Here is a 72089-nt window from a genome sequence, read left to right on the forward strand (position 1 = left end):
ACCCAACCCACCAACCTATTCCATTATTCAGGGAGTCAGTCACGCCATGCGACTGCTGGGATCTTTCCAAAAGGTGAACCAGGGAAAGAGCTATTTTTCTGCTCTATACTTATTTGCCTATATGTCATTTGTGCTACTCTACTATCTATACACAATGCCTATCTGCATGTTTTATAGAATGCACTTTGAAGGGCAAGGTACTGACCTCATCAGTCAAGTGGGTCATCCATCCTCAAAATTTACCACGGAGTATAGCCACAAGTTAGCCTGAGTCCTAGTTCTGTTGGTGCTGTCGTGCCAACTCTTATTGACAATGACATAGGAGTTTGCAAGACAGCACAAGCAGATTTGGGACTCGGGCTAAGCTTCAAGTGCATGATCTATTCGATATTGACACACATTTTCAAATGGCTGCAGCACTCTCGTGTCGTGGATGCTCTTTCTAGCTGTCATTTATAGCCACTGTCAGGGATCTTCTGACTGCTCTTTGAAACAGCTTTGAAGTCCCCAGATAGATTTGCAGCTATCCTCCTGTCGTCTGTTTATCAGTCTCTCCTATATTTTCCATACCATGCATGTCAAAGCACCTCCTACATTTAAATTGGCCTCTTTATCATTTCATGCTACATTTCCCACAGTTCTCAATGCTTTCTTGATAGTTCCTTCCTACATTTTTCATAGCAAACAGCTCGGCTTCTCTCGTGACACAAGCGTCACGTTGCCGGCGATGACTCAATAGTGCATGCGTCCCAAATGGCAACCTAGTCCCTATATAGTGCACTACTTTCGACCAGAGTCCCTGGTCAAAAGTAGTGCACTATAAAGGGGATCGCTGATACAAAGCAATCTGCCAATGTAGACACCTAAACCTCTGTGGCAGCGCATCTCTCTCACCTGTTTTTTGCTTAGATTGAAGGGGATTTACTCATCACAGCATGCCCGGATAAATACAACACACACACAAACAAACACATACACACACACTCAAAGTTAGCCCATACTTGAACCAAGTCCATGACTATGCCTGCCGCCACCATGCCCAGGCCGGCCACCACGTAGGGCAGTAGGATCTGAGCCAAGATGAGCCAGGCACTCTCAGGCAGATAGCCATGGGGGGAGTGGGTCAGCTTACAGGTGAAGCCCCTCAGCTTCTTCCCCTGGTAGCACAGCTCTAGCTCTAAATGGGTGACTACCATGGTCTCCGCAGGTCCCAGTTACCCCATCTGGAAAGTCACCAGTAGTGGTTAAGGGAGTGACAGCTTCCCCTTTTCACACCAATCTCCACCACTAATGTCTTCTCTGTGGTATGTTCTCCTCTTTGATAGTTTAGTTTAGTGAATGGAAGTTTCTTCTGAGGAGGGAAGCCTGGTTTTGACGACAACAAGAGGGGAGATTCCTTCCAGTCGACAGCAGCAAATCGCCAAACGCTCTTCAACCAATCCACTGGGCTCTACGTATTTCAGAGGCTTTAGAATGACAGTTTGTTTGTCCTTCTGAATGAGAATGACATTAGAATGACAGCTTGTCCTTCCATCTTTAGTCAACGTTGCTAAGATAACACAACAAAGAATGCCAATGGTTGTGTTATCTTATCAGGCTGAAGAACGACATAGACTGCCTTTGACCTCTGGGGTGGAGGTCACATACACACGCAGATATGGGTCCTCCAGATAGGACACCCGCCGCAGACAGACAGACACAAACACTCACACACACACTCCTCACGCTTCGCTCTTCAGTAGGCGAGCTGCCGAGGAGCTCCGCTGGAAGCAGCCGGTGCGTTTGCCGCCGCGGGGTCTGAAAAACGTCCACGTTCTCTGCGACAAGGACAACCAGAAGGCTGCTAACTTTTTCTCTGCCCTCCCCAGCCGCTGCTCGTGATGCCTCTGCTCGTCCCACTGCCCTGTGTGAGCAGCCTGGCTGGCCTGGAGTCCCTTTCTCATGTTGGGCTGGAGAGACGTGACGTGTGGCGCTGGTTGGTGAGTCGCAGATGAGAAACGAGGTGATAATAGATGACGGTCCGTGGTTCTAATGCTCGGGAAGGCGAAGGACTGCAGGGTGACATTGAGTGAGGATGATGAGGTGTGAGTCCCGAGGCGAAGCGTTAAGAGTACCTGTCCAGTCGCTGGCAGGGGTTTCCTCTCCTCTGGGACGCAAACAAATTGGGTCGTGATGGTATTTCTGTGCAAGTGGGAGAGAAGGAGGGGTGCTGCTGTCGTCTGTGCGAGCAGGGCTATCAGACTGAAACGGGTGGGAGAGAAGGAGGGGTGCTGCTGTCGTCTGTGCGAGCAGGGCTATCAGACTGAAACGGGTGGGAGAGAAGGAGGGATGCTGGCTGGTCGTCTGTGGCGAGCAGGGCTATCAGACTGAAACGGTGTGGGAGAGAAGGAGGGTGCTGCTGTCGTCTGTGCGAGCAGGGCTTATCAGACTGAAACGGGGTCTCATCTCTCTCTTTCTATCCCTCTCTCTCCTTTGCTCTTTCTATTTTCATTCTTCTACCTTTCCCTCTGTCTCATGATAACTCCATCTTGTTCCTCTCTTTTCTTCCTCGTTGTTTCATCCTCAGTGCTAGCATGTGTTGTACCTGTCACCAACAGTGGCATAGCCTGGTCCCCTCTAAAGGACATCTGTTTTCCTTTCTCGATTGTCTCCCTCCCATTTGCGTAACATCTTCTGAGTTTTTGGGGTTTTGGCTCTTTCTACCTGTTAGTAATTATTAGCCAGTCCTCTCACCCCCTCACCCACTGTCTTTGTCTCTATATATCCCCCTTTCCTTCTCACTTAAATTCAGATTGAACACCACATTGACTAGAGAGACATTTAGTAAATATTTGCCAAACACTGGAAGTGACGTAAATTATCAATAGCTTCTTAATCATTCATGACCATGACAGACATTTGAGACCTGCACGCTGTTATCCAGAGAGAGAAGGAACCGAGTTCAGCTCTTTATCCCTCTTGTCCTATAGCCCCCCCCCCCCCCCACCCACACACACGTGCGCATACACACACGCACACACTGAAAGTGACTCAGCTGAGGCGTCCCTGAGACGTGGCGTGGACAGTCTGTTGCCTCCTGCTCCGCCACTGACACCTTGTTGGAATTTAGAAGCACGGTTTATACCTGGTTCTAACTTGCATCCTTTGTCCTGATCTTGTACACATTTTGATTGTCTACACCTGTCTAAAAATGTGGACAATCAAAAGACACATTGCGATCAGATCATCCTGCCCACTTCCGGAGGTAGTCAGACACGCTTTGTGTCTGGATATCTTACAAGTGTAGACAGATCTGGACAGAGAAACCATTTAAATCATCATCATTATTCTGCCCTCTAAAATCATTGACAGATGGCACTATTGACTGATTACATCAACAAGTGTCTTACAGTAAATAAATATGACTTTGAATGAATAGCTGTGAACACATTTGCATAAAGGAAGGAACCAGGAAGTCTGGTCACAATGCAGAGACAGTGGATGGATAACAGACACAGTTTAATACCATGAGTAGCAGTGTAGGCTGCTGAGGGGAGGACGGCTCATAATAATGGCTGGAAAGGAGCTAATGGAATGGCATCCAACACATGGAACCCATGTGTTGGATACCATTCTATTTATTCCACTCTAGCCATTACCACGAGCCTGTACTCCACAATTAAGGTGCCACCAACCTCCAGTGATGAGTAGACACATTTCTGGAAATGTGGGCACAATCAGAATGTAGACCAGATCAGGACAAAGGACCCATGTTAGCTCCAGGTTTAAACGGATCTAAACTGTAAACTCATGACTATGGGACACGTTTATAATTGAGAGATTATTTGTTGCTTATACCCACAAGATAATGGCAATAAAAATATAATTACTTCATTAATCATTCTATTTATATGATAATGCCTGCTCTGATTTTCCAATTGTTGACCTGAAATGTCAAAATTCCTACCACTTTAGGATCTATGGCCCTGTCCACACACAGGTTGTACAACTAATGTACAGCGCATTTGACACAATGGTTTGGTACAACTGCTATTTTTGTGATACATTTATGTGCAGACAAGCTTTCAGTTGTATACACACAACCATTGTGCAGTCTCCACAATGCTTGTGTAATTATTTTTGTGAAGAAAATCGATCAAAACCACTGTCAAATGTGCTGTACAACAGTTGTACAACTTGGGTGTGAACCTGGCCTATTTGAGCCATATAATCATCAGTGTGTGTGCAGTGAAAACAAAGTTTAGTGAAACTTACAAGCTATACATGTAGTAGTCCACACTGACATATTGATAGCAATGGCCTTTGGGTTTGTTGTTATATGGCAAGTCTATGGGACTCAATGACAGGCTAGACAACCCATTACACACCTTGAGTTGGATCCAGGATTACATAATGAAATCCAAGGAAAGACTGTCTGGCACTTGCTATGCAGAGCTTGTCTTTAGACCGAGGTTGTTGTAGACGTGGTTGCATTTTTTTATTAGGAACTGTACAGATCGAGACGAATGTGATGCATTTGTGTATGTTATACTGTACTACCTTCTCTGTCGGACTGTGGTCCGTCAAAAGTTTAATGCTTTGACATATGTAAACTCTTCATTAAGATGGACAACAATACTGAGTAAAAACACGGATAGCCTGTTTGTCACTTCCAACCTGAAAGGGACTGGCCAAAGGGCAGATCGGGCAAATGCCCGGTGGGCCAGTCCATCTTTAGGCCGGTGGGCCAGTCTTATGAGGGGGAAAAAAGGGAGAGAAGTGTAACTGTCCACACTAATAGGCCTCTGTTATCCCGTTGTACCAAAAATGACATGTTCCTAGTGGTGGCGTGCCATTGAGGTCCCTGTGACCCCCCACAATGTCCCAGCTTCTCTCTGAGCTGTGACCTTTACATTTTAACGTGGATCTTCCGCGATATGGATTGAATGCAGCCCTTACATTCCCTTCACCCACCTGTACAGCATCCAGAACTATACCTGCAGTCATCATCCCCAGCCCGACCTCAAGTTACGGCGCCACCACCTGTAGACAGATCCTCCTGGAGCTCTCTGTTGGACTTGTCTTTCTCCTCATCTATCTTATTATTAGTCCAAGACAGGGCAGGAGATCTCCATTGAAGATCATTGTTGGTGTGTGAAACTGTCTAACACGCAAGTATGCACAAACAAACACTCACACATTTGCTGCCAACCAGGATTCCTCCATGACCGGTGTCTCTTTTCAGCCTGCCCTCTCCCTTGGATACAGTCCCTTGGATACAGTCCACCAAAGTACATTTGAATTAGCAATTTAACAAATGGAATATGTAAGAGGCAAAGACCAGTCATATTACTGTATAAACCTTTGTGATTTTAATGAATCAGGAAAACTAGTAAAAAGGTGCTTGTTCAAGCTCTGATATGGAGATCATCATTCATAAAGTCCCATTGTCATCCAGTACTGTCCATGAACACAACACATCTATTGTGTAGACCAGGTATTCCCAAACTGGGGCGCAATGTCGTCGGGGGTACGCCAAATAAAAATGTGATCAACATGAATAAAAAATAAAATAAACATTTGACTTTATTTTCTCTCCACATTTTCAAACAGTCCATTTATATTTTCCAACAGGGCTATACATTTGGGTGAGCTTTTTTTAATCGTCTGAGTAGCTTCGTTTCACTGCCAAAAATAAAATAAAACCATCTAGTGTTCAGCGAAATAACAACACAATGTCAAATACAGGTAGCCTAGTGAAATAATTAACATCCAATCACATTAACCGTTACTCTCTCGTGGGAATTCCACTAACGGTCCGTATGTAGCCAAACATAGCTGCTGCTCATGTTGGTATCTGTACTGATGGTGCAAAAGCCATGACAGGGAGACATAGTGGAGTGGTAATACGCGTGTAAGCAGTTGCTCCCGACGCCACTTGGGTACACTGCAGCATCCACCAAGAGGCTCTTGCTGCCAAGGGAATGCCTGACAACTTGAAAGACGTTTTGGACACTACAGTGAAAATGGTTAACTTTGTTAAAGCAAGGCCCCTGAACTCTCGTGTATTTTCTGCACTATGCAATCATATGGGCAGCGACCATGTAACGCTTTTACAACATACAGAAGTGCGCTGGTTATCAAAGGGCAAAGTATTGACACGTTTTTTTGAATTGAGAGACAAGCTTAAACTTTTCTTTACTGACCATAATTTTCACTTGTCTGACCACTTGCATGATAACGAGTTTCTCACATGACTGGCCTATCTGGGTGATGTTTTTTCTCYCCTGAATGATCTGAATCCTTGATTACAGGGACTTTCTTCAACTATATTCAATGTGCGGGACAAAATTTAGGCTATGATTAAGAAGTTGGAGCTCTTCTCTGTCTGCATTAACAAGGACAACACACAGGTCTTTCCATCATTGTATGATTTTTTGTGTGCAAATTAACTCAAGCTTACGGACAATGTCAAATGTGATATAGCGAAGCACCTGAGTGAGTTGGGTACGCAATTAAGCACGTACTTTTCRGAAACGGATGACACAACTGGATTCGTTATCCCTTTCATTCCCTGCCTCCAGTCCACTTACAGATATCTGAACAAGAGAGCCTRATCAAAATTGCAACAAGCGGTTCTGTGAAAATTMAATTTAATCAGAAGCCACTGCCAGATTTCTGGATTGGGCTGCGCACAGACTATCCTGCCTTGGCAAATCGCGCTGTTAAGACACTGATGCCCTTTGCAACCACGTACCTATGTGAGAGTGGATTCTCAGCCCTCACTAGCATGAACACTAAATACAGGCACAGACTGTGTGTGGAAAATTATTTAAGACAGACTCTCTCCAATACAACCTAACATTGCAGAGTTATGTGCATCCTTTCAAGCCACCCTTCTCATGAACCTGTGGTGAGTCATTCACCATTTTTTTGATGAACAAATAAAGTTTTATATGTAAAATGGTTAAATAAAGAGCAAAATMATTGATTATTATATTATTATTTGTGCCCTGGTCCTGTAAGAGCTCTTTGTCACTTCCCACGAGCCGGGTTGTGACAAAATACACCCTCATTCTTATGTTAAATGTATCGTATAGTGTGTGTGTGGCAGGCTTACAATGATGGCAAAAAACAACATTTGAGAGTGCGTTGACCCTGGTGCTAGAGGGGGTACACAGCTGGATGTTGAATGTTTGAAGAGGTACAAGACTATAAAAGGGAACCACTGGTGTTGACATTTTCAAACATTGTTGGTAGATTTACCAGTATTGACCAACTGCTACAACATACCGTGAATATTTCTTATTTCTGAGAGGGGGATATCATTTCACATGGTATTTCTCATCCATAAAAATATTACATTTCATAAGTAATTGTGCTAAACAGCACTAAGAAATATTAGAGGGTTAATCACATTTCAGAAAGACTGAATTACAAGTAGAATTGTTCATCAGGGCATGTGGAGGTATTACGTTTCCTTTCTGCCTCGTCTATCATTCACATTTAGTTCAGGAATTTGCTTAGTGACATATGGTCTGATTATAAAGAGAGAATACCCACTGGGCAAAAACTGTTTGGAATCAACATTGTTTCCAAGCCATTTAAAAATATATATATAATAATGTGTTAACGTTGAATCAACAGGAAAAAAAATATTGGATTGGCAAAAACTGAATGTTTTTTTTTACCAAACTTTTAACCTAAATCCAATGACATGGTGAATTTTTTGGGTTGAATTCGCGTTAGTTGACAACTCAACCAAATGTAAATCAAAACTAGATGTTGAACTGACGTCTGTGCCCAGTGGGTAGCTACCACACATCTCTCTATAATACAACTCTGTAAAAAATTAACAGACCACTGCAAAATTATCAGTTTCTCTGGTTTTACTATTTATAGGTATGTGTTTGGTTAAAATGAACCTTTTTGTTTTATTCTATAAACTACTGACAACATTTCTTCCAAATTCCAAAAATATTGTCATTTAGAGCCTTTATTTGCAGAAAATGACAACTGGTCAAAATAACAAAAAAGACAATCACAGCTTTCATGCGTCTTGGCATGCTCTGTCTCGCAACCACTGTGAAATTTGGTGGAGGATCAGTCTGATTGAAAATCAGGGTTATTCCACCAAATATTGATTTCTGAACTCTTCCTAAGTTAAAACATTAGTATAGTGTTGTTTAAAAATGAATATTAACTTATTTTCTTTGCATTATTCGAGGTCTGACAACACTGCATCTTTTTGTTATTTTGATAATTCAAATTTTCTGCAAATAAATGCTCTTCAATTACAATATTTTTATTTGGAATTTGGGAGAAATGTTGTCAGTAGTTTATAGAATAGAATAAAACAAAAAATTTCATTTTAGCCAAAAACATACCTATAAATACTAAAACCAGAGAAACTGATAATTTTGCAGTGGTCTGTTAATTTTTTACAGAGCTGTATATTTAGTACTCTACAGTGACAGCCTTGGTCTTCAGGTATTCGTTAAGAGCCTCTTGTCCTGTTGGAGAAAGCCAGTGATGTTGAGACAGGATATACATGCAATTGAATTGGCATTCCTAGAAAATGCATCTTTGGACTTTTCCCATTCTAGTAATTCTACTCCCACATGAAAAAATACTATAGTATACTATGGTATACATACATATGGTATTTACTGTAGTGTTTTGCCAATATTACTGGAGTATTTACAACAGTGTTTTAGTTTTATTATTTTTGATATAGAAGTAGGGCTTTCTCTGAGGAAACCTACTGGAGAAATACTAAAAGAGCTAATTTTCCATAACCTGTAGGTAGGTAGGACTGAACCTGCAGAGCTTCTGCCCTATTTCTATTACCTGTAGGGAACACAATATGGTCTATAGTTAGCATGTAGGTTTCTGACTTATGGGTGGCACAAATTGGGATATTGGGGAATCAGCAGGGTATATAGGGTATATACATTTACTATATACTACTGTATTTACTATAGTTAAAAAAGTGTAGTGWTTTTGCTGTGTTTACTATAGTATTCTACAGTTTACTAGAGAATTCTATAGTAAGTACTGTTGTATTCTATAGTAAACTGTAGTATTTTTCCATGTGGGCTTCTATGATTAATCTAACCTGTGTGGAAACAATGTCCCAGAATCAGCAGGTCTTACCCAGGTCTTTGCCAAAGCCGGACTGCTTGAAGCCGCCGAAGGGAGCAGCCACGTCCGTCTTGTTGTAGGTGTTGACAAAGACGGTGCCGGCGTTGAGCTTCTCGCTGACATACAGCGCCTTGCTGATGTCACGTGTGAACACTCCTGATGCCAGGCCATACTCAGTGGCATTGGCCCTCCGCAGAACCTCGTCCACATCCCTTGAGAGAGAGAGAAAGGGATGAACAGAGAGGTCGAGAAAGGTCGGAGGAGAGCTAGTCGGAGGAGCAATGCACAAGATTTGAAACCCATGCCGACTCAGGTATGTAAGTGTTCTGGGGTCAGCTGAACCACACAGGACACCCATCTGACAATGACAAACACTGACCCGCTCTTGAACTTGGAGAGGATCATGACGGGGCCAAACGACTCCTCTATAGCAATGAACATGTGGTCCTGGACATCGGTGAAGATGGTGGGCTCAAAGAAGAATCCTGGAGAAAGGTACCACAGGGAAAGATATAGTAAACAACTTCTTTACTATTTTAGTCATTTTGTAGCTGATAGTCATCCCTTGAACTAAGAAATGGTAACACCACAAATGGTCACAGTATGACATCCAATTCCATTTCTGAACGGACTGGAATTGGAGTGACATTTGCCCCTAACTCTGCCTCACAGCTAATATTAGTAAAATCTACAGCGCTATGAACTGAAAAAATAAGTCTAACCTGGGCGGGAGACCTGTTTTCCCCCATACACCAGAGTGGCGCCTTCCCTCACGCCTGTCTGGCAGTACTCCACCAGCTTGTCCATGTGGGCCTTGTGGTTCTGGGGTCCGTGGTCTGTGGAGCGGTCCAGAGGATCTCCGATCTTCATCTTCTTAACCTCCTCCACCTGAGATGAGGTAGTTAGCAGATGGCTAAGTTAGCATAGCACTGTGAGATTCAAATCTAATTGTATTGGTCACATACACATATTTAGCAGATGATATTGRGGGTGTAGTGAAATGTTTGTTTTCCTAGCTCTAGTGCAGTAGTATCTAACAATTCACACTAATCTAATGTAAAAGAAATAAGAAATATATAAATATTAGGACGAGCAATGTAGGAGTGGCATTGACTAAAATAAAGTAGAATAGAATTCAGTATATACAGTGGGGAGAACAAGTATTTGATACACTGCCGATTTTGCAGGTTTTCCTACTTACAAAGCATGTAGAGGTCTGTAATTTTTATCATAGGTACACTTCAACTGTGAGAGACGGAATTTAAAACAAAAATCCAGAAAATCACATTGTATGATTTTTAAGTAATTCATTCGCATTTTATTGCATGACATAAGTATTTGATCACCTACCAACTAGTAAGAATTCCGGCTCTCACAGACCTGTTAGTTTTTCTTTAAGAAGCCCTCCTGTTCTCCACTCATTACCTGTATTAACGCACCTGTTTGAACTCGTTACCTGTATAAAAGACACCTGTCCACCCACTCAATCAAACAGACTCCAACCTCTCCACAATGCCAAGACCAGAGAGCTGTGTAAGGACATCAGGGATAAAATTGTAGACCTGCACAAGGCTGGGATGGGCTACAGGACAATAGGTAAGCAGCTGGTGAGAAGGCAACAACTGTTGGCGCAATTATTAGAAAATGGAAGAAGTTCAAGATGACGGTCAATCACCTTCGGTCTAGGGCTCCATGCAAGATCTCACCTCGTGGGGCATCAATGATCATGAGGAAGGTGAGGGATCAGCCCAGAACTACACGCAGGACCTGGTCAATGACCTGAAGAGAGCTGGGACCACAGTCTCAAAGAAAACCATTAGTAACACACTACGCCGTCATGGATTAAAATCCTGCAGCGCACGCAAGGTCCCCCTGCTCAAGCCAGCGCATGTCCAGGCCCGTCTGAAGTTTGCCAATGACCATCTGGATGATCCAGAGGAGGAATTGGAGAAGGTCATGTGGTCTGATGAGACAAAAATAGAGCTTTTTGGTCTAAACTCCACTCGCCGTGTTTGGAGGAAGAAGAAGGATAGTACAACCCCAAGAACACCATCCTAACCGTGAAGCTTGGAGTGGAAACATCATTCTTTGGGGATGCTTTTCTGCAAAGGGGACAGGACGACTGCACCGTATTGAGAGGAGGATGGATGGGGCCACTGCACTCGCGAGATCTTGGCCAACAACCTCCTTCCCTCAGTAAGAGCATTGAAGATAGGTCGTGGCTGGGTCTTCCAGCATGACAACGACCCGAAACACACAGCCAGGGCAACTAAGGAGTGGCTCCGTAAGAAGCATCTCAAGGTCCTGGAGTGGCCTAGCCAGTCTCCAGACCTGAACCCAATAGAAAATCTTTGGAGGGAGCTGAAAGTCCGTATTGCCCAGCGACAGCCTTGAAACCTGAAGGATCTGGAGAAGGTCTGTATGGAGGAGTGGGCCAAAATCCCTGCTGCAGTGTGTGCAAACCTGGTCAAGAACTACAGGAAACGTATGATCTCTGTAATTGCAAACAAAGGTTTCTGTACCAAATATTAAGTTCTMCTTTTCTGATGTATCAAATACTTATGTCATGCAATAAAATGCAAATGAATTACTTAAAAATCATACAATGTGATTTTCTGGATTTTTGTTTTAGATTCCGTCTCTCACAGTTGAAGTGTACCTGTGATAAAAATTACAGACCTCTACATGCTTTGTAAGTAGGAAAACCTGCAAAATCGGCAGTGTATCAAATACTTGTTCTCCCCACTGTACATATGAAATGAGTAAAGCAGTAGTATGTAAACATTATTAAAGTGACTAGTGTTCCATTTTAAAGTGACCAGTGATTCCATGTCTATGTGTATATAGGGCAGCAGCCTCTAAGGTAAACTGTCGAATAACCGGGTGGTAGCCGGCTAATGATGGCTATTTAACAGTCTCATGGCCTTGAGGTGTTTTTCAGTCTCTCGGTCCCAGCTTTGATGCACCTGTACTGACCTCGCCTTCTGGATGGTAGCGAGGTGAACAGACCTTGGCTTGGGTGGTTGATGTCCTTGATGATCTTTTTGGCCTTCCTGTGACATCGGGTGCTGTAAGTGTCCTGGAGGGCAGGCAGTGTACCCCAGGTGATGCGTTGGGCAGACCGCACCACTCTCTGGAGAGCCCAGCAGTTGCGGGCTGTAAAAGTTTGTGAGGGTGTTAGGGACCAAGCCAAATTTCTTCAGCCTCTTGAGGTTGAAGATACGCTGTTGCACCTTCTTCACCACACTGTCTGTGTGGGTGGACCATTTCAGATCGTCAGTGTACGCCGAGGAACTTGACGCTTTTCACCTTCTCTCCTGTGGCCCCGTCGATGTGGATAGGGGCATGCTCTCTCTGCTGCTTCCCGGAGTCCACGATCAGCTCCTTCATTTTGTTGACGTTGAGGGAGAGGCTATTTTCCAGGCACCACTCCGCCAGGGCCCTCACCTCCTCCCTGTAGGCTGTCTTGTCATTGGTAATCAGGCCTACAACTGTTGTGTTGTCTGTAAACTTGATGATTGAGTTGACTGCGTGGCCACGCACGCCTCCATGGGTGAACAGGGAGTACAGGAGGTGGCTGAGCACGCACCCTTGTGGGGCCCCTGTGTTGAGTATCAGCATAATGGAGGTGTTGTTTCCTACCTTTTTCCCAAGACCACCACCTGGGGGCGGCCCGTCAAGAAGTCCAGGACCCAGTTGCACAGGGTGGGGCTCAGACCCAGGGCCCCGAGCTAAATGATGAGCTTGGAGGTTGAATGGTGTTGAAGGCTGAGCTATAGTCAATGAACAGCATTCTTACATAAGTATTCCTCTTMTCCAGATGGGATAGGGCAGTGTGCAGTGCGATGGCGATTGCATCGTCTCTGGACCTATTGGGGCGGTATGCAAATTGAAGTGGGTCTAGGGTGTCAGGTAAGATAGAGGTGAGGTGATATGAGCCTTAACTAGCCTCTCAAAGCACTTCATGATGACAGAAGTGATAAGGAAGAGGATGGCTAAGTTAGCACAGCTCTGTGAGATAAGTTAACGGATGGCTGAGTTAGAATAGCCCTGTGTGATAAGGTAGCGAGTGGTGGCTAAGTTAGCATAGCACTGTGAGATAAGGTAGCGAGCGGGTGGCTAAGTTAGCATAGCGCTGTGAGATAAGGTAGCGAGCGGGTGACTAAGTTAGCATAGCGCTGTGAGATAAGGTAGCGAGCGGGTGACTAAGTTAGCATTGAGACACGTACCACTCTCTTGACATACTGGTCATGGATGTTCTCTTCCACAAAGAGTCTGCCTGCTGCAATGCAGTTCTCTCCCTTGTTGAAGAATACAGCGCTCATTCCCTAAAATACACAAATAAATACAGTGAAATTGATGCCTTACAATATTCTGAAATATTCATATTTTATATTCTTTGATATACATATTTTTATATTAATGTTATGTAGTGACCAGCATTGAATTGAAGSCCCACTGACCATGCGAACGGCCTTGTCCATGTCACAGTCACTAAAGATGATGAGTGGAGATTTACCCCCCAGTTCTAGGGACACCTTCTTCACATTACTGACTGCACAGCTGAGATAGAGGAACGCACAAAAACAGTTGTTAATACACAAACACACACATACTGCACTACAGTAGTCACCAACCAGTGGATCGCGATAAACTGGTCGATCTCCAAGCCATTCCTAGTTGATCACAAAACATTTCTGTTAAGGCCTTAGGCATTCCTATTTTTTTTATTTGTTTCGCGCTGTTGGCGGTAGCTGCACTTTATTCAGCAGCCCTAACGCCGGGAAGGCGAAGTGTTCCCATTTTGGGAGTTTTTGATTATGCTAATTCGATTTCAGCGGGGGCATGGACATCGTCCTATTACACCGTACCCAAACCGGCCGCGCGCCATCGTGCACAATTTGATTTTGCCCCCCCACACCAAACGCGATCACGACACGCAGGTTAAAATATCAAAACAAACTCTGAACCAATTAGATTAAATTTGGGGACAGGTCAAAAAGCATTAAACATTTATGGCAATTTAGCTAGCTAGCTTGCAGTTACTAGCTAATTTGTCCTATTTACACAAGGTCCTCTACTCCGACAATAAATCCACACATAAAACTGTCAACCGAATCATTTCTTGTCATCTCTCCTCCTTCCAGGCTTTTTCTTCTTTGGACTTTATATTGCGATTGGCAACTAACTTTCATAAGGTGTATTACCACCACCGACCTCCGTTCGTCTTTCAGTCACACACGTGGGTATAACCAATGAGGAGATGGCACGTGGGTATCAGCTTGTATAAACCAATGAGGAGATGGGAGAGGCAGGACTCAGCGTCACAAATAGAACTGACTTCTATTTTAACGCTTGGCAATGCAGACGCTCGTTGGTGCGCGCGAGCAGTGTGGGTGCAATAATGTAGTCAGCATGTTAGCGGTGTGCTCAGAATGTTAGCAGTGTAGTTAGCATGTTAGCGGTGTAGTCAGCATGTTAGCGGGGTAATCAGCATGTTAGCGGGGTAGTCGGCATGTTAGCGGTGTGGTCGGCATGTTAGCGGTGTAGTCAGCATGTTAGCGGGGTAGTCAGCATGTTAGCGGTGTAGTCAGCATGTTAGCGGGGTAGTCAGCATGTTAGCGGGGTAGTCAGCATGTTAGGGGGTTTTAAGTCATGTAAAAAATAATAATAATCTGAGCGGTAGATCTTGGCTTGAATTTTGACTCAGAAAGTGATTTTGACTCAGAAAAGGTTGGTGACCACTGCTGTACTACATACACATAAACAGTATGCTATTATCGGCCAAAGTCATGGCCACCACCCAGAACCTAAAGTCATGACCTCTCTGGACTGAGGTTGCCACAACAGTGACCACTCACCTCTTCATGATGTGTTTCCCTATCTCAGTGGAGCCAGTAAAGCCAAGCTTCCGGACGTCCGGGTGGTCGGACAGACGCTGGCCCACCAGAGCACCTGACAGACAGCAGAAGAGAAACCAGCACACCGTCAGCATCACAACAAAACCTTGTATCACCTATAAGTCAACTTTTCAGTCATCTGGGAAAAAATGGTGCACCTTCCCAGGTTCTCTATTGCAGGGGGTGAGAGGACAACTGAGATGCAGGCAAAAACCAGGTGTGTAAAGAAAAGATAGGCGCAACTCTTTTGATATGAACATCTGTATAAAACAACGATCAAAAACAGAAAAGCATGTTTACCTGATCCAGGGAGGATGTTGATCACTCCCTTGGGGAATCCTGCCCTCGCAGCCAATTCAGCAAACTTCACTGCTGTCAGTGGAGTCACCTAGGGACCATAGGAATATACACACAACCAAAATGATTGAACATGCTAGCTTTTGGCAATTCATATACCTTGACAAATGCAGGTATCTCAGGCATACTGTATCAAATGGATTGAAATCAGTTGTACCCCTGTAAAAAGACTGCTTCTGTAACTTTATTGAAGGACACGCTAACAATAGTCAGGAGTTGGCTAAACCCCATAGGCCAATCAATCAAATGTATTATATAAAGTCCATTTTACATTAGCAGTTGTCAAAAAGTGCTTTACAGCAACCCAGCCTAAAACCCCAAAGAGCAAGCAATGCAGAGGGAAATGCACGGTGACTAGGAAAAACTCCCTAGAAGGCTGGAATCTATGAAGAATCCTAGAGAGGAACCAGGCTCTGAGGGGTGGCCAGTCTTCTGGCTGTACAGGGTACAGATTTAATAGTAAATGTTGCCATATCGCTTTTCAAAAAGTTCAAATGGATCACGCAAACTAAATGCTCCATTGGAGAAGGGGTTGAAACACGTGGAGGCTGCTGAGGGGAGGACGGCTCATAATAATAGCTGGAACGGAGCAAATGGAATGGCATCAAACATTTTCTGTACAGTATACAATTTAGTGTCTGGACACCAGTGCACTGCCCCCTAGTGCACAGTACAGTACAGAACATTTTACAATATCCCTTTGTTCCCCTCTTTAGTGAAAACATATGAACGGGATTGTGATGCTCCTTACTTGGGCAGGTTTGAGGACCACAGTGTTACCAGCAGCCAGACAGGCAGCTGTTTTCCAGGCCAACATCATGAGAGGGTAGTTCCAGGGAATTACGATAGCACACACTCTGAGAGTTAAAATGACAAATATGCTTATTCTCAAAATCTTGTTTTGACCCAAAAATGTATTGGCTATGTATTTGCATGTGGCTGGTGTATCTCACCCGATTGGTTCTTTCTTGGTGAAGGTAAGGTTGCGATTGGGTCGGGCCTGGTTGATGGGGATGGTGCAGCCCTGTAGAAGGAGACCGTCACTGATCATGAACATAAACTTAAACATCAAATCAAATCTAAGTTTCTTGGTCGCATAGAAAGTTAAGTGGATGTTATAGCGGGTGCAGCGAAATGCTTGAGTTGCCAGTTCCTCAACAATGCAGTAGAATGTCAAAAGAATAATTAAAAAATCTAGAAATATCAGAACAAATTCATATTACAATCCAAATAACACTACAACAATAACCCAGAAGAATAATTAGAAGCTTATAAAGTGAGTGTTATATTGCCTTATAAACATATACACTGAGTGTACAAAACATTAGGAACACCTGCTCTTTCCTTGACTTAGACGGACCAGGTGAATCCAGGTGAAAGCTATGATCCCTTATTGATATCACTTGRTAAATCAGTGTAGATGAAGGGAAGGAGACAGGTTAAAGAAGGATTTTTGGTGTCAACATGGGCCATCATCCTTGTAGAACAACTGGCCCCTTACCTGTGGTATTCAGAGTAGGTAACAAGTCTTTAATTAAAGGCCCAATGCAGTCAGAAACGTGATTTTCCAGTGTTTTATATATATTTCCACACTATGAGGTTGTTAGGATAATATTGTGAAAATTAGGATAATGCTGTTTTAATGTACAAGCTGTTTCAAAAGACTGCCTGAAATTTCAGCCTGTTTTGGTGGGATGGAGTTTTGGCCTTCGATGGTAACATCGCCATGTGGTAAATTAGTTAATAGACCAATAAGAAAGAGTTTCAAACCGGTCTTCCAATAACAGCTCATTTCCAGTTTTCCCTCCCCACTCAGACCACTCCCAGACAGTCCTAGCTAAATTCTTGCTTGAGAAATTGCCCTTTATTAAGAACCTATTTTTGTTTCTTTTTGACCATTTAATAATTCAAGTACTTAATTGTTACCCAGAAACGATGTGATATTGAGATAAAAACAGCTGCATTGGATCTTTAAAGCATCTGCTTCTTTGTTGCACAAAATGAAAAACAGTGGGCAATATGGACAATGTTGTGATATCCCCCACTCTCTCACCTGGATCTTGTCACACCAGCCAGCGAAGTAGCGGAAGGTCTGGATGGACATGCCCACATGGGTCTTCAAGGCCAGTGTGTATACGGCCCCAGAATCCATGGACTCTATAGTGGCTAACTCCTCTTGGTGCTCCTCCATCAGGTCAGCCAGCCTGTAGGGGGCAGTGAAGGGTTAAATAGTTTCATTTAAACATCTGCTACAGCAACGCGTTAGTAATTTAACACTGAAAAATGCACCTTAACGGAAAATATTACACAAATCAAAAAGTGAAGTGTGACCTCACGTACGTCTTCAAAAAACATCTATATATTATCCTGTGTATCTTATAGACCCAGCGATACATGGTTGACTGCCTTGTATAGTTGCCTGCATTTGAATGTTTCAAAGACCACCTGTATTATTATATGTGCCTGGGTCTTAGTCTTGTGTTGCATCAGAAATGGAGCCCTATTTGATATGGAACCTATGGGCCCTATTCCCTATGGACCCAGGTTAAATGTACTGCGCTATAATAGGATGCTATTTTACATGCTGGTTTCTAATAGACTGACTTATATAGGAGTCTGCCTCTGTCTCTGGGGTTTATCTTTCCCCACTCTCCGTCCTCGAACGCCTCCTTGGCGGCCGCTACAGCTCGGTCCACGTCACTGGATTGAGCTAAAGACACATCACAGATAGCCTAAAGAGAGAGCGAGAGAGATGGGAAACACACACACACACACAAACACACATACTGTAAGAGTGATATAGTCACTTAATTTGTCATCGTCTGAGACAAACCAAATTGGTGCGAGCAGATCAAGTTATTAAGAACTTTAGGAAAACCATGGATCAGACATTAATGGACAGGTGAAAGCTAGCTCCCTACTGTTCCATCTGTGGGGTTGATGGTCTTGTAGGTCTTCCCTCCCTCTGCGTCCACAAACTCCCCGTTGATGAAGAGCTGGTGGGGCATCCGGATGGTCATGTTGTTGATGTTCTTCTCCACCTGGTTACAGGACATTTACATTACGCTTCCTTATCCAAAGGCCTTTCAAGGCTTGTTGTGTTCTTCCTTAGTGATCATGTTACTAACGCAGGAGACTGAAATAAGAACTGGAACGCCCTCCAAAGTTTCACTCCTGTTCCTAACGGCCTACATTAGATTAGAGTATTGAGGATAATGCTGATTCTGGTGGTAAGAATGATGATGATGGTTATGATAATGATGAAGATAGAGGATCATAGTAATAATGACGATGATGATGGTGACTCTTACGTAGTCAACGACCAGCTCCTCCTCGTCGTCCTCCCCTCGGAGCTTCCTCACACACATCTGGATGAAGTCCTGGAAGGTGGTGTTCATGTACACATCCTCATTCTGCAGCTGACACCCACTGGCCCTCAGCTTCACCTCCTCCACCAGCCTGACAACATAACATAGGATTAACTTTGTTGTACCAGAAGTAAAATATCATACTTTTTCATCGTCTAATTTTATGTATGCTTTGGAGTTATTTACTTACTGCAGAGAGAGGGGGAGATGGGGGGGAGTGGGGGATGGGGCTATGGAAAGGTGGGGGGTGAGAGGGTGTGGAGAGCGAGAGGGAGGGAGGGAAGCAAAGGAGGTGGTAGGGATGAAATAGGTGGTAGGGGTGAGATAGTGATGAAGGAGGTTGTAGGGGTGAGGTAGGGATGACGTAGGTTGTATGGGTGAGGCAGGGATGAAGGAGGTGGTAGGGGTGAGGCAGGGATGAAGGAGGTGGTAGGGGTGAGGCAGGGATGAAGGAGGTGGTAGGGGTGAAGGAGGTGGTACGGGTGAGGTAGGATGTGGTAGGGGTGAGGTAGGGATGTAGGAGATGGTAGGGGTGAGGTGGGGATGAAGGAGGTTGTAGAGGTGAGGTAGGGATGAAGGAGGTTGTAGAGGTGAGGTAGGGATGAATGAGGTGGTAGGGGTGAGGTAGGGATGAAGAAGGTGGTTGGGGTGAAGGAGATGGTAGAGGTGAGGTATGGATGAAGGGAGTGGTGAATGGGGAAGAGGTGGCGTTCAACCCCAGCTGCTGTAATGCGTTTCCCTTTTCATAGTAATCATTGATAGAAAAAACATTTCCCACTTGGTGTACTGTCTAAAACCCATTGACTTGCAACCTTCGACCTTTTAGATGTCCATGCTGGTGTGTTGTTTACCTGACCACGTCCATAGAAGCAGCCCCAGACTTGAAGAAGTCAGTGGAGTCCTCGATGGCATCCACGTTAGTCAGGATGCTCTTCCACACACCCTGTCAATGGGACAGGACAACACTGTAAACACTGGTCTGGAGTCAGTTTATCAAGGGTTAAGGTGAGAGATAAACATTTACATTTACAACCTTGTTCAAATTAGCTGAAAAATCAGTGTAAGACAGACAGATTCAATAGTAAAGTGTTAGTACTTTTTTATTTTCTTACCCTCATTTGCTCAGCGAAGGCCTTCTCCTCCTCAGTGAGCTCCACAGAAGCGCAGCTCCCCGAGCTGAAGTACCTTGCCGCTGCGATCATCTTCCCATCCTCAAACTGCAGGTTCTTRACTAGCAACTGGACAGACAGACATCATGCTGTTCAACATGTCTGCATGCACTGGTTTAGTTTGTTTCAAACAGTTCAAAGTCATGCCATTATAATACACTGAATCAGGATTCAACTATCTATTCAGCTGGCTTCACATTAGGGAAAGGGGGATACCTAGTCATGCAGTACTAGGACAGTGACCAGAGAGGTTCTTACTGTCTTTGGAGCTACCAAAATGTTAACCAATAGCCAGGGTGCAGCACAAGTTCCTGTCTGAGTGGTGGGTTTGGAAGAAATAGCGATTTGAGAGTCAAAAATTAAAGATAAGGAGACGTATACTTGGATTACGGAGAAAGAATGGAGAGAGAGGGGCAGAGGTCGAAGAGAGAGAGGAAGGAAGAGGGTGAAGTTGAATTGGTAAAAAAAAAAAAAAAGGGGAGATGGTTTAGTTGAAGAAGAATGGTAGAAAAGTGTAAGCAGTGAGCTGTAAGCCGGATCAAAGACAGGAGGAGAAATGGAAGTCGAAGAAACCTTGTCGATGTTTGTACCATGTTTTGTGCTGCTACCATGTTGTGCTGCCGCCATGTTGTGTTGCTACCATGTAGTTGTCTTGTTGTGTTGCTACCATCCTGTGTTTCCATGTGTTGCTACCATGCTATGTTGTTGTCTTAGGTCTCTCTTTATGTAGTGTTGTGGTGTCTCTCTTGTCGTGATGTGTGTTTTGTCCTATTTTATTTGATCTTTTATTTTTAATCCCAGCCCCTATCCCCGCAGAAAGCCTTTTGGTAGGCGGGCATTGTTAACTGACTTGCCTAGTTAAATAAAAAATAAAAATACTTCGTTTCCACTCCGGACAACAGGTGGCGATATAGTGCGGTATTGGGTTGCCGTGCATGCACTGTAAAATAGTAGAGTTAGCAGTGTTTACTTCCGGGCTCTCGGACTGGCACATTTCACAAGGATTAAAAAAAAAAAGCTTTCAATTTATTTACCTTGCAAATAAAATACAAGCAACAGTGTATTTACAATATGTCAAAAATGCAATTGCTCAATATGTTTCTGCGCGAGCGATTGACAGCGGCTGCTGTAGAGATATTTGGAGTAGTTGAAAAGACGATAGTGGAGTATCAAGAAGAAATCACCCGTTCGAAGGAAGAGAACGAACGTTTACAGAAAATGTTGGATATGGTCATTAAACCTCAAGTCAAGTTACATAGAGCAGGTTTGTAACGGCGTCTATTTCAATGTACTGTTTTGACTGGCTTGTAGTCTACTCTCTGTCACTGCCCTCGCGATGCTTGCTATGATTAAAAATATCGCCCCCAGGGTCAGGGATCATCAACTGAATTCAGCCGCGGGCCGATTGTTGGTCAGGGGGCCGGAACTTAATTACAAATAATTTGTAGATTGCAACTTGACAGCAAGAAGCCCAAACAGATAATACTTGACTAAAACATAATCATTTCAAACTTTGCTTTTGTACATTTGTGTACGATCACATATACACTACATGACTATAAGTATGTGGACACCTGCTCGTCGAACATCTCATTCCAAAATCATGAGCATTAATATGGAGTTAGTCCCCCCTTTGCTGCTATAACAGCCTCCACTCTTCTGGGAAGGTTTTCCACTAGATGTTGGAACATTGCTGCAGGGGCTTTCATTCAGCCACAAGAGCATTAGTGAGGTTGGGCACTGATGTTGGGTGATTACGCCTGYCTCGCAGTCGGCATTCCAATTCAACCKAAAGGTGTAAGATGGGGTTGAGGTCAGGGCTCTGTGCAGGCCAGTCAAGTTCATCCATACCAATCTCGACAAACCATTTCTGTATGGACCTCGCTTTGTGCACGGAGGCATTGTCATGCTGAAACAGGACCTCGCTTTGTGCACCGGGGCATTGTCATGCTGAAACAGGAAAGGGCCTTCCCCAAACTGTTGCCATAAAGTTGGAAGCACAGAATCGTTTTGACTCTAGAATGTCATTGTATGCTATAGTGTTAACATTTCCCTTCACTGGAACTAAGGGGCCTAACCCAAACCATTATTCCTCCTCCACCAAACTTTACAGTTGGCACTATGCATTCGGGGAGGTAGCGTTCTCCTGGCATCCGCCAAGCCCAGATTCGTCCATTGGACTGACAGATGGTGGAGCGCGATTCATCACTCCAGAGAACGCATTTCCACTGCTCCAGAGTCTATTGGCGGCAAGCTTTTCACCACCCCAGCCAACGCTTGGCATTGTGCATGGTGATCTTAGGCTTGTGTGCGGCTGCTCGGCCATGGAAACCGATTTCATGACGCTCCCGACGAATAGTTATTTTGCTGACGTTGCTTCCAAAAGGCAGTTTGGAACTCGGTAGTGAGTGTTACAACAGAGGAAAGACTACTTTTATGCGCTTCAGCACTCGGCGGTCCCGTTTTGTGAGCTTGTGTGGCCTACCACATTGTGGCTGAGCCGTTGTTGCTCCTAGACGTTTCCACTTCCAATAATAGCACTTAAAGTTGACACGGGCAGAAATGTGACTAACTGACTTGTTAGAAAGGTGGCATCCTATGACGGTGCCACGTTGAAAGTCACTGAGCTCTTCAGTAAGGCCATACTACTGCCAATGTTTGTCTACGGAGATTGCATAGCTGTGTGCTTGATTTTATACACCTGTGGCTGAAATAGCCGAATCCACTCATTTGAAGGAGTGTCCTCATACTAGTGTTTGTATTACGCAGGGTAATACTTTGGAACATATTTAAGGTCATGTCCAACAATTTAAAAAATGTAAAGTTTTTGCACTGAAAACTTGGGGGGCGGGGGAAATAAAATCACCTACGGGCCAAATTCGTCCCACGGGAGGGCAGTTGGGGAACCCTAGCCTAGTCAAACATTATTATTGTTCCAGCTGGCTGGAACAGTGCCTTCAGAATGTATTCATATTCTTGACTTTTTCCACATTTGGTTGTTTTACAGCCTGAATTTAAAATTGATTAAATGTACATTTTGTGTTACTGGCCTACACACAATACCCCATAATGTCAAAGTGGAATTATGTTTTTAGACATTTTTACAAATAAAACATTTAAAAGCTGAAATGTCTTGAATCAACAAGTATTCAACCCTTTTGTTATCGGGAAACTATACTTAAGTTAAGGGGCACAAATGTGCTTTACAAGTCACATAAGTTGCATGGACTCACACATAAGTACTTAACAGGATGTTTGACTGACTACCTCATCTCTGTACCCTACACGTATAATTATCTGTAAGGTCCCTCAGTTGAGTAGTGGATTTCAAACACAGATTAAACTACAAAGACCAGGGAGGTTTTCCAATGCCTCGCAAAGAAGGGCATCTATTGGTAGATGAGTAAAAATAAAAAAAGCAGACATTGAATATCCCTTTGAGCATGGTGAAGTTATTCATTACACTTTGGATGGTGTACAAACACCTAGGTCACTACAAAGATACAGGTTTCCTTCCTAACTTAGTTGTCGGAGAGGAAGGAATCCGCTCAGGGATTTCACCATGAGGACAATGGTGACTTTATAATACACTGAACAAAAAATATAAAACGCAACATGTAAAGTGTTGGTCCCGTGTTTCATGAGCTGAAATAAAAGATCCCAGAAACTTTCTATATGCACAAAGTGTATTTCTCTCAAATTTTGTGCACAAATTTGTTTACATCTGGTTGAGATGCTTTTCCAACAGTCTTGAAGGAGTTCCCACATATGCTGAGGTCTTGTTGGCTGCTTTTCCTTCACTCTGCGGTCCAACTCATCCCAGACCATCTCAATTGGTTTAAGGTCGGGTGATCTGTTGCAGCACTCCATCACTCTCCTTCTTGGTCAAATAGCCCTTACACAGCCTGGAGGTGTGTTTTGCGTCATTGTCCTGTTGAAAAATAAATGATAGTCCCACTAAGCGCAAACTAGATGCAGAATGCTGTGGTAGCCATGCTGGTTAAGTGTGCCTTGAATTCTAAATAAATCTGTGTCACCAGCAAAGCACCATCACACCACCTCCATGCTTCATGTTGGGAACCACACATGCGGAGATCATCCGTTTACCTACTCTGCGTCTCACATAGACACGATGGTTGGAACAAAAAATTCTCAAATTTGGACTCATCAGACCAAAAGGACAGATTTCCACCGGTCTAGTGTCCATTGCTTGTGTTTCTTGGCCCAAGCAATTCTCTTCTTCTTATTGGTGTCCTTTAGTAGTGGTTTCTTTGCAGCAATTCGACCATGAAGGCCTGATTCACTCAGTCGTCTCTTAACAGTTGAGATGTGTCTGTTACTTGAACTCTGAAGCATTTATTGGGCTGCAATCTGAGTTGCAGTTAACTCTAATGAACTTATCAACTGCAGCAGAGGTAACTCTGGCTCTTCCTTTCCTGTGGCGGTCCTCATTAGAGCCAGTTTCATCATAGCGCTTGATGGTTTTTGCGACTGCATTTGAAGAAACTTTCGAAGTTCTAGAAATGTTCKGGATTGACTGACCTTCGTGTCTTAAAGTAATGATGGCTTGTCATTTTTCTTTGCTTATTTGAACTGTTCCTGACATAATATGGACTTGGTTTTTTACCAAATAGGGCTATCATCTGTATACCCTCCTACCTTGTCACAACACAACTGATAGGTTCAAACGCATTAAGGAAAGCAGTTCCACAAATTAACTTAACACGGTACACCTGTTAATTGAAATACATTCCAGATGACTACCTCATGAAGGTGGTTGAGAGAATTCCAAGAGAGTGCAAAGCTGTCAAAGGCTGGCTACTTTCTAGAATCTCAAATATAAAATATTTTGATTTAACACTTTTTTTTGGTTACTACATGATTCCATATGTGTTATTTCTTAGTTTTGATGTCCTCACTATTATTCTACAATGTAGAAAATAGTAAAAAATAAAGAAAAACCCTGTAATGAGTAGGTGTGTCCAAACTTTTGACTGGTACTGTATGTTGTCTTCCAAGTAAGGAATTGAGGAAGTATCGCCAAGTAAAGATTGGTCAAAAATATCCTGTGCTACGCTTAACATTACCTACTTCACAACACCGATCAGCAACCTGGACCAGTGATAATGGCTGTATTTGTAATAGCTAGCTTGCTGCAAGCCTATAATGTCTGTCACCTTACTTGTCAGTTGTCCCCTGTTACCGGTCAATCAACTTGCTAGAACCCAATATCGTTGGAAGATTTGGTTTTCGTAATTAAGCATGCATTGTTACATAAGGTCCAATGTAGCCATTTTTATCCCAATATCAAATAATTTCTGGGTAACAGTTAAGTACCTTTCTGTGATTGTTTCTTTAAGACCATTTATTTGAAAACAAACAAAAAAGCTTCTTAGGAAAGAGCAATTTCTCAAACAAGAATTTAGCTAGGACTGACTAGGAGTGGTCTGAGTGGGGAGGGTAAAACTGAAAACTAGCTGTTATTGGCAGAGAGGTTTGGAACTCTTTCTTATTGGTCTATTAACTAATTTACGGCATGGTGACATTTACGGCAGTCTTTTCAAATGGCTCTTACATTAAAAAAAGGCATTCATCATTTTCATAATTTCACAGTATTATTCCAACGTCATAGTGTGGAAATATACACTTACCTCCCTCAGAACAGCCTCAATTCGTCAGGTCTTGGACCTGGTGTCAAAAGTGTTCCACAGGGATGCTGGCCTATGTTGACTCCAATGCTTCCTACAGTTGTGTCAAGTTGGCTGGATGTCCTTTGGGTGGTGGACCATTGCCGATACATACGGGAAGCTGTTGACCGTGAAACCCAGCATCATTGCAGTTCTGGACACAAACCTATTGTGTATGTGTCCCATTCAGGGGGTGAATGGGCAAGACAAAATATTGAAGGGCGTTTGAACGGGGTATGGTAGTCGGTGCCAGGCGCACCGGTTTGTGTCAGGAACTGCAATGCTGCTYAGATTTTCACGCTCAACTAGGGCTGGGCGGTATACAGTATTTTACTATATACCGGTATTTATGGGTTTTTACTTTACCTTCTATAACGGTATTTCAATGTTTGGTTTGTTAAATGTGATACGCTGTGTGTAATGTCCATTTTTATAGTTTACTCTGGTACTTGATTCATCCCTCTCCGGTCTCTCTCTCGCCATGCCGCTTTCCGCACAGACCTGTCACTCAAGGAGCGCATTTGTTGTTGCTTGACCATGAGACACTTTCATTCAGTCTGCATGGTCAATGCAGCACATACAACAATGTTGATGACAACGATGTTGTTTCCACTTTGATCTTAATATAAATCCACAAACGTTCTATGATTACAATATTAGTTTGTGTTTCTTACATCTGCAAACAGCTAGTTTTTATTTTCTTAGCAAGTTAAGCTAATTCGTGTTAGCTGGCTAGCTAAGTACTGAGTCAGTGCAAACGTAGCTAGCTAATACAGCCTGATACCAGTACTGGTGGAGGCTTAAAATCAGCATGTTGTTTGTGCAACAGTATCTTCAAAGAGGAATAGACGAAGCATGAACAGAGTTGGGTATGGCTGCCTTTTCCTGTTACGCTCCTTGCCTATGGAATAGCCTGCAGACTAAACTTGAGACTCTTGTCTCCCTTGCCCATTTTAAATATTTATTGGATGATTTTTGTATTGATTGTAACTGTTTCGGGTAATYCAAGTTCTTGTGCTGTTAGGGGAATAACCTATGTGTAAATGTAATCTGTTGCTGTATTTGTTGCTGTGTTATTTGTGATCGTTTTGTTGGTCTTGTGTAGTTTCTTAATCATTGTACCTAAACTGTGTGTAAACATGTATACGCAGGGCCCAGCTGTAAAAGAGACCTTGGTCTCAGTCTGTGTTCCTTGTTGAAATAAAGGTATAATAATATGTTGGCTATATGAATAAAGATTTAATGTAACCAAAGATTATAGGGTCCCCTAGGAAACACTGTACATCACTTTGGTTCCTACCCTGTCACAATAACTCATCCATGGCATTTATGTCAAACAAGACTGTATTGAAAGTGCCCACTATTATTTATATTCTAACTATAGAATTAGAATAAACATTCTATTTCCATGATTCCAAAAGTTCACCCAAGTGTTTATCTAAATTGCAATTGCAACATTTGGTTAAAAAAAACACCTAGTACTTTTGCCCATATCGTGGTAGTGTGGAAATGATCTCAAATGAGTGCAGGAAATGCAGAAATTGATGGAAATGCAGGAAATTATTTTAGGTTGAAGTTGAATTGAACAGTATAAAACAATCCGAATGGAGAAAGACCCATTTAAATAATTTAGAATATATGTGTTGCCACCCTAGGGTCACGCACTACTCATAAAGCAAATGTAGAACTTTTTTTATRAATCAAAAACATAAAATACTGTCAAATCTGAAAAATACCATGATATGATATTTTGGCCATATCGCCCAGCCCTACGCTCAACAGTTTCCCGTGTGTATCAAGGATGGGCCACCACCCAAAATACATCCAGCCAACTTAGCAAACTGTGGCAAGCATTGAAGTCAACTTGGGCCAGCATCCCTGTGGAATGCTTTCGACACCTTGTAGAGTCCATTCCCCAACGAATTGAGGCTGTTCTATTGGCAAAAGGGGGAGTGCAACACAATATTATTAGGAAGGTGTTCCTAAATGTTTTGTACACTCAGTGTATATAAAATAAAGGAAAATCACATTTTTTGAACGCACTTGGTCTTTAAACATTGAAAATATTAATGTCTATCTATTGAATAACATTTATTTGCCTGTCCTTCCCTCCAGACCCTAGGCAGCTCCATGTCTCTGAAGAAGAGGTTCCCCTTGAGCAGGAGTGGAGGAGGGAAAGTTCAGAGCTCACACAAAGTACAGAGGAACAGGACCTCAAAACCAATCTGGGAGAAGAGCAAATGCAAGGGCCTGAGACTCATGGTCATAACATAGAGTTCGGGTTCACTCCTCCTTGTGTGAAAGGTGATTTTGTCCAGGACCCTTGGCCCTCACACCTTTTCCAAACCCAAATTGTGGAGGACAATGAGATGAAAAATCTATCAAGCACCCTAGTGGAACACATTAAAACAGAACCTGATGGAGGAGAGGACTATGGAGTACTAACGAGTGACCCACAGCTCATGTTTGCAGTAAACGCACACTGTTCTGCAGCTCCGAGTGAAAACATGCATGGAACAGAGATTGGAGGCGCTCTGCAACGGAAAACAAAGACAGGAAGACCATTCAGACATATAGGAACGCTGTCTGAACTTAAGAAGAGACGTGCTTTGTATGAGCGATTTCGTTGCCATGTCTGTGGAAAAGGGTTCCCAGCAAGGAATGGTCTGGGAGACCACATGACAACTCATACAGGGGAGAGACCACACAGCTGTCACCTCTGTGGGAAAGGTTTCAAAGTGAAGAGTCATCTGAAAGAGCATATCAGGGTTCACACAGGAGAGAAACCCTTTGTCTGCCCAGTCTGTGGGAAAGCGTTCAGGCAGGATGCACATATGAAAGGACATTTGAGGGGGACTCACAAGGAGAAACCATACAGATGCCATGATTGTGGTGAAAGCTTCAGTCAGATGGGAGAGATGCAAGTGCATAGGACAGTGTGCTGTGGCCCAATTGTCCTGGGCCCAAATTTGATGTAACTTTCACTCCCTTGATGCCTTCGGTGACCAGGACGTTTTAGACTTGCAGCCATGATAAGGACCATTTAAATGTGTTATATAACAAACTAAGGAAGAATGATCTGTCCACAGTTATAAAAGTTTGAGAGCGCATCTCCTATATTTGTCAAAATTCATAAATGGGAGGGAGTTTCCAGAAAGCATGTAGCCTATGTGGTTGTCTGTATGTGGTGGTTGGCAAGTTTCAGTGTCCCATGAGAAATAGTTGTCAATTTAAGTAGTTCTCTGGTACCTCATATTGTTTAAATATACCCAAAAAATATTTGTGGAGCACTTTGAGTCCCTGATTGAGAGGTATGTGACCCATTTTGTGGGCTGTGTCTAATATCAATAATATTCTGTATATCTTGGATATAATTTCCCCCCTCCTGTTAGCTTTCTATGTGTTTTTGTGAATGGAAGACATTCTCAATTTTGGAGAATCTCTCATAAGATGGGTAAAAGTAATGTACAACAATCCTTTATGTAAAATAATAAATAAATGGTTACTTCTCTGAGAACTTTGAATTGTCAAGAGGCGTAAAACAAGGTTGCCCTCTGTCACCATAACTATTTATTATGGCCATTGAACTGTTAGCTTTAAAATATAACATTAATGGGCAAAATTAAGGAATTAGAGACAAGAGTATCAATAGGCCAGTGATTGAAGTTKTCTTGAGTCCTCAATCTTRAACCTTGAAGGGCCTCGTTGAGGACCTGGATAACTTCTCCAATTTCTCTGGACTAAAAAGTGTTACATTATGGATTGGGTCTCTAAAAGAAACTATAAATTGCCATGTGGTCTCCCAATTAAATGGGCAGTTGTTGAAGTTGCTTTCCTTGGTGTGCATATCCTGGAAAAGTTAAGCAACTAATTTTGATGAAAAAAAATGAATCTTGAAACTGTGGAGAGGGAAAAACCTATCCATTTACAAGAAGATTACCCTGATTAATTATATAGTGATATCGCTGTTTAAATATTTATTCTTGGCTCTACTGACTCCAGGAGAATCCTTTTTCAAATCATGTGTGAAAAAAACATCACTTTCACAAATACCATACCCCCCCAAAACAATTATAACCTTCCATTCTTGTAATATCTTGGTGATAAGATATTTGTGCGTGTAACTTACTCACTCATCACTATTCACGATTCAATCAGGACTATGCGTAATCATGGTAGCATCCAAATTAATGTAGAAGGGTTTAGAAACATTTTATTCTTATTTACAATAAAAGTGACTCCAAAATGACACAATAATATATTTCATTTCTATTGGGCACAAAATTATCTGAAACACAAACAAAACAAACAGAAAATGCATCCAACAAGTTTGTAGAGTCACAAGCGTGATGTAATCATTGCATGCTAGCAATATGGGACCAAATACTACACTTTTGACACTAATACACAAGTGAATTTGTCCCAATACTTTTGGTCCCCTACAATGGGACTATGTTCAAAAAGTGCAGTAATTTCTAAACGGTTCACCCGATATGGATGAAAATACCCTCAAATTAAAGCTGACAGTCATTGTATCATTTCAAATCCAAAGTGCTGGAGTGCCAAAACAACAAAAACATGTGTCACAACAATTGACACAATTTCGTTCATTTCAATTTAAGCTATTATATAAAATACTTGCTACAAGAATAATGCTCAATATATGGGGCATTGAATAGTCAGCCTTGTGCAGACTCTGCCACGAGGAAACGGAATAAAGATAACATTTTCTGATACTGTTCCTCGGTGGCTTGCTTTTGGAGTCAGGTCCAGGAATAATTGTTCTATCATAATCAGGGTTCAGATGGACCTGCAAACTGTTGTTGTTAGAGGATCTGAAAAACCTTGATCAGTGAGTGGGAAATATCATTATACTCTTGGGTAAAGAAATTTATTTTTAGGGCACTATCGGTAGAAATGTTACAAATAGAGAAGTTATGGACCCTCGTAATTCAGTAAAATGGATGGATTTAATGCAAAAATAAATAGCATACTGGGGAAAATCTGGGGCGGCAGCCTAGTGGTTAGAGCTTTGGGCCAGTAACCGAAAGGTTGCTAGATCGAATCCCCGAGCTGATAAGGTAAAAATCTGTCATTCTGCCCCTGAACAAGGGCCGTTCCTAGGCCGTCAATGTAAATAATATTTTTTTTCTTAACTGACTTGCCTAGTTAAATAAAGGTTAAATAAATGTAAAAAATCTGTGGCATCGGAGGGTTGGAGTTAATGAATGGTGGATTGGCTACTGTGGATGAAAATCCATCACTTGAAGAAAGAGGAAATTAGGAATATGTAAAATTATTTAACTACAGGTACTGTAGATGTGAGCGAAAATAGCTGTAAATAGCAGCAGAAGTATTGTTGTCCGTTAATTTACTCCAATCAGAGTAGGGATGATAGGGTAGGGGGGGGAAAAGTGTGATTATACTGTATATAAAATTTTAAAAGCCAGAGGCATATACTGTAGATTTTAGACCTGAGCCCTATACTACAAATGTAGTTTGAGGGGTTAGCGAGGTAACTTTGGTCAAGGCTGAGTTCAACTTGGGATAACCAGTACCACAAATGTGGCTCACATTTTAGCCTGGTAAATTTCTTTGGCATTGAGTCCTTCAGATCTAACCTGCTCCGGGGCAGGCTAAATACATTTATTCTGAATGAAGTGTCTGAGCCGTGAATCGAGGACCAATTAAATAATTTGAGGAAGACAACTGATTTAAATATTGTATTAATCAAATGRTTTTATTTGTAAAAAAAATWATGTGTCATGTTAAAATACCTAGCACATTACACTTAATAATTACAAATGCATTTGAAACTTCACACACAGTAAAACTTATGACTTAACAATTATTTTTATCATATGAGTGGGAAATAAGGTGATCGTGCATTGATAACCACACCTGTCACGACTTCTGCCGAAGTCGGCTCCTCTTCTTGTTCGGGCGGCGTTCGGCGATCGACGTCACCGGCTTTCTAGCCATCGCCGCTCCATTTTTCATATGTCCATTTGTTTTGTCTTGTTCCATACACACCTGGTTTTCATTCCCCAATCGATCTACATGTATGTAGTCCTCTGTTCCCCATCATGTCTTTGTGTGTAATTGTTCATTGTTAACGGTGTATGTTCACGTGCGATACTTTTATAGTTTATGTTCTGTGTTTTTGGGCACTTCTGTCATTTTTTTGTGCCTATTGTTGAACGGAATAAAAGTGCGCCTGTTTGCTCTCCTGCACCGGACTTCGCCTCCCTTACACAGCCTTAACAGAATTACACACCAAACGAGTCAGCAGGAGCAGGTACCCCGGTTAGAGGAGTCGAGGAGCGCGTCCAGGAACATTCAGCTATGTTAAATTATCTTGGTGCCATGATGGATCGCGTTGTCCAGACTATGGACCGCTGGGAGAGACAGGAGTTCTCCCCAGTGCCTCGACCAGCGCAACCGGGGTTCCCTCTACCCGTCCCGTCCGGAACCAGTCCCAGTGGGATACGCCTCTCCCTTCCCAGGGAGTATGATGGGACGGCAGCACAGTGCCAGTGATTCCTATTACAACTGGACCTCTACCTGGCCACTGTGCAACCAGCTCCTTCGGGAAGGGAGACAGTTTCTGCCCTCGTCTCATGCCTGTCAGGAAGAGCTCTGGAGTGGGCAAACACCGGGTGGGGAGAAGGAGACGCGTCGTTGGACCACTTCGAGGAGTTCACCCGTCGCTTCCGGGCCGTCTTCGACCATCTGCCCGAGGGTAGAGCGGCGGGGGAACGGCTCTTCCATTTAAGGCAGGGGACGAGGAGCGCCCAGGATTTTGCCCTGGAATTCCGGACCTTGGCCGCCGGAGCAGGCTGGAACGACAGGACCCTCATCGACCACTATCGGTGCAGCCTGCGTGAGGACGTCCGATGTGAGCTGGCCTGCAGGGATGCCACCATCTCCTTTGACCAACTGGTGGATTTGTCCATCCGGTTGGATAACCTGCTGGTCACCCGCGGACGTCCAGAGGGGGCTCTGTTGGTGCCATCTTCCAGCACCCCTGCTCCGGTGCCCATGGAGTTGGGAGGGGCTGCTCGTAGGGAGACTGGAGGAGGAGCCATCACGTGCACCATCTGTGGCCGCAGAGGGCACACTGCCGGTCGGTGCCGTGTTGGTTCCTCTGGGAGTCGAGGCAACAGGCAGGGCACTCTGGCGTCACCCCAGGTGAGTTCGCACCACACTCATCCAGAGTCGGGGCCCCCTCGATCGTATTAGCTCCTCGTTCTCTCCTTGTTCGGGCGGCGTTCGGCGTCACGGGCTTTCTAGCCATCGCCGCTCCATTTTTCATATGTCCATTTGTTTTGTCTTGTTCCATACACACCTGGTTTTCATTCCCCAATCAATCTACATGTATTTAGTTCTCTGTTCCCCATCATGTCTTTGTGTGTAATTGTTCATTGTTAATGGTGTATGTTCACGCGTGATACTTTTATAGTTTATGTTCCGTGTTTTTGGGCACTTATGTCATTTTTTTGTGCCTATTGTTGAACGGAATAAAAGTGCGCCTGTTTACTCTACTCTGCTCTCCTGCACCTGACTTCGCCTCCCTTACACAGCCTTAACAACACCAAAGTAATAAAATAACATTTCATTTTGATTTCAGCACTGACGTGGACATGGATTGATGTTTCAGCATTGTTTCAATGAAGAGTTTGACTAGCCACATGCGACGTGCACGCGCAGTTACAAGCCTGCTAGAGTTAACGGCAGGCGGACGAGAAATATCCACCGTAGTAGTATGGATGAAGCCTGAGCTGGAATGGGACGCTAACTGAACCTGGCTAGCTTTAGAAAATACTGCGTAGATCTAGTTTGCTTCGTAGTATAACCCCTTTCAAAGAATGTAAGTTCTCAAATTGAGAACTTTGTTACGAAAATATTGACTATTATTGAAGGGAATTAAGTTTGTGTACACCTATTAATTATTAAAACCAATTTGTTCACTGAAAGTGTGCTTTGTTTTTCAAACATGCATGCAGGGTAACTGTATCAATTCACTTTTATAAAGTCCTAATTGCAAAGTCAAAGTCCTAACTATTGCAGGCTGATTTTGAGCACTGTTAAAACTCCAGGGGCACGGGATGGAAAACCTTTCGCAATGTAAAACAGAAATTAGAAATTTATACATTTTCTTCAATTTGTTGTACCTAATGAACACAACCCAGGTAGACTCTCCCTGTCTTCACAATGAGACACATGGAGTTTGTATGTGGGCAGGAGATCACCAACAATTTTATTTAGCTCCACTTGTATTACAATTTATGACCAGTAGAGGCCAGAAAAGCCTGGGTCATATCGAGACCGAGACTGTGCAGTAGACTCGGGTCATATCCTATACAGTCTATGGTCAACCCAGATTGCTCAAATAAAACACTTTATTGCAGGACTCATTCTGGGCTTGGATACATTACTTCTTGCACATATACCCTGTATGCGTATTTACAACCCAATAGCATAACATGACAACAAATATGGGCATAAAAATATATTCAGAATGTATAAACCTGTAAAACACGTACAGTATGTCCTTATACTATTTCCCCTAAAGTAATGTGAGATCGTGGGGAACAAACAAATTTAGAGACGATTGAGGAGAAGTCCCCGGAACTAATTCATCTTCCTGGAAATTCCATGGCATTCAGCCCATAGAGCTGACTGAAAAGAGGTAAGACAATGGAGCTACTAAACACATTAGTCTCCCTATGATTCATTAACACTGGGCTGCCTCTCAACTCTCTCTTTCGTTCAGTCAGTCTCTAACACACTCTCTCACTCAAAACCCCCCCATCCTCTTTCTCTCAATTAAAATTCAAGGAGCTTTATTGGCATGGGAAACATATTTTTACATTGCCAAAGCAAGTGAAATAAACAAAAAGGGAAGAGTCTCGGTCTACCCTCTCTCTCTGCTACATATTACATAACACCACACAAAGAGCTTTTCAGCGCAGGCCAAAGGTCATTGGCCCAGCTCTGACAAAAGAAAAGGACAGTACTAACAGACCAGTTATTTCCCCTGCTAATAAGGTGGAACAGCCAGTCACCATGAGATGGCAGGGTATGATCACCACATTATGCAGCTCACCCTGCACTATCAGCTCCAATGTAAATAACATCAGTAAGTCTACCTCTGATATGCTTCCCAGTAAAGCATTAAAAACAATCAAGCAACCCAGAAAAGTGCTAAAAATAGCCCATATTAACATATGTAGCCTAAGAAACAAGGTCCATGAAGTCAATAACTTGCTTCTAACAGATAACATTCATATTCTGTCTCTGAAACTCACTTAGATAATAGCTTTGATGATAGTGCTAGCAATACATGGTTATAACATCTACCGAAAAGACAGAAATGCCAACGGAGGCAGTGTTGCGGTCTTTATTCAGAACCACATTCCTGTAAAGCTTAGAGACAATCTAATGTTAAATACTGTTGAAATAATATGGCTACAGGTTCACCTGCCTCACCTAAAGCGAATTATTGTGGGAAGCTGCTATAGACCACCAAGTGCTAACAGTCAGTATCTGGATAATATGTGTGAAATGCTTGATAATGTATGTGATATCAATAGAGAAGTATATTTTCTGGGTGATTTAAATATTGACTGGCAATTATCAAGCTGCCCACTCAGGAAAAAACGTCAAACTGTAACCAGTGTCTGCAACCTGGATCAGGTTGTCAGTCAACCTACCAGGGTAGTTACAAACAGCACAGGAATGAAATCATCAACATGTGTTGATCACATTTTTACTAACGCTGCAGATATTTGCTTTAAAGCAGTATCCAAATCCATAGGATGTAGTGATCACAATATAATAGCCATATCTATGAACACCAAAGTTCCAAATGCTGGGCCTAATATAGTGTATAAGAGGTCCTACAATAAGTTTTGTAGTGATTCATATGTTGATGATGTAAATAATATTTGCTGGTCTGTGGTGTGTAATGAGGAGCAACCAGACGCTGCACTTGACGCATTTATGAAACTACTTATTCCAGTTACTAATAAGCACGCACCCATTAATAAAATAACTGTAAAAACTGTTAAATCCCCTTGGATTGATGAGGAATTGAAAAATTGTATGGTTGAGAGGGATGAGGCAAAAGGTATGGCAATTAAGTCTGGCAGCCCAACTGATTGGCAAACGTACTGCAAATTAAGAAATCATGTGACTAAACTAAAGAAAAATAAACTACACTATGAAACAGAAATTATATAAAGAATGACAGTAAAAAGCTTTGGGGCACCTTAAATTTTGGGGGGAAAAGCCAACTCGGCTCCTTCATTTATTGATTCAGATGGCTCATTCATCACAAAGCCCACTGATATTGCAAAATACTTTTAATTACTTTTTCATTGGCAAGATAAGCAAACTTAGGGATGACATGCCAGCAACAAACGCTGACACTACACATCCAAGTATATAGGACCAAATTATGAAAGACAAGAATTGTACTTTTGATTTCCGTAAAGTCAGTGTGGAAGAGGGGGGGAAAGTATTGTTGTCTATCAACAATGACAAGCCAACAGGGTCTGACAATCTGGATGGAAAATTACTGAGGATAATAGCAGACGATATTGCCACTCCTATTTGCCACATCTTCAATTTAAGCCTACTAGAAAGCGTGTGCCCTCAGGCCTGGAGGGAACTTCTGGGAAAAAATGTGTTTGATCAGATACAATGCTATTTTACAGTAAACAAATTGACAACAGAATTTCAGCATGCTTATAGGGAAGGACACTCAACCAGCACAGCACTTACACAAATGACTGATGATTGGCTGAGAGAAATTGATGATAAAATGATTGTGGGGGTTGTCTTGTTAGACTTCAGTGCAGCTTTTGACATTATTGATCATAGTCTACTGCTGGAAAAACATATGTGTTATGGCTTTACACCCCCTGCTATAATGGGGATAAAGAGTTACTTGTCTAACAGAACACAGAATGTGTTRTTTAATGGAATCCTATCAAATATAATCCAGTTAGAATCAGGAATTCCCCAGGGTAGCTGTTTAGGCCCCTTGCTTTTTTCCATTTTTACTAACGACATACCACTGACTTTGAGTAAAGCCAGAGTTTCTATGTATGCGGATGACTCAACACTATACACGTCAACTACTACAATGATGACTGAAATGACTGCAACACACAACATAGAGCTGCAGTTAGTTTCAGAGTGTCTGGCAAGGAATAAGTTAGCCCAAAATATTTCTAAAACTAAAAGCATTGTATTTGGAACATAACACTCACTAAACCCTAAACCTCAACTAAATCTTGTAATAAATAATATGTAAATCAAGCAAGTTTAGATGACTAAACTGCTTGGAGTAACACGAGATTGTAAACTGTCATGGTCAGAACATATTGATGCAGTAGTAGCTCTGATGGGGAGAAGTCTGTCTATAATAAAGCGAAGCTCTGCCTTCTTAACAACACTATCAACAAGGCAGGTTCTACAGGCCCTAGTTTTGTCACACCTTGACTACTGTTCAGTTGTGTGGTCAGGTGCCACAAAAAAGGACTTAGGAAAATTGCAATTGTCTCAGAACAGGGCACCACGGCTGGCCCTTGGATGCACACAGAGAGCTAAATGAATAAAAAGCATTTGTCAATCTCTCCTGGCTGAAAGTAGAGGAGAGATTGACTTCATCACTACTTTTATTTATGAGAAGTATTGACATGTTGAATGCACGAGCTGTCTGTTTGAACTACTGGTGCAAAGCTCAGAAACCCATACATACCCCACAAGACATGACACAAGAGGTCTCTTCACAGTCCCCAAGTCCAGAACAGACTAGGGGAGGCACACCGTACTACATAGAGCCATGACTACATGGAACTCTATTCCACATCAAGTAACTGACGCAAGCAGTAAAATTAGATTTAAAAAACAGCTTAAAAAAAAACACCTTATGGAACTGGGTCTGTGAAGCATCACAAACATTTGCACAGACACATGCATACACACACACATATGATAACATACGCACTATACATACACATGGATTTAGTACTGTATATATGTGGTAGTGGTGGAGTAGGGGCCTGAGGGCACACAGTGTGTTGTGAAATCTGAATGTATTGTAATGTTTTAAAATTGCATAAACTGCCTTAATTTTGCTGGACCCCAAGAAAAGCAGCAGCTAATGGGGATCCATAATAAATACACATACAAATACTACAAACTGTGCCATAAAAGCCCTGACCTGAAGGCCAGGTAGTATAGCATGTTTGCATGCAGGGATGCTACATACACCTATGTTTATAGTCCAAAAGTTAGAAACAAATGTTTCTTCATCCAAAGCTTACAACCAAAGGAAAAGCTGTGGTCTTATGAAATTGTGATATGAAATTAGGCTTTAAAAACAAATCAAGAATCCCTGGTAGTGGTAGTAATATAATTATAATCTTTAAATGATGTTTGTGTAACATTAAGCGACCTACCGTTTTGCCGTCGTTGCCAAACAGCATCAGGCCCGCCTTAGCGACCAGACCGGGTTGACTGGCACCAGGGATCTCCAGGGGCTGCCCAATAGCAGTGGCACCACTGTCTAGCAGAGAAGAACCGTAGAACGTCACCTTCTAGAGGAGAGACAGGAGAGACCACAATGGAATCAGCCTTTGGGTGGAGCTCAATAGTCTAGACTGGCCTCCTTTCCTTTTCTCCTATACCTCATCTGCACCGATGTGACTGAACAGGTGAGAACACGGCTATATTATTCACATTTTATTAGACAGTTAGAAACAGGAAGGGTGGACACAGGGATTTGAACACCGGTCTCTGCGGGGGGGGCAGGAGCATTACAGTTAGACCACAGGCTCTGCATGTACTTTACTGTCTTTATTGTCCCCTTGGGGGAAATGTGTTGCCGTATCACGTACTTGTTTCAAAATGCTGTTTAATTAAAGGACAATACACATTCATGACATGTATACACAGTAGATACAGTAAGAAGCCCAGCCTGCTGGTCTCAGTGAATGGATAGTGGTCTCAGTGAATGGATAGGGACATTAGCTTGAGCTATTTAGGAAAGGAAAGGGGGAAACCTAGTCAGTTGTACAACTGAAATGTGTCTTCATTTAACCCAACCCCTCTGAATCAGAGAGGTGCGGGGAACTGCCTTAATCGACATCCACATCATCGGCGCCCGAGGAACTGTGGGTTAACTGCCTTGCTCAGGGGCAGAACTACAGATTTTACCTTGTCAGCTCGGAGATTCGATCAAGCAACTTTTCGGATACTGGCCCAACGCTCCTAACCGCCAGGCTACCTGCCTGGGGGCCAAAGGGATATCACATTTGGTAATAATGATTGTTTAGTGCTGTTTTTACTGCAGGGGGGTGCCCTATACCTGCACCCAGAGGGGAATAGTTCAAAGTCCAGGTACAGGGGGTAGCTTGGGTCTAAAATTATTTTGTGAGCCTTGCTGAGGGCCCTGACCTTGAAGATCTCATCGAGCCTGTCTGTTTGACTTCAAGTACCTTGCTTGCTGTGGTGATAATCCTTCTCAGCATGTTCTTTTGGCTGGCTGGCTGACAGTGGCATTACCGAACCAACAAACAATACGCTCAGTAAACAACTATATTCTTACCTGTCCATCAACCTCTGCCCAGGCTCCAGGCACTTTGTCATTTCCTCTGATCCAGTTGTGTAGGGCCTGTGCAGACTGGTTCCAGTCAATCTACAGAAAAACACAAATCATAATAACTAATTACCTGAAATCAACATAGACATGCATATCTGAAACAAACAATAGGAAATATGTGGTCCTATGTAATATGTAATCTCAGTATGTAATATGTGGTCCTATGTAATATGTAATCTCAGTATGTAATATGTGGTCCTATGTAATATGTAATCTCAGTATGTAATATGTGGTCCTATGTAATATGTAATCTCAAACATAGTGTTACAGGAGTGCTTGAGCGGTCTACTGATCTTGTGGTTAGAAGCAAGATGGCAGGAGCAGTGTGTGTAGAGAATTTAGTTAGGGTCTTGGCCTACCTTGGCATTGTCTTTCTTCTGAATCCCCTCATAGGTGGCTCCCTCCTCTGGCTGGACGATCTTTGGAGCATTCCCTGCTGCGATCAGCCTCACTGCATCCACCTGTGAACCAGGTAAACTTGACAAACATGCTCAAAGATTCCCAACAGTACGGAATGGGTCTCACCCTCCATGTGTTGTTGTACTATACTGCACTTTCTTTTTGCATACATGAAACTCTGCTTCAAACAATATTTGTTGATTTGGCTAGCCCTATGTGACAGACAGAGAAAACTCTGCATTCCTCAGAGTACTGAAGTGTGGCCTTGTTGTATCTCTTTGACTTACTGTGCCTTTCACTCCCTCAGGGAAGAGGAACCTCTTGTAGATGGTGTTGACAGTGTCCTCAGGCTCCACATCACACTCCCTTTGCAGCAGGATTGGTCCAGTGTCCAGTCCGTCATCCGCCCAGAACACTGTGAACCCACCTTTCTTGTCCCCGTGGATCAAGGTCCTGTTGTCAAACCCATGGAGAGGGTAAAGTAGGCCTAACATACTCAAGCTACTGACGTTTTTTAGTTTACCCATGCAAGCCTCTCACCGCTTTTGTCCAATCAGCAGCTTTATGTTTTAACCATGTGTAAATCAACCAACCAAACAATCAGTCAACCAACAAACTAAGCCATCAATAATCAATCAGATAAACAAACAAATTACAAACATTTTGCCTGCTGTGGAAACAAGATCAAAAAATCAACTAACCAAAACACCAACCAACCAACCCACTAGTGTCCCAAAAACACCACCCAACCAACATCCATCCGTTTGTCCATCCACCCAACCAACATCCATCCGTTTGTCCAAGCAGCCACCGACTCACCAGTTGATGGCGGAGGCCCCCCTGTGTCGGGGCAGCAGGGAGGGGTGGTAGATGATGGAACCGTGGGCCGGGTGGTCGATGACCTCCATGGGGATGAATTGGGAGCAGAAGGGCATGACGTTGAGCTCGGCCCCCGTGGCCTTGTAGACCTGCACCACCTCCGGGATGCCTTTCCCCTTCAGGCGCCAGCGTGGGAACTTGAAGACGTTCACGCCATCCTTCTCAGCCTCCGCCCCTGTAGGTGTAGAGGGGAGAAGACAGGAGTGATGTTTCTCCCATACCGTATGTAATTCAAGTCAAATTGCCATGGTCTAAGGGGCTTGCCCAACCATTATAGTAATTCTATGATTTCAAGTTAATATCAAATGTGAAATGCCTTTCTTGCAAGCTCTAAAACCAACAGTGCAGTGATCAATGTCAATGTAGTACAAAAAAATAACAAGGTAGAACAAAAATTCACAGGAAAGTAAGAAGCTATATACAYGATCAGTTCCAGTAGCATATTTACAATGTGCAGGGATACTGGAGTGATAGATATAGATATGTATAGGGGTAAGGTGACTAGGCATCTGGATGTATGATAAACAGAGTAGTAGCAGTGTAAATGAAGATTGTATGTGAGTGTGTGTGTGTAGAGTCAGTATAAATGTGTGTACATGTTATGTGTGTATTGGAGTGTCAGTGTGCGTGAGTGTGTATTCCTGTGAGTGTGGATAGAGCATATAAATATAAGGGCCAACTCAGAAAGTCTGTGTAGCTATTTTGTTAGCTATTTAACAGTCTTATGGCTTGGGGATAGAAGCTGTTCAGGAGCCTGTTGGTGTCAGACTTGATGCACCGGTACCACTTGCCATGCGGAAGCAGTGAGAACACTCCTTGGCTTGGGTGGTTGGAGTCTTTACTGATTTCACACCGCCTGATGTAGAGGTCCTGGATGGCAGGGAACTCAGCCCCAGTGATGTACCTCCAGTGATGTACTGGGCTGTTTGGGGCAATTTCATGGAAACGGAATTACGCCAAGACATATATTTTTCACTTTAAAATGTATACCAAACAAAAAAAAACATTTGTTTCAACATTTACCAAACAATACAACTCTATGCATAAGTACTAGTTTTAACAATTTCCACAGAACATTTTACAAAAACACATTTACAGGAAGAACTGTGCAGATACAAAGTTTGGTAACAGAAGATTTTTTACCTTAATTATCTTTTTTTTACTGTGCAAATTGTTCAAAGTAGTCATTTTGCATAGAGTTGTATGGTTTGTTAAACTTTTTTTGTTTAAAGTGAAAAATCGGAGTCACAGCGTAATTCCGTTACCATGGAATTACCCTTTGTCCTTGGCCCTTTGTAAGTTCTTTGTAAGCAACTGTCGTCCTTACTGGCGTTGCACACAGTATGTACTTCCAAAAAAGATCTAAATAACAATGATCTATTATTTTTAACCAAGTGTGCATGCCCACCTCCAATAAAATCACTCATTACTGCCATGCACAGGTCGACTTATCCAGCAGCAATACAGTATCCCGAAATATAATTTATTTTATTTAGACTTTTTTTTGGAAGTACATACCATGCGTAATGGCAGTAATGACTAGAGTTGCTCTGCGAAACTCCATATTTTGACATTATAATGTTTGCAGAGCTGCTTAATAGGACTTTGAATTGATGGATCCTAGGTGTCAGAGGAGATCCCGTCATATTCATCATCTCCTCAAGCCCAGGTTCTGGTTCAGGTTGGTTAGGGAAAAGTAAGTGTGCCACTGAATAGAGTTCACAAAGTCAATCATGTCAGATCAGGCTACATCAAGGGACACGTATTTAATGTATTCAAACAGGGCATCAATATTTTCAATAGAGCCAATGTAAATGGTAATTACCATGGGCAGACTGTATGTTTATACTTGTTTATTTTGATTAAGAAAATGCATTGAGGACAGAGGACATGGGGGAAAGAATTGGTGTGATCCCACTGGGCACAATGTCTCTTCCACGTTGGTTCAACGTAATTTCATTAAAATTACGTGGAAACAACGTTGATTCAACCAGTGTGTGCCGAGTTGAATGTATCTAATGTCTACTTTGGTCTGGGGTGAACAACAGGACCTTGTTTCCTTTCAACATTTTAAGAAGAATCCATTGATTTTCTCTTATAGTTTGGGACAGGACTGTTCTTTGACTGATAATGTGAGAGTTCAAACTTCACTTGACATTAAAAAGATTATATTATGTTTGCCCTCACAATATGTGTTCTCTGTGTAGTCTTTGGTTTACTTTATGTACTCTGGTGTGAGGACAAAACCTGAAAAGGGTAGAAAATTCAATATGCATACTGTTTATCCAAAGGCTTTGAGCGGGTTCTTGATATCCAAGTAAAAAAGTAAGACTCCCACCACTATGAGAATATCTCTCTTTTGTGTTTCATATGCAAATGAATTTTGCATTATAGCAGTGTAGAGACAGAGGGTCTTGTTTTTGCTGAGGAAAAAAGGTGRTGTCATGCCTGCTCACCTAGAGGGTCAGCTTTGCCATCCTTGTCAGGTATAGTGAACACTCCAACGATGGTGTGGCCCTCCTTCCTCAACTCCTTGTACACCTCCAGGCCAAAAACACTCTGACCAATCACAGCTATCCTCATCATGAGCGATCACAAACTACTGGCAGAAAAAGGAAACACCACAGAAAAACAGCAAAAGAGCATTTTACTTTCTTCAAGCACTTCTCGAGATTTATAACAGAAGCATTTGAATATGATCAATTTCAATATAACCAGATTATATTTATGTTATCCAGAAGTTTTCCATTTTCATTTGTGTAAAATCAGGCAAATAGATCAGCAAATATCAGATCCATTTGTTAGATAAGGTCATGAAAAGTGGTTGACAGTGGGCGCGTTTGAATGGTAAGGCTCAAGCAACCGACTGTAGACGAATGTCGAGGATTCAATTCGTTAGAGGTTCAACTGCGACAGCCGAAAGTCAGACACTGATGTGGTTTTCCAACAGCAAGGCTCAGATCAATATGGCAGTGTTGCCATTATTTATACAAGCTGTTCTTTATAATGTCTCCAACCCCCATATCACACTCACAAACTGAACATATATGTGTGTACATTGTACAATCAATTAGTGAGAGAAAGACTCATCACATTAATGTATATGTATATCTACTGCATCTGTATACACAAATTGTGACAAAGTTGGTTCTTGTTTCAGTCATGTCTTTTATCACGTTTGCATGGGTCAAACAAAAAAKCCTAATTATTAGAGCCTCCCACAATGCAGGCCATGGTTGCAGGAGAAAGTTGGTGAATAGCAACTGCAGAAACTTGCAGTCGACTGCAATCAAAACTTCATGACCTGTGAACACACGATTTTTGTAAAGTTCATACAGTCGACAAAATAGATGCAAATCAGATAATTTTTTTCTTCCCAATAATGCAACACACTTTGAAAGGCAGTGTCCAACGATGGTCACCGGCTAGGCAAAAGTGACCCGCTGGAACACGCCCAATGACTTTCACTCAAAAAGGGTATTTTTTCTCCATATTTTATAACTGGGGTCGCACTTATTCCAACCAATCACGTTGCAGAGCAGATCCCTGCCTATGGAGGATTGACCAATAGAATCGACGTAGCTCTACAGTACACTAGACTTCTATGTGCAAAAAGCCTAAATATATCTTCCCGACAATGAAAAATGTGCATAAAAAAATCTTTGAATTTATTTTTGATGATGCACAGTGAAGTTTGACTTTTGCAGTAAACTCTCCGATAGAAAACACAAATGAAAGTTGCTACACCACAAAGTGAGAACTTTTTTGACAGCGTCATATGAGTTTATTACAGTGTGAGCAAGCTACCTTGCAGGTTGGCAACATTGCAAACCTTTATAAAGTAATGTATAAACACAACGATGTCAAGTACGTAAAGCTAGGCGCGCGACCCAGAACCAAACGTCAAATTCTAGAACATTGTGCACTGTGCAATCTCGAGATAGCAAATCTCAACACATAGAAATATGCAGTTGAATATTAAAAATGATCATTACCCTTACGTTAATGCTGGCAAAAGTCTCCCCTACTGGCGTGCAGAGAGGGATCGTGTGGACACCGTTGCTCTTTATTTCGGGCCGAGAATGTCAGAAGGCTGGTTGCTGCATGTGAGCGACTGTAACAGCCATTAGGAATTACACAACAGTTGAAATCGTGGGATATGATAGGGCGGTCTAGCCGCAAGGGGAGGTCGTAAACTTAATCAGTGTATGGTATTTCTTTCAGTAGAACTTAATATGGAATCATACTTTTCCCAGACCAGTTGAGAAGTGTGTGTGGTATAGTTTATGACAGTAGTTTATGACAGTCTCTAAAATGTGATAATTTCCTCATTGGTTCATATCTATACCATAAAACAGGTTGTTATAGAGACAGAAAGATAGGACAGCAATGGTCAGTAGGTTATAGCTTAGTTTACCACTCCCATTTACCATAAACTCCTGCAAATGTCAATAAAGTTAAAGCTACAACATGTAACTTTTGGGGCGCCCCAACCAAATTCACATAGAAATGTGAGTTATAGATATTTCATTATCATTGAAAGCAAGTCTAAGAAAGYGTAGATCTGTTCTATGTGTTCTATTTCTACAATATGCTTCCGTTCTTAAGTTTAGTTTTTGTGTCTTTTACTTTTAGTTTTGTACACCAGATTCAAACAGCTGAAAATACAATATTTTGGCGTATAGAAAATATATTTCAAAGTAGTTTAGATGGTACAATGATTCCCTCCACAATGACTGCTTGTTTTGTCACAAACTGAAATTAGGCAAACTATTAGAATTTTTGCAACCAGGAAATAGTGGAGCGATTTTTGCATAGTGTATCTTTAATAATTGTCATCATATTGGTCAATTAACTGTATTGACCTTCGCAGGAAGTTATTCAAGGTTCACACAAATTGCAGGTTTGTGCTACCGCCATTAATTAATGAAAAATTATGATAATAGCTCAGGTGATTGGGGCATAGTTGTACCAATGTTAGTATTGTAGCAACCACACAGGTTAAGTTAGGACATTACAACTCTACTAATAGTATTGGCATTTCCCACAGTTCGTTGTGTGCTAGCCATCAGAGCAGGGTCACTAAAATACAAGGGACAGTCACTGTGACTCAACTGTATCCTTTTTCTCGCAAATGTTGAAAACCTCAGGCCATAGTGCTTGCGTCACACACAGCGTCTGATTGTAACCCAGTTTAGTTAGAGCCAGTTTACACTAGTAACCCGTTATCATTAGGGTTAATGAGTGATAGGAATGGAGTCACCTGACTGCATCAGACCAGCACAGCAGACAGTGGTGGTGATATACAGTGGAAAGAAAAAGTATGTGAACCCTTTGGAATTACCTGGATTACCTGCATAAATTGGTAATCTCTCACATAAAGCCCAGATTGGTGAAGTGCTGTAGAGACTGGTGTCCTTCTGGCAAGTTCTTCCATCTTAGCCAAGAAACAGAGTGGTTATTAGGTTTTTGGTCACCTCCCTGACCAAGGTACTTCTTACCTGTTTGGTCAGATGACCAGCTCTAGGCAGAGTCTGGGTAGTTACATATTTTTTTTAATTTCCCAATGAAGGAGACCACTGGGTTCTTGGAAATGTTCAACACTCTAGAAATTGTTTTAGACTTTCCCCAGATATTAAAAAATATATATATTTCACATTTATTTAATTAACCAGGTAGGCCAGTTGAGAACAAGTTCTCATTTACAACTGCGACCTGGCCAAGATAAAGCAAAGCAGTGCGATAAAAACAACAACACAGAGTTACACATGGGATAAACAAATGTATAGTCAATAACACAAAAGAAAAATCTATGTACAGTGTGTGCAAATGTAGTAAGATTAGGMAGGTAAGGCAATAAATAGGCCATAGTGGCGAAATAATTACAATTTAGCATTAACACTGGATTGATAGATGTGCAGATGATGATGTGCAAGTAGAGATACTGGGGTGCAAAATAGCAAAAAAAATAAGTAAATAACAATATGGGGATGAGGTAGTTGGGTGTGCTATTTACAGATGGGCTGTGTACAGGTACAGTGATCGGTAAGCTGCTCTGACAGCTGATGCTTAAAGTTAGAGAGGGAGAAATTAGTCTCCAGCTTCAGTGATTTTTGCAATTCGTTCCAGTCATTGGCAGCAGAGAACTGGAAGGAAAGGCGGCCAAATGAGTTGTTGGATTTGGGGATGACCAGTCAAATATACCTGCTGGAGTGTGTGCTATGGGTGGGTATTGCTATGGTGACCAGTGAGCTGAGATAAGGTGGAGCTTTACCTAGCATAGACTTATAGATGACCTGGAGCCAGTGGGTTTGGCGACGAATATGTAGCGAGGGCCAGACAACGAGAGCATACAGGTTGCAGTGGTGGGTAGTATATGGAGCTTTGTGAGTCTGGAAGGAGAGTTTACAGTCTAACCAGACACCTAGAATATGTGGACAACTACAAATACCTATGTCAGAACCGTCCAGAGTAGTGYTGCTAGTTGGACGGGCGGGTGTGGGCAGCAATCGGTTAAAGAGCATGCATTTAGTTTTGCTTGCATTTAAGAGCAGTTAGAGGTCACGGAAGGAGAGTTGTATGGCGTTGAAGCTCGTCTGGAGGTTAGTTAACACAGTGTCTGAAGAGGGGCCAGAAGTATACAGAAGGGTGTCATCTGCGTAAAGGTGGATCAGAGAATCACCAGCATCAAGAGCGACATCATTGATATATACAGAGAAAAGAGTCGGCCTGAGAATTGAACCATGTGGCACCCCCATAGAGACTGCCAGAGGTCCGGACAACAAGCCCTCCGATTTGACAATTTGACACACTGAACTCTATCTGAGAAATAGTTGGTGAACCAGGCGAGGCAGTCATTTGAGAAACCAAGACTATTGAGTCTGCTGATAAGAATGCAGTGATTGACAGAGTCGAAAGCCTTGGCCAGGTCGATGAAGAGGGCGGCACAGTACTGTCTTTTATCGATGGCGGTTATGATATCTTTTAGGACCTTGAGTGCGGCTGAGGTGGAGAAGTGGAGAAGGTATGGTGCGATTCGAAATGACTGTTGATCTGTTTTGTTAACTTGGCTTTCGAAGACTTTAGAAAGGTAGGGCAGGATGGATATAGGTCTATAGGTCTATAACAGTTTGGGTCTAGAGTGTCTCCCCCTTTGAAGAGGGGGATGACCGTGGCAGCTTTCAAATCTTTGAGGATCTCAGACGATACAAAAGAGAGGTTGAACAGGCTAGTAATAGGGGTTGCAACAATTTCGGCAGATAATTTTAGAAAGAGAGGGTCCAGATTTTCTAACACAGCTGATTTGTAGGGATCCAGATTTTGTAGCTCTTTCAGAACATCAGCTATCTGGATTTGGGTGAAGGAGAAGCAGGGGGGGCTTGGGCAAGTTGCTGTGGGGGGTGCAGAGCTGTTGGCCGGGGAAGGGATAGCCAGGTGGAAAGCATGGCCAGCCGTAGAAAAATGCTTATTGAAATTCTCGATTATTGTAGATTTATCGGTGGTGACAGTGTTTCCTAGCCTCAGTGCAGTGGGCAGCTGGGAGGAGGTGCTCTTTTTCTCCATGGACTTTACAGTGCTACAGGATGCAAATTTATGTTTGAAAAAGCTAGCCTTAGCTTTCCTAACTGACTGTGTATATTGGTTCCTGACTTCCCTGAAAAGTGACATATCTCGGGGGCTGTTCGATGCTAATGCAGTACGCCACAGGATGTTTTTGTGCTGGTTAAGGGCAGTCAAGTCTGGAGTGAACCAAGGGCTATATCTGTTCTTAGTTCTACATTTTTTGAACGGGCCATGCTTATTTAAGATGGTGATGAAAGCACTTTTAAAGAACAACSAGGCATCCTCTACTGACGGGATGAGGTCAATAATCTTCCAGGATACCCGGGCCAGGTCGATTTAAAAAGGCTTGCTCGCTGAAGTTTTTTTGGGAGCCTTTGACAGTGGATGAGGGCTGGTAGTTTGACCACGGACCCATTACGGATGCAGGCAATGAGGCAGTGATCGCTGAGATCCTAGTTGAAGACAGCAGAGGTGTATTTAGAGGGCAAGTTGGTCAGGATGATATCTATGAGGGTGCCCATGTTTACAGATTTAGGGTTGTACCTGGTAGGTTCCTTGATAATTTGTGTGAGATTGAGGGCATCTAGCTTAGATTGTAGGACAGCCGGGGTGTTAAGCATATCCTAGTTTAGGTCACCTAACAGTACGAACTCTGAAGATAGATGCGGGTCAATCAATTCACATACTGTATGGTGTCCAGGGCACAGCTGGGGGCTGAGGGGGGTCTATAACAAGCGGCAACAGTGAGTGACTAGTCTGGAAAAGTGGATTTTTAAAAGTAGAAGCTCGAACTATTTGGGCACAGATCTGGATAGTGTGACAGAACTCTGCAGGCTATCTCTGCAGTAGATTGCAACTCCGTCCCCTTTGGCAGTTCTACCTTGTCGGAAAATGTTGTAGTCGGGGATGGAAATCTCTGAATTTTTGGTGGCCTTCCTGAGCCAGTATTCAGACACGGCTAGGACATCAGGGTTGGCGGAGTGTGCTAAAGCAGTGAATAAAACAAACTTAGGGAGGAGGCTTCTGATGTTAAAAACTTCTTAGGGATAGGCGTCCTTAAGAAATAAACTACAATATTTCATACGGAAAGAAGTAGGTTCAATAGAAAAGTAAAATTAGTAAGCGTGCGTCCTCTTCATTATAAGAGCCTGGGAGCTCAAAAAAAAGAATTCCGGTTGATTTTTCTTTGGAATTTCACCTACCATATCAATTGTGTTATAGTCTCAGACAGAAACTTCAAAGTGTTTTCTATTCAATGCTACCAATTATATGCATATCCTGGCTTCTGGGCCTGAGTAACAGGCAGTTTACTTTGGGCACGTCAGTCAGGTGGAAATTCAGGAAAATAGACCCTACGTCTAAGATTAACATGCATGAAACCAAGGCTTTTACGTTTACAGAAGTCAACAAATGAGAGTGCCTGGGGAATAGGTGTGGTGCTGGCGGCTACAGGGCCTGGGTTAACCTCTACATCACCAGAGGAACAGAGGAGGAGTAGGATAAGGGTAAAGCTAAAGGCTATAAGAACTGGTCGTCTAGTGCGTTGGGAACAGAGAATAAAAGGAGCCGATTTCTGGGCTTGGTAGAATAGATTCAGGGCATAATGTAAAGACAGACAAGGGTATGGTAGGATGTGAGTACAGTGAAGGTAAACCTAGGCATTGAGTGACGATGAGAGAGGTTGTGTCTCTGGAGGTACCAGTTAAGCCAGGTGAGGTCTCCGCATGTGTGGGGGGTTGGACAAAAGAGCTATCTAAGGCATGTTGAGTGGGACCTGAGGCTCTACAGTGAAATAAAACAATAATAACTAACCGAAACAGCAGTAAACAAGGCATATTGACATTAGGGAGAGGCATGTGTAGCCAAGTGATCATAGGGTCCAATGAGCAGCAATAGGTGAGTCAGGGAGCCGTTTGGTAGTCGCTCCGACGCTAGGCGAGCGGGAGACACGGCGTTCAGAATGGTAGCGGGCCTGGGCTAGCAGATGGGTCTTTGGCGACATCGCAACGGAAAAGCCTCTTGAAACCACATCGGAACATTACGTTGGCAGACCAGTCGTGATGAATCGATCGAGGCTCCGTGTCGGAAATAAAGGGTCCAGGCCAGTTGACAAAAGAGGTATTGTAGCCCAATAATTAGCTGGTATACCTCTTCGGCTAGACGAGAGATGGGCCTAGCTCGAGGCTAGCTCAAGGCTAACTGGTGCTTGCTTCGGGACAGAGGCGTTAGCCAGRAATAGCCACTCGGTTGCAGCTAGCTAGCTGAGATTATCCGTTGTAATGGTCCAGAGCTTGCGGCAGGAATCCGGTGATGTGGTAAAGAAAAGCAGTCCGATATGCTCTGGGTTGATATCGCGCTATGCAGACTGGCATGTATTGACCGAGCTAAATCTGGCTGGTGTCCGAGCTAAAGGTGGCTAACCACTAGCTGTGGCTAACTGACTACTAGCTAGTCGCTAGCTAGCTGGCTAGCTGCTGATGGGGGTTCCAGTTAGAAAATATAAAAATAGCAGATCCGTACCACATTGGGTGAGGCGGGTTGCAGGAAAGTGTATTCAGTTCGTAGATGGAAAGTGAGATTAAAATATATACGAAAAAACGAAGAACCCGACTATTTACACGGGACAAGACAAACACACGTCCGACTGCTACACCATCTTGGATTACTTGGCTATATGCCTCATCAAATTATATCTTGGAGAACATCGGACAGTTCCTTGGACTTCATGGTAAAGTTTCTGCTCTGACATGCACTGTCAACTGTGGGACCTTAAATATATATTTGTGTTTCACCAAACACTTGAATTGGCAACAATTGGATTTCAGCCACAGAGGGACAACACTGGTCTGGCAGGTTTTTGTTACATATATTTCAGCCACAGAGGGACAACACTGGTCTGACAGGTTTTTGTTACATATATTTCAGCCACAGAGAGGCAACACTGGTCTGACAAGCTGGATGTTACATCTATTTCAGCCACAGAGGGGCAACACTGGTCTGACAACCTGAATGTTATATCTATTTCAGACACAGAGGGACAACACTGGTCTGACAAGCTGGGTGTTATATCCTATTTCAGCCACAGAGAGGCAACACTGGTCTGACAAGCTGGATGTTACATCTATTTCAGCCACAGAGGGACAACACTGGTCTGACAACCTGGATGTTACATCTATTTCAGCCACAGAGAAGCAACACTGGTCTGACAACCTGGATGTTACATCTATTTCAGCCACAGAGAAGCAACACTGGTCTGACAAGCTGGATGTTATATCTATTCAGCCACAGAGAGCAACACTGGCTGACAACCTGGATATGACCCATATATTTCAGCCACAGAGAGGCAACACTGGTCTGACAACCTGGATATTACATATATTTCAGCCACAGAGGGGAAACACTGGTCTGACAAGCTGGATGTTATATCTATTTCAGCCACAGAGGGACAACAATGGTCTGACAGGCTGGATGTTAAAGGGCCTTCAGAAGCTATTCACACCCCTTGACTTTTTCCACATTTTGTTGTGTTACAGCCTGAATTTAAAATGTATTAAATTGCTATTTTTTTGTTGTTGTCACTYGCCTACACACAATAAACCCCCTCAGGAGACTGAACATATTTGGCATGGGTCCTCAGATCCTCAAAAAGTCATACAGCTGCACCATCGATAGCATCCTGACTGGTTGCATCTCTGCCTGGTATGGCAACTGCTCGGCCTCCGACCGCAAGGCACTACAGAGGGTAGCGTGTATGGCCCAGTACATCACTGTGGTCAAGCTTCCTGCTGTCCAGGATCTCTATATCAGGCGGTGTTAGAGTAAGGCCCTAAATATTGCCAAAGACTCCAGCCAAATCAAATCTAATTTTCAAATCAAGTCAATTTTTATTTGTCACATTCGCCAAATACAACAAGTGTAGACCTTACAGTGAAATGCTAACTTACAAGCCCTTAACAAACAATGCAGTTTTAAGAAAAATAAGTGTTCATAAAAAATAAAAGAAACAAATAATTAAAGAGCAGCAGTAAAATAACAATAGCGAGGCATTATACAGGGGGTACCGGTACAGAGTCAGTGTGCGGGGGCACCGGTTAGTCGAGGTAATTGAGGTAATATGTACATGTAGGTAGAGTTAAAGTGACAATGCATAGATAATGACTTAAATGTAATGTAAATAATAAACAGAGAGTAGCAGCAGCGTAAAAGGGTGGTCTGGGTAGCCCTTTGATTAGCTATTCAGGAGTCTTATGGCTTGGGGTAGAAGCTGTTTTGCACTCAAAAAGGATTCCAATTAAATAAATACATTTCAAGTTTTATATTATCAGCTATGTATTTTAGCGATGTACAAATAGCTGTTGTACAAATAGTGGGGGAAGATAAATATACAGATAAATATTGGTTGTATTTACAATGTTTTGTGCTCCACTGGTTGCACTTTTCTCATGGCAATGGGCCACAAATCTTGCTGCTGTGACTTCACAGTACGATATTTTGCCTAACAGATATGGGAGGTTATCAACGTTTGATTTGTTTTCAAATTCATTGTGGGTCCGTGTGATCTGTGGGAAATATACATCTCTAATGTGGTCATACATTTGGCAGAAGGATAGGAAGTGCCACTCAGTTTCCACCTCATTTTGTGGACAGTGGGCACACATCCTGTCTTCGCTTGAGAAGACCTCTTTTAATAGCAATGCTATGCTCACTGAGTCTGTACATAGCAGTGTTGTGTTCGAGACCACCTAAAGCGAGACCGATTGAAGACCAAGACCAGAYCAAATCGWGTCAGAGTCATGACCAAGACCAGAAAAATGTGAGTCCAATTCAAGACCATGATTGTAATTGTGTCAAATCACCACCGTAATAAGAGTTCAAAATGTCCAGTATTTCTGTGTTCATATTTCAGAACATGTGGATTCTTTAGACAGTCAGAATAGTGAACAAATACATACTGAGGGAAAATAGAGCCACTCTACAAATTATTACTAACCCAAACACAGTGGAGAACAATGGGCCTTCTACACCTTCAGAGAAGGGCTAAGGATTTATAAAATAATGATTATAATTATGATAATTATATTATTATTTTCAATTATGTTCTGATTTAATCTCTTCAGTTTGTATTATTATTTATTTTTGTACACCCCCTTTTCCTCCACAATTTTGTGATATCCAATTGCAATCCAATTACGATCTTGTCTCATTGCTGCAGCTCCCCAACAAGCTAGGGAGAGGCGAAGGTCAAGTCATGCATCCTCCTAAACATGACCTGCCAAACCGCGCTTCTTAACACCCGCCCACTTAACCCGGAAGCCAGCCACACCAATGTTTCAAATGAAAAACCGTTCAACTGACGACAAAGTCAGCCTGCAGGCGTCCGGCCTGCCACAAGGAGTCGCTAGAGTGCGATGAGCCAAGTAAAGCCCCTCAGGCCAAACACTCCCCTAACCTGGACCACACTGGGACAATTGTGCGCCACCCTATGGGACTCCAGGTCATGGCCGGTTGTGACACAGCCTGGGAAAGAACCTAGGTCTGTAGTGATGCCTCAAGCACTGTGATGCAGTGCCTTAGACCACTGCGCCACTCGGGAGGCCCTAATTACTTCAGTTTTTGTTGGAAAGGAAAGGGTTAACGATGAAGAGAAAAAATATCCAATCAGGATTTTTCCTTGCTGGTCTCTGGGGGGATAAATCTAGCTGGCTAAGTCATTAATTGGCTATGCCATCAGAAGCTAGATAAAGGCATTTGCCGTTCAACTGTATTAGGGCAACATTCTGGAGTGACAGTGGAATCAATCAATCATATTTTGACTTAATGGGCGACCGTTTTTACAAAAACTTATGAAAACTTCTGCCTTCTTGAAGGCCAACATGTCACTGCGCAATAGCGAGCAGTAGTTTTCCCATGGTCTAGCTAGCTAGCTTTTGTTGTCGGCTAGTTTACATTTTTTAGCTTAGCTCTTTTTAAGAATAACTTTCAACAAGAAGTTAAGTTTCAAATGATCACCATCTGGTGAGTGGAACAGTGTTTTTTATTGCAGCGCGCTTGCTGCTGTTAGCCATCTCTTTGATAATAACATGTGTGTGTGAAAAATTATTTAATTTAAAGTGGAACTGAAAGCATTTTAGCAAAAAAAATCTAATTAAAATCTGGTCATATACACCCCCAGGAAGAATATGATACTTAAAAAAAAAAAACTTACACGTGACCACTTAGATATGGTAATTTTTCACGTTTTCATAAATTCTAAGAATGTTTGGGAATTACGTATACTAATGCATTTGTGAAAATTCTATAGTAATATAGAGTGGGAAAGCAGCAGTGCATTTGGACAATTAATAGACACTGCAGCAAATAAAACCGAATAAAAACATCTGTCTTGTCCAGGACCGGAGTCTACACAGACCAGTGCTGTGCGCTATAGCCAATCAGAACTACAGTAGGCCTTTATACAAACAAGCCATTTGCCACACAGGCCTGCCATCATTCACTTTGAACTGGACTTTGTGTTTACAGGTAGTTGCAACAGCGTGACTTTAGATCATTACAACGCATTCACCAAAAGCTACAAAATACACCTGAATGGATTTCTGCAAATATGTAAATACCACGGAGTCCTCTTACATTTGAGTCCTATTGATCAAACAACCATGAAAAGGTAGACTCTCTATCCTTCAGTTATGCACATCAACAACAACAAGATTGACAATTAATGCTAGCCAGAGCAAGATGAGCTAAAATCGAACGAAGGAACATTAGATAAACCCTCTCAAACTTTTTCAGCTAGTTGGCTGTCAATTGCCTGCCAATGCATGCTTGTCCCAACCAAACACCCAAGCTAAATGGCTAAAGCTACTTCCAGACACAAATGAGAGAACACCTCACACTGACCATTTTACTCGCAGCAGCAGAGCTGGTTAGGCTGTTTACATGTTATCTAGAGCGTTCTTGACTAACTATGACTTTTTATGCCTACGTTTTCTGATACCGGTCATATTCAGTTAGTAATGCACATTCAGAAATTCATCAGTTGTTCTGTGCTCTGGCATACTCAGACGAGAGTGTTCTGAAATCGGAGTAGATAGTAGATCGGAGTTTGTGAACGCAAGAGATATCCTAACTGGATAACAGTTATTCAAGTGGATAACTGGATAACAGTTAACAGTCGTTCAAGTTCTTTCTAGCTAACCAGATTACAGCTGCATCTCTAGCTGTGTATAGCCATCGAAAAAACAATATGAGGGGATAAAGTCAGTCACTCACCCACTCCTCCAATGGCATGACATCCTCCTAGCCGCTAGCTAGCTCTGTGTTCTAAGCTTGCTACATAAATAGATATGCTAGCCTATGAGCCACATTATGACTGACTTGTGATCATTGCCCTTGCTAGTTTGATTGTATTGACATTCCCAGCCTTAGTTACAGTGCCTTTGGAAAGTACAGTATTCAGACCCAATGACTTTTTCCAAATTTTGTTACGTTACAGCCTTATTCTAAAATGGATTATATTTTTAAAAATCCTCAGCAATCTACACACAATACCCCATAATGACAAAGCCAAAACAGTTTTTTTTGAATTTTTAGTAAATGTATTAAAAATAAAATCAGAAATAACTTATTTACATAAGTATTCAGGCTGTTTGCTATGAGACATGAAATTGAGGTCAGGTGCATCCTGTTTCCATTGATCATCCTTGACATGTTTCTACAACTTGATTGGAGTCCACCTGTGGTAAATTCAATTGATTTGACATGATTTGGAATGGCACACACCTGTCTATATAAGGTCCCACAACTGACAGTGCATGTCAGAGCAAAAACCAAGCCATGAGGTTGAAGGAATTGTCTATAGAGCTCCGAGACAGGATTGTGTTGAGGCACAGATCTGGGGAAGGATACCAAAAAATGTCTGTCAGTGGCTTCCATCATTCTTAAATGGAAGAAGTTTGGAACCACCAAGACTCTTATTAGAGCTGGCAGCCTGGCCAAACTGAGCAATCGGGGGAGAAGGGCCTTAGTCAGGGAGGTGACCAAGAACCCGATGGTCACTCTGACAGAGCTCCAGAGTTTATCTGTGGAGATGGGAGAACCATCCAGAAAGTCAACCATCTCTGCAGCACTCCACCAATCAGGCCTTTATGGTAGAGTGGCCAGACGGAAGCCACTCTTCAGTTAAAGGCACATGACAGCCCGCTTGGAATTTGCCAAAAGGCACCTAAATGACTCTCAGACCATGAGAAACAAGATTCTCTGGTCTGATGAAACCAAGATTAAACTCTTTGGGCAGAATGCCAAGTGTCACCTCTGGAGGAAACCTGGCACCATCCCTACGGTGAAACATGGTGGTGACAGCATCATGCTGTGGGGATGTTTTTCAGTGGCAGGTACTGGGAGACTAGTCAGGATCAAGGGAAAGATGAACGAAGCAAGGTACAGAGAGATCCTTGATGAAACCTGCTTGAGTGCTCAGGACCTCAGACTGGGGTGAAGGTTCACCTTCCAACAGGACAACGACCCTAAGCACACAGCCAAGACAACGCAGGAGTGGCTTCAGAACAAGTCTCTGAATCTACTTGAGTGGCCCAACCAGAGCCTGGACTTGAACCCGATCGAACATCTCTGGAGAGACCTGACAATAGCTGTGCAGCGACGCTCCCCATCCAACCTGACAAAGCTTGAGAGGATCTGCAGAGATGAATGGAAAAAACTTACCAAATATAGGTGTACCAAGCTTGTAGCGTCATACCCAAGAAGACTCAAGGATGTAATTGCTGCCAAAGGTGCTTCAACAAAGTACTGAGTAAAGGGTCTGAATACTTATGTAAATGTGATATTTGCGTTTTGTAAAAACATGTTTTGGCTTTGTCAATATTTAATCAATTTCAGAACATGGCTGTAACGTAACAAAATGTGGAAAAAGTCAAGGGGTCTGAATACTTTCCAAATGCACAAAACATTAAGATGACATGAGACATGGACTGTGTACGTGTGTCATTCAGAGGGTGAATGGGCAAGACAACATATTTAAGTGGATATGAACTGGGTTTGGTAGTAGGTGCTAGGCACACCGTTTTGTATCAAGAATGGTCCACCACCCAAAGGACATCCAGCCAACTGTGGGAAGCATTGGAGGTGTGATGGTGTGTGGTGCTTTGCTGGTGACACTGTCAGTGATTCATTTACAATTCAAGGCACACTTAACCAGCATGGATACCACAGCATTCTGCAACGATACGCCATCCCATCTGGTTTGCGTTTAGTGGGATTATAATTTTTTTCCCAACAGGACAATGACCCAAAACACCCCCAGGCTGTGTAAGGGCTATTTGACCAAGACATAGAGTGATGGAGTGCTGCATCAGATGACCTGGCCTCCACAATCACCTGACGTCAACCCAATTGAGATGGTTTGGGATGAGTTGGACCACAGATTGAAGGAAAAGCAGCCAAACAGTGCTCAGCATATGTGGGAACTCCTTCTAGAATGTTGGAAATGCATTCCTCATGAAGCTGGTTGAGAAAATGCCAAGAGTGTGCAAAGCTGTCATCAAGGCAAAGGGTGGCTACTTTGAAGAATCTCAAATATAAAATATATTTTGATTTGTTTAACACTGTTTTGATTATTACATGATTCCATATGTGTTATTTCATAGTTTGATATCTTCACTATTATTCTACAATATAGAACATTGTTTCACTCCAATTTTTGTAAACATTGTGCATGTAAACAACCAATGTAAAGCCTCATAACATGGTTAAAACAATAACTTTGATATCATGGATGTAAATATATAAATCTGAGAGTAGTTACATTTCTTCAGGCCCAACTTCAGGCCCAACCCTCAGCTTTTTACTAAAACAGAGGCAGGGCATCTGTTTTTTTGTTTAATTTATTGTTTCATCTGTGGATTTGCCCTTTAAACAGCTGCATATTATCAAGATATCAAAGTGTCACCAACAAAAAGGTCAACAATAGGCCTATAGCAAATGCAGCATATGGCATTCATTTTTCACATGTAAACAGCGCTTTTCAGAAGTCCTCAAAGCATGCCATTCCATGAGCGCAGCATTTATTTTTCAACTGGAATCAATSAGTCCAATCAGTCCTCCATGACCACAAAATTATAAACAACAGAGTAGGGCTGGTTAATGTCCTTAGTTTTGGGGTTATGCTCAGGTAAAACAATTTGGCTAATCTATACTTCCATATTTTCAAATCCTATTCTTGAAGATCAAGGTGTATGACATTTATTGGAATGACTGGAATAGTGATAGACTTTGGATTTTAAATATAAATATATAATTTAATCATATTATTTTATCCTGCAATAGATGTAATTACAATTGCTAACATACATTTATTTTCTTCTTCTAATGCCACTTAAGGGGAAAGTAATCTAAAAGTAACTGAATGTAATCAGATTGGARGTTACTGAGTTTGGGTAATCCAAAAGTTACGCTACTGATTACAATTTTGAACAAGCAACTAGTAACTGTACGGATTACATTTAGAAAGTAACTTGCCCAACCCTGCTCGGGGGGCATATTGGTTAGGGAATACTGTCACCTCCAGGTAGGTGTTTGTCCCCCTGTGTGCTGAGAGTGTCAGGTTCTTGTCCAGTTCTGGCATTTAGGTCACCACAGACTAGTACATGTCCCTGGGCCTGGAAGTGGTTGATCTCCCCTCTAGGATGGAGAAGCTGTCATTATTAAAGTATGGGGATTCTATTGGGGGGATATAGGTAGCACACAGATGTAAAATGCTCCTGTTTTTATTAATTGAACTGAGTGGGTTATGTCTGATCTATACCAAATTTGCATACCCCCTGAGCCTTTTCAATGTTTCACTCCTGGTAGTTTGGTGGATTTGACTTCCAGCTCACTGTAACCTAGAGGGCAACAATGTATACCATGTTTATTTGGTGAAGTCTGGGTTCCTGCTCTTTAGGTCAAAGGCAGATGACCTCAGACCTTGTATATTCCAGGATGAGATGATAAAAGCTTTGCGTTCCATAGTGTCCAGTATTGTTATTCGTGTGGTTTAGTTTTGGACCATTAGGTTATATCTATTTCAGCCACAGAGGGGCAATACTGTATCAGAAAAGAACGCCATTGTCTGCTTCCAATTTAGTTTATGTTATAATCTCAAATAACAGGACATTAATACCGTAAGCATGTTTAAAGACTCAACAGTAGAGTGAAGTAGCCCCAGGAGTTGAACCTCAAATCTCTCGTTCAAATCCAAACCCCTGCAGCATGTGGATTGTTTTGGTTAGGGTTATAGATGGGTTGTGGTTATGGATTGTTTTGCTTGGGGTTATAGAGGAATCGCTGACATCAAAACCCAGGAATTGAAGAGTGTCCACAGATCTGCTCTGTTTATATCCACAGTAAATCAGTACCTTAGTGCATGTGTGTGTGCGTGTGTGTGTGTGTGTATTCAACTCTTCGGGGTTACAGTAAACTCATCGGGGTTACAGTAAAGAGTGAGGGGTTACAGTAAACTCATCGGGGTTACAGTAAAGAGTGAGGTAGTATGAGTATTTGAACACTTCAGTGGCGATTTTAGCATGTAAATCTTGGTGGGGAGAAAAAAAGTGGGATGTATACCAGCAAAGTCACAACACAACACTAAACAATACATTAATTGCACTATAACGGTGACAAACGGTGGCAACAAATTGTTATGGCCTACATAAAGCTGTCCCAACAGCAGTCCCAACATCTTACCACTGTTACACGTGGCTATCAGAGGAGCCTTGTCTGGCAGAAAAACAGTTCATTCAGCCTCATTTACTACCTTTTAAGAAAACATGTAGCTGATATGGCTGACAAATGTGTTTTTTAATGACAATTGAGATGTACAAACTATGGCATAAGGGGATGACAAGTAGATAAGAGGCAATCCGTAATTTCAATTAAGACGTTAATGAGCGAGCTAGGATGGACGTAGTCAATATAACTATTTGTTTAGCACTTTTGAAATGTACAATGACAGAATTCAGAACATGGGCCGTTCTAAGTGTTCTCCCTGTACACCAAGTCAGAACTGTAGGATAAATAAAGGGGGCATATGAGCAGACAATGAAAGCTCTTACAATATTCAATGATTACATTTCTCTAAAACAGGTTATAGACTATATGTGCACCAGCAAGTCAGAACATAGGCGAAATTAAGAGGGGTAACTAGACCAAATTATAAGGTTGAGGCACATGGGCTACTAATATCTTACTACACAACATACACTTAGTATTCTTAGCTACAGTACGCATATCTCCCTTGCATATTACATAATTTATGCAGCAGCATACAATACATTTTTGGACTCACCTTGTTGTTCTGTGCTCATTTGAACAGGAAGGTGGCCCTTCATGGGCAAATTTTGTTATCAAAGTCTGGCATTCTCTGTATTTATGGTGCTTTTAAAACAAATGGGAGCACAGGGGGAAAAAACAAGGTTGAATCATGATGACGTCATTGATCTTCAGGTCGTAACTCTAGAAAGAGGCCGGAATTACAATTCCGAGTTGGATGACCATTCAAAATGTATTTTCCCAGTCGGAGCTTGTTTATTCCCAACTTCCTAGTGTCTTGAACTCACTGAAGTCAAGTTTTTGCAGTTCCGAGTTGCTTCATTGGGGCGGCAGGTAGCTTAGTGGTTAGAGCGTTGGGCCAGTAACCGAAAGGTTGCTGGATCGAATCCCCGAGCTGACAAGGTAAAAATCTGTTGTTCTGCCCCTGAACAAGGCAGTCAGCCTACCGGGGAACAGTGGGTTGTCGTTTTAAATAAGAATTTGTTAACTGTATTCCCTAATGACTTCCCTATGTATATAATAATTGACTGCATGGCCAATGTTGGATGTTTATAATTTTAAACTTGGAAAAGAGCCCCTTAACAGGCATGCCCCCCCCCCCCAAAAACAAAACATTTTGTTAAAAATGTGGAGCTCAAAACGAGCCCCACCTGCCCTGAATGACGGGTCACCACTAGAACACTTTTTGTTACATTACAGACTTATTCTTGTCAGGCCCTGACCATAGAGAGCTGTTAATTCTCTATGTTGGTTAGGTCGGGGTGTGATTAAGGGTGGGTTATCTAGGGGAATTATATATCTATGTTGGCCTGGTATGATTCCCAATCAGAGGCAGCTGTTTATCGTTGTCTCTGATTGGGGATCATATTTAGGCAGCCATTTCCGCTTTTGTGCTTTGTGGAATCTTGATTATGCTTGTGTGTAGTTGCTTCTGCACTGCATTGTAGCTTCACGTTTCATTTAGGTGCTTTATTGTTTTTGTTCTTTAAGTTTTCTCTTCCAAATAAAAGGATGGCAACATACCACGCTGCATCTTGGTCCACTCCTTATAATGAACGTGACAATTCTAAAATTCATTAAATCGTTTCCCCCCCTCAATCTACACACAKCACCCCATAATGACAAAGCAAACACAGTTTATTAGAAATGTTTAATTTATTAAAATAAAATATTAAATATTACATTTACATAAGTATTCAGACCCTTTACTCAGAACTTTATTGAAGGTCCTTTGGCAGCGATTACAGCCTCAAGTCTGCTTGGGTATGACGCTACAAGCTTGGCACACCTGTATTTGGGGAGTTTCTCCCATTCTTCTCTGCATATCCTCTCAAGATCTGCCAGGTTGGATGGGGAGCGTTGCTGCACAGCTATATTCAGGTCTCTCCAGAGATGTTCGATCGGGTTCAAGTCCAGGCTCTGACTGGGCCACTCAAAGACATTCAGAGACTTGTCCCGAAGCTACTCCTGCGTTGTCTTGGCTGTGTGCTTAGAGTCGTTGTCCTTTTGGAAGGTTAACCTTCACCCCAGTCTGAGGTCCTGAGCGCTCTGTAGCAGCTCTGTAGCGCTCAAGGATCTCTCTGTGCTTTGCTCCGTTCATCTTTGCCTCAATCCTGACTAATCAAGTGGACTCTAATCAAGTTGTAGAAACATCTCAAGGATGATCAATGGAAACAGGATGCACCTGAGCTCAATTTCGAGTCTCATACCAAAGGTTCTGAAAACTTACGTTAAAAACCTCTTTGCTTTGTCATTATGGGGTATTGTGTGTAGATTGCTGATAAATGTTTTATTTAATTCATTTTAGAATAAGGCTGTAACATAACAAAAGGTGGAAAAAGTCAAGGGGTTTGAATACTTTCCAAAGGCACTGTATGTGTGAAATATATCTAAATAGCCCCATTCCATCATGTCATATTATAGTTGAATTATGAGATATACATTATATATGAACAGTATACATATAGGCCTAATCGTGTAATAGGAGTTAATCATTTATACTTTCATAAAAAATGAAATTAAAGCCACAAACTTTGATACWGGCCTCTCTCATCTTTTTAAGTGGGAGAACTTGCACAATTGGTGGCTGACTAAATACTTTTTTGCCCCACTGTATGTGCATTAATGAAAATACTTTAATAAAATGTTTAGATGCTATTTTTTATTACTGTAGCAAACTGTAACGGCAGCCTTCCTCCTCTTCACGAGAAGAGAGGATGTAACAGGGATCGGACCAACACGCAGCGTAGCCAGTGCTCAACATATTTAATAAAACGATAAAACAGTGAACACTTAACACGATACAAAATAACAAAATGTGGCAAACCGATACAGTCCTAGCTGGTGCAGCGAAAACACAAAGACAGGAAACAACCACCCARAAACCCCAACACAAAACAAGRCACCTATATATGATTCCCAATCAGAGACAACACAACACACCTGCCTCTGATTGAGAACCATATTAGGCCAAACATAGAAACAGACAAACTAGACACACAACATAGAATGCCCACAGTACTCTACCACACAAAGAACTAGTACAAAACGTGGCAGAAGTAACCCCTCTCCTGAGTGGAGACTCCGAACGCACCACCTAAAATCTCTAGTGGAGTGTGGTGGGCATCTGTCGCGCGGTGCGGCTCCGGCGTGGAGAGCGACACCATCCACCATTGTCTTGTCCCCTTTAGCGCTTTGAGTGTGCCCTACGCGCGACCATTGGCCTAGGAACCTCACATAAGGCCCCATCAGACTGAGGAGACAGCTCCGAACGAGACGGTAGCTCAGGACAGAGAGTAGCTCAGAGGTCATCTGAATGGCAGCTCTATGATGGCGGGAGGCATCAGAATTGGGCGGCAGGCGGAGTCAGATGCGCTAGGGCAGGCAGGCAGCTTCAGATGGGCTGCAGGCGGCAGCTCAGATGGCGCTGCGCAAGCACCTGGGACAGCAGCTCAGATGGCGCTGGCAGGCAGCAGCTAGATGCGGGAGCAGCTCAGACGCGCTGGGCCAGGCAGCCGCTAGACAACGCTGAGGCAGGGCAGTCAGCTCAGCGACGCCTGAACAGGCGGATGGCTCAGCCTCTAAGCCGGCTCCTGAACTGACGTCGCTCAACCTGCTGAGGCGCACAGTAGGGCCGGTCGTGGTGTCCGGAAATGGTGGTACAGACTGGAACGACCCATTGGGCGAGTTCTGCGTGGAACAGGAACCAGGGCACACTGGGACTCCAAGCGGCACGTATAGGCCTGTGCGTCGGTCAACAAGACTTGGCTGTACAGGCTGAGGGAACGCACTCAGGGCGAGTTGGGGAAGGAACAGTGCGTACAGGGCTTTCTGGAGACGACACAAGGATGGCTTGGTGCCGTGTGACGAACTTGTTGGTACCGGTCTGGAGATACCAAAGGAAAGTGTCATGGAGGAAGGAACAAGGTTCTGAGAACGCACGGAAGCGTGCGTGGTGTTTGGCACCGATGGTATGGGCTGAGTGCAGCACCTCAAGGCGAGTGCGGGTGGCTTGAACTGGAGGCTGGGTGCATGGGGCTGACAGAGAGTGGGCGCGAGCGGCCAAGGATGAGGCCTTAGGCAAGGCACAGGAGGACCTGGCTGCGTGAAGCGGCAAGTCTATCCCATACGGCTAGCCGACTAGGAGAGTATGGAGAGTGACATCAAATTCGCCATGCTCCGTCGGGCGTTGTCTCATGCACCAAACCAAGATTCCTTATTTTCTCTCCTCAATTCCATTAGATCTTCACAGTCTCTACTTCGCTCACTCCAATACGCGCTAACTGGCTCTGGTTCATTCCTTGCTCCTTACGGTAAGCAGGGGGATTGGCTCAACTTCTACCTAACCCAGCTACCACCCCCCTTTAAGCCCCCCCCCCCAAAATTTTTTGGGAGCCTCTCGGGCTTCAGCCGCTCTGCCTTGCTCAGCGGCCTCATTATTGCCGTCTGCTATTTGCTGCGTCCAGCTCGCTTTAGGGGGCGACATCTCGGCTGCGCAGGTGCTTTTGCATCACTCGTCCTCCCCATTCAGTCCGAACTACTGCCTGCGGCTCAGTGCGCCCGTAGCACGCTGGCTGGTCGAGTTTGTGGGGTTCTGTCGGCAGCCTTCCTCTCTCGAGAAGAGAGGTGTACGGATCGACCAACAGCAGCGATGCCAGTGCGTCACATATAATAAAACGATAAACGCTGAACATCTTAACACATACAAAATACAAAAGTGTGCAAAACCTGATACAGTATAGCTGGGTGCAGCGAAAACACAAAAAGGAAAACCACCCATTAAACCCAAACAAAAATAACTATACATATGGATCCAACAGAGCAACACAACACACTGCTCTGATGGAAACCATATAGCGCAAACATATAACTAGACAAACTAGACACACAACATAGAATGCCCACCCAGCTCACGTCCTGACCAACACTAAAACAAGCAAAACACACAAGAACTATGGTCAGAATGTGACACAAACAATTGCAATAGTATGCACAACAATCATTCAAACATCAATACGTTAAAGAAGTACTCTTTAAATCAAACAGTCCAGGCTACATTTACAATACAAAGGGATTGCATTGGCTGCATTTACGCAGGCAGCCAAGCAAGCCAGCCCATATCTGATATTTTTTCCACTACTTGTTCTTTTGACCAATCACAGATCTTTTCAGAGATAATCTGATTGGTCAAAAGACAAATGAGTGAAAAAAATATCATAATTGGGCTGCCTGTGTAAACGCAGCCATAGCCTTGGCCACCACACACCACATTCATACGACACTCACAGTCAATAACACATCTCTAGGGTTCCATGTTGGGTTGGTTCAAAAGAGGCTAAGGATTGCAGGTGGGGGCATTTAAAGGCATAGCCCTGCCTCTTTCAGGTGAATGTGATCTGGTTGATTACATTGAATGAGGTGTGTGGCCACCAAGAGGTGGGTAGATTAGATTAGATGAGTTCATTAGTCATATGCACAGGATCGCCAATGTCATCGCAGGGTAAAGCTAAATTCTTATGCTCCGAGCTCCAACAGTGCAGGTCAAAAAAAGAGAAGTGAATGAGACAATAATACAAATTCTAATAATAATAATAAAATATATACATTCACAACTGTAGCAATGAAAAACGTCCATTGGGGGTGGGGGCAAGGTAAGGGGGGGAGGTAGGATGTCCGAGGTGCAGGAGGGGGACAGGGGGAGCAGGTAGCTGTCTAGTGGCTATACAGCATTCTGATGGTCTGGGGGTAGAAGCTAGTCGGACAGTTCTTGCCATGATACTCCTATACTGTCTGTGTCTGAGAGATAGAAGTGGGGAGAACAAGCCCTGGTTTAGGTGGGAGGAGTTTTGTACTGACTCAAATACACTCCCATGCATTTAACCCAGGTATTTGAAAATAGTATTTAAAATAAGCTTTGAAAATACTCTCAAATACAGGTAGACTTTCAAATACTTAAAACCTCTTAAATGTAACTACATGTAATCTAAAATATAATCTACGTAATCCCCAAAAGTTATTATTTACCATGAGAGGGCCATAAACAATAACTAGTAATGCTGCATACTCCAAGAAAGGCTGAAATCTCACCTTTCTGGTAAAAATAGTTATACATTGCTGAGATGTAGTCACAGGACACAAGCTCAAGTATACAGTACAAATATGATAAAAATAGGAAATATATTTCCTACTCTACAAAACTGAATGAATAAGGCTTGAAATTAGTTATATGCTTTTCTAAATTGTCACGGCTCCTCCTCTGCAGTGCAGGGGGCGGTTCCTCCTGCAGGCAGAGGAGGGTCGTTAGTGATTGGAGTCACCTGGGCTCAGGGTATTTATAAACTGTTTCACTAATCACCTCTCTCTCTCTGCTCCTCCAGGTATYATCATGTTTTTGTTTGTTCCTTTGTAGTTTTGCATAGTTTTCACTCAGTCATATTCACACACACAGATTCACGCATCCATGCACTTTACATACACCTTACATTATGATACTTCCACACCTCATTCCTTTTTCTTAGTTTAAAGTTAATAGTTTTGTTTATAATAAAGAACACTTTTAATTGGCCTATACCTGTTGTTCGTGTCCCCTCATTTTTGTCACAGGCTATGAGCCGGCTTGTGACAAAATATAGTATAATCAATTTATAAATGACTAACTATACGATTTCACCTTCCATATAACTGTAAAATACATATTTGTATATTTAGTGTTAGAGAAAATGTGCATATTTTCTAAAGGTCTCTCGATCAAAACGTCTGCCCCCACCGCTGTGAATGTCACACAGAGCTTTAGCTTAGCTTCCTGAACTCGTTAGGAACTCGTCTCATACTAATCTCGCCCGTCTATGACAAACAGAAAGTGTTTTCTGTTTAAAATCTATGAATTATTTTAGATGAATGGCTATAAACAAATCTCTGAATGTACTACAATGACGAAACCACTCTCTCCTGCTACACTACCATGTACGGGTTGCAGGCATGTGCTTTGTCGGTGGCTGAGATGTACGGTTCACCCAGCAGTTAATAGACAGTCGGAATTAAATGGTAGGAGGGACATCCCAGCTTCAAGTGGTTTCAGATTTCAAATCATACATCACACAGACGCAAAAATATACTACTATGTGGGAACCAGGGCTATTGCTCAATGCAAGCCATTTTGATCTACGGTGTCCACAGATCGATGTATAAGAAAGAATGACGGTCGGAACTGGTACCAGAACCATGCAGACCCCCTAAACATGGGATTTTATATCTATAATATATCTAAGTACTTGTTTTGGGCTGAGTATTTGAACACATGTATTTGAACCCAGCAGGTGGGGGTTGAACCTCATTTATTGCATTTCTATACAATAAAAACACTTTTAAATGCTATTTGGAGAACAGCCAAAACAAGCAAAAATTATCCCAACCGTTATRACCTTGGCTGCCAACTAGCTATACATTTGTAATGTTATATTGCTGAAAGGGGGAAATATGATAAATGATTCACACTGACATGTAGCATCAGTGGCGAAACAAAAAATGTATGACGTTTTTGTTTTTACTGTATTGTTTGCYTTTTGATTGCATTTTTATATAGGCCTATAGAAAAGATAGGCCATGTGGAGATGTTCAATTTGAAACATATCTCTTTTTTCGCCCTAACTTGTTAGATAAGATTAGTACCGATTTAATCAGGGGACCCAACATGGGGCAAGTTTGGGAACCACTTTACTAACCTCTCTTTCTGTCTCTTCTGCTTCTCCTGCATGCATTGCAGCCTGCCCCAGCTTCACTACTGAGCGCCACATCATTGTCTGTCTCAGTAGCCTACTCTCTGTAAAGCAAAGTTATTATGAGAACTTAGTTGCGTATATTTTGCTCCTGCTGAGGTAGGCTCCATTTAATATTAGCTTCTTACTTCATCCTTCTAGTTGAGTAAGTAATACTAGCCAGAGCCCTTCAACGTTACTTCAATAGAAGTCTCTGCCAGCAGCTAGCCACCTGACTGATTGACATAATCTATAAGCGACTATTTACCAGTTGTGCACTATTTCTCAGAGAGTCGGTTTTTGTTTGTTTGGGGCTATGTCTGCAGACACAGCAGGTTTGGCGGATGCCAGGAGAATACTACCTGCCCCAATGCATAGTTCCAAATCTTAATGCTACAGCATGCAATGACATTCTAGACGATTCTGTGCTTCCAACTTTTTGGCAACAGTTTGGGGAAGGCCCTTTCCTTTCTGAACATAAAAACTCCCCACATAGCCTTGTAGAAACAGTTTTACACATACTCTGTGTGAGTATAACCAACCTCAAGGGGGAGGCACACTGAGCTCTTGTTCTTTTCCTCTGCCTTTTACTTACATCAGAACCAGTGAATAAGTCGTGAAAAATATCCCACTGCTCCCAACAGTTGGAAACAAAGTAACCCAAGGCCRGTTCTGCCCTTAACGCAAGGGCCTGTGTATGTCACACACAGAGGGGCAGTGGGAAAGCCATACATGGACACATTGGATACCAGCACAGAGCCATGCGCTTAGCGAGCCTCCTCTTCCATTTCCTTTTCAACCCTTGCCTTGCAACTATGTGGAGAGGAGCTGAAAGTCCAGCAGACTATCTAATCCACACCTCTGTTTCATTGTGGAGGTTCAAGCACCACAGCGTTCTTCATTTCTCTGCTTATAGCTGGCACAACTTTTTTCTAATAATAGCATAATGGAACTCATTATTTTACAACGTTTTTGCATTTGTTTCGAAGAGTTTTTATTCCCTTACTCTTCATTTTGGTTGGCAGGCGGTGGGGAGAACATCATGTTTTGGTGGAAAATTGTGTGTGTGAGTGAGTGAGTGAGTATTTGTGTGTGTGTGCAGGGGTTGTTACTGGAACTAGAGTATATAGACTTTGAGTTAAGTTCCAGTAACATCCCCCTGCACACACACACACACACACACACACACACACACACACACATACAAACACACACACATACATACACACACCACAGAGGTACTCACAGAGTATATAGACTTTGAGTTAAGTTCCAGTAACATCCCACAACACACACCCACACGCACACACTCTACTCACTCTTATCGGATACCGGTACTTCACCTTTTAACTAATCTATACTCGACCTTATCGTGTTTACTATCTAAAAAGTCATGAACTACACCATTTCAAGTTCATTGATTTTAGTGAACATTTCACAAGCCTCCTCTTCTGGACGTTCACAGCCATTCTCAAGCCTCCTCAAGAAGCCCACAGCCATTCACAAGGCTCCTCTTCTGGACGTCCACAGCCATTCTCAAGCCTCCTCAAGAAGCCCACANCCATTCTCAAGCCTCCTCAAGAAGCCCACAGCCATTCACAAGGCTCCTCTTCTGGACGTCCACAGCCATTCTCAAGCCTCCTCAAGAAGCCCACAACCATTCATAAGCCTCCACTTCTGGAAGCCCACAGCTATTCACAAGACTCCTCAAAAAGCCCACAGCCATTCTCAAGACTCCTCAAAAAGCCCACAGCTATTCATAAGCCTCKTCAAAAAGCCCACAGCCATTCACAAGCCTCTTCTTACCTTTTATTCTATGATAGGGATTTATTTTTGCTCTATTCAAAGCAACTTTACCGTATCTGGCCAGATGTGTTATGAAAGTATAATTTTTCTGGTCGGCAGTCAATTCTTTAGTGGCGCTAGGGGAAACTACATTATGAATTGAGCCATATTTTATGTCTTAGAAGCTATGGCAAGTGACTGTTTTCTTATAAGGAGGTGATAACATTTACATTTACATTGAAGTCATTTAGCAGACGCTCTTATCCAGAGCGACTTACAAATTGGTGCATTCACCTTATGATATCCAGTGGAACAACCACTTTACAATAGTGCATCTAACTCTTTTAAGGGGGGGGGAGGGGGGTAGAAGGATTACTTTATCCTATCCTAGGTATTCCTTAAAGAGGTGGGGTTTCAGGTGTCTCTAACAGTGAGACAATGATTGGTATCTCAATTGGGTACATGTTTGAGATTGGATTTGACAGCACTATTTCAGTTGCATTACACAGCAGTTCCACCTGTGGAAATATTTCCAGAATCTCAATCCATGCTCACCTCACTCACCATAAGCAAGGCAAGTGAACTCAAGCCTGGATTACTCAAATCTGGCTAACTTAATCCTGTCTAACTCAAACTGCTTCAGTCGGTACATATTTTGTTTCTAACCCAGCACTGAAAGTTGGATGCCGGAATACAAAAAAGGCACATATGGTGGCCAAACCATGAGTAATTTTCATTCCCAAGGGCAAATCCTCATTGCTTGTGCTGCTAGGTCAAGTGTACATGAGTATGAGGGAGAAAAACTGTATTTAAGAAATCGACAGAAATGGCTGTTTATTTTCCCTCAGACCAACAGGAGTTGACTGATTTGTTTTCAAGATCTCAGACAGCAATCAAAGTTATAGCACAAAGTGTGCAGTTTCTGAGAAAAACATGTCTGAGCATTATGAGACATAGCCTATGCTATAATGGCAAAGTAAAGTTACACCCTCAATAATGATTTTAATCTTGCTTATTAACAAAGTTTGGCATGCTCAGCCTTAATGCAATTTACAGRAGGCCTCTATATCAGTGTGAATGCTATGTATATATTTCCACATTGAAGCCAAACACTTAGGGCTCTATGTGAACTAACCTAACTCAGTGGTAAGTCTAAGCGCTGGCAGTAGCGGTATAGGTTCGGGGGTGTCAGAAATATTTTTTGCTATTTTCACAACCAAATATTATTGGCGCAGTGTTGGCGGTGGTGCGAAAGGGCTGTGTTGTGATGAAAAAACAACAACTGGTCAATCAGAACTCGTTCCAAGGATAAAAATATATGGTTGCTTGGTTATTTACGGTATTTTATGTATTGCCTTGAATCAACTCCAATTCCAACGTTAGTCTGTTATAGTTTGTTAAATAGCTTACAGCAACTAAATAACAAAATGTAGACCTATCTTATCTTTACTAAATACAGTATGTTAACTTGAACCTGTTTGCAGTTTACATTGTTCTAAGTAATTGTTTGGCTTCAATGTGGAAATATATACATAGCATTCGCACTGATATAGGGTCTAGGCTATGCTTGGTTTTTAATCAAGTAAAATTAAATGGGGGAWAAACATTAGTGTTTTATGTTTCTAAATACAAAGTATACAGGCACCAAAATAACATATTTTTTCCATGCGCATATGGGCACAGTGCGTCACGGCTGGATAGGCTGCGTTTCCGCTGTCAAAAGTCATGCCATCACCAACTCCATAACCGTACAGCTAAAATATCCCTACCAGCGCTGCCTGAAATTAGCACTTTGGATCAAGTTTTTAAGGACACGCCTCAAATATTTCRACCTCTCCCACTTGAGCGCAAGCGTGCTGATGTTAGACAGGTAAATTGTCGAACCTGTCATTAGAGCTGGAAAATGCCAGTGCGCATCATGAAATTGCAAAATAACGTGCGTTTGACACTAGCGCCGCCTTAACGCCAGCCGAAAATAGAGCCCATAAAATCCCATGTACTGTATATCATTATTGAGGAAAGCTGGCTGTTGTTTTTGTGAACATTTCAAGGAGACCCCCTTTCACTAAACTGTGGAGCAGTTACAACAATCCACAATGGTTTGATTTGTACCTATAATTTTGGAGGTTGCAACGTATTGCATAACTTGATTATGTGTTTTTCACCATGGTTACTGTACTGTGAAGCTATAACATTATATGTTTTAATCCCTCACGCACACACACGTCTGGGGCATATCAGCCTGCGCTGTTCCACATGTGTTTGTGATTAAAGCTCCGGTGCTGTCCTTGCTCCTGTACCAGTCATTCCAGTCTATCTTCTCTGCTCCAGTTTCAGACCTATACACTACTGTACAGTACTCCTCTCAGTCTCATCAAGCAGTTTCAGACCTATACAGTACTGTACCAGTACTCCTCTCAGTCTCATCAAGCAGTTTCAGAACCTATACAGTACTGTACAGTACTCCTCTCAGTCTCATCAAGCAGTTTCAGACCTATACACTACTGTACAGTACTCCTCTCAGTCTCATCAAGCAGTTTCAGACCTATACAGTACTGTACAGTACTCCTCAGCTCATCAAGCAGTTTCAGACCTATACAGTACTGTACAGTA

At 42.6% G+C, this 72089-nt stretch overlaps 2 protein-coding genes and 1 non-coding gene across 6 annotated transcripts; 1 reads left to right on the forward strand and 2 right to left on the reverse strand.

Annotated features, from left to right (window-relative positions):
• Positions 1-5547: 5547 nt before the first annotated feature.
• LOC111970466 (cytosolic 10-formyltetrahydrofolate dehydrogenase) lies at positions 5548-44695 on the reverse strand. 4 transcript variants are annotated; one of them, XM_023997222.2, is made up of 23 exons: positions 44559-44695; positions 43014-43156; positions 40498-40732; positions 39966-40131; positions 39639-39740; positions 39226-39315; positions 38078-38215; positions 19861-19986; positions 19600-19691; positions 18692-18839; positions 18302-18421; positions 17985-18112; positions 17434-17584; positions 16334-16404; positions 16132-16237; positions 15324-15411; positions 14985-15078; positions 13587-13686; positions 13353-13451; positions 9846-10011; positions 9503-9608; positions 9136-9335; positions 5548-8492 (listed from the first exon to the last, which is right to left on the reverse strand). In XM_023997222.2, exons 2-23 carry the CDS (start codon positions 43141-43143, stop codon positions 8437-8439), a joined length of 2712 nt encoding a protein of 903 aa, XP_023852990.1. In that variant the 5' UTR covers positions 43144-43156; positions 44559-44695; the 3' UTR covers positions 5548-8436. The 4 variants fall into 4 exon arrangements, with proteins under 4 accessions (XP_023852990.1, XP_023852989.1, XP_023852988.1 ...); XM_023997221.2 differs by having other exon boundaries at positions 43014-43159; XM_023997220.2 differs by having other exon boundaries at positions 44553-44695.
• LOC111970789 (U7 small nuclear RNA) lies at positions 8720-8772 on the reverse strand. Its single transcript, XR_002878156.1, has one exon. It is a non-coding gene; the product is annotated as a U7 small nuclear RNA (small nuclear RNA).
• Positions 20343-31832, forward strand: LOC111970467 (zinc finger protein 723). The gene is made up of 2 exons (XM_023997223.2): positions 20343-21181; positions 27720-31832. The coding sequence occupies exons 1-2, from the start codon at positions 20989-20991 to the stop codon at positions 28580-28582; spliced, it is 1056 nt and encodes a 351-aa protein (XP_023852991.1). The 5' UTR covers positions 20343-20988; the 3' UTR covers positions 28583-31832.
• Positions 44696-72089: the final 27394 nt, after the last annotated feature.

This window comes from Salvelinus sp. IW2-2015, linkage group LG11 (genome assembly GCF_002910315.2).
Source record: "Salvelinus sp. IW2-2015 linkage group LG11, ASM291031v2, whole genome shotgun sequence".
Classification (NCBI taxonomy): domain Eukaryota; kingdom Metazoa; phylum Chordata; class Actinopteri; order Salmoniformes; family Salmonidae; genus Salvelinus; species Salvelinus sp. IW2-2015.

Bases quoted from the DNA above. Each gene is read 5' to 3' on its own strand.
- LOC111970467 (XM_023997223.2), top strand. From the start codon at position 20,989: ATGTCAAAAATGCAATTGCTCAATATGTTTCTGCGCGAGCGATTGACA. The intron at 21,182-27,719 runs GTTTGTAACGGC...CCTTCCCTCCAG, and splicing joins AGTCAAGTTACATAGAGCAG to ACCCTAGGCAGCTCCATGTC.